This window comes from Amblyomma mixtum, chromosome 1, assembly GCF_055824585.1.
Source record: "Amblyomma mixtum isolate Tamu chromosome 1, ASM5582458v1, whole genome shotgun sequence".
In the NCBI taxonomy this organism is placed as follows: domain Eukaryota; kingdom Metazoa; phylum Arthropoda; class Arachnida; order Ixodida; family Ixodidae; genus Amblyomma; species Amblyomma mixtum.
Genome location: NC_143012.1, coordinates 275,283,040 through 275,343,987, shown reverse-complemented (window position 1 = coordinate 275,343,987; position 60,948 = coordinate 275,283,040). Strand labels below are relative to the sequence as shown.

Genomic DNA, 60,948 nt, shown 5'->3' with positions numbered 1-60,948 from the left:
GGAAGAGATCCTAGAGAGAGAGACCCAGCCAAGGTCCTCTCTTCTTCGCCTGCTGTCCCCTTCCTTTTTAGAATTTGTCAGTCAACCAAATAGTGTGCATAACTGCCCCCATGTGTAGGTGGATGCCATCGCCTACTCACAGTGAGATTGAGGTGTCCACTGACCCAGTGAGCCAGTTACACTTGCTACTCAGAGGCTTCACACACCCAGACACACACCGCCGAAACCCGGGAAATGCGGCTAGTAGAGCTTTATTTATTTATTTACGGATACTGCGACCTTGTGTACAAGCTCACAGCAAGGCGGGAAAAGATATAAAAATAAAAAAATGAGGGCCAAACAAAAACAGCTCTCCAAATAACTCAAAAAGAGACAGAAAGTTCGCTGCAGGTGGGAAACATATTTGAAAAAAAAAAAATATGGTGCAAAGACAAGCTCGAGAAAGCGATTGAGAGAGAGAGAAACGTTGCAAGCTCAGTAAGATGAATCAGTTTAGGCGTTCTTCAAATAGATACATTGACTTCTGAATGACAGCATCATCGGTCAGATTATTCCAGTCAGTGATGGTCCTAGGAAAAAAGGAATATTTAATGCAATTAACTCGCGAGTTTATTACTGTTATTGCAAGAGAATCGCGATTTCCAGTTCGATATCCCGAGGAGTAAGTAAGGATATTAGAGGTGTTCACAATAAAATGATTAATAATTAACTGAAAGAAGAACTTCACCGACATGTGAGATTTCCATTAGGAATAGACAGAAAACCGATTCTTTTTTGAACGCCACTTACTGATGTTCGCCCATATGAGTTATATATGACCCTTACTTCTTTCTTTAATCATCTACCCTTTATTAATGTTTGTCTTTGTGGAAGGCTCTCAAATAATTACAGCGTAGTACTTTCGCACTACGTGCTTTTATAGCTTCCGGACTAAAAATTAGTGCTTTCTTAGTGCTTTCGCACTAAAACTCGCGCAGCCTTTCGAAAGGGTGCGCACAAAAGTATAGGAGCTGCTTGAAAACCACCGGCCGGAAGGCGAGCTCCTCTAATTTTAGCAAATTGCTTGATTAAAGTAATCACACATGAAGAGCAGTGTTTTCCTTCCTTCCTTCCTTCCTTCCTTCCTTCCTTCCTTCCTTCCTTCCTTCCTTCCTTCCTTCCTTCCTTCCTTCCTTCCTTCCTTCCTTCCTTCCTTCCTTCCTTCCTTCCTTCCCGTTTTTTCTTTCTTTTTGTTTTCCTTTCTCCCTTTATATCTCTTTCGTCCTTCCCCTTTCTTCTGCTCCTTTCTCTCCCCTTTCCTAGGCCTCACTCTTCTTTCATTTTTCGTTCTTTCTGCTATTTTCTTTCGTCTTTTTACAGGAGCATCGTTGAAGGCCCGTTCATTGGGTTCAGCGCCGTTGTAGTAGTAATAGTTGTAGGTTTAGGTTTAGTAGTATTAGAGGAAGCAGTAGTACTCAGCGTAACTTGAGGCCGGCAACCATGGCACCACCCGATGGAAGGAAGACGAAGAAGATTTCACTAGTGTTATTCGTGACCTCACTCCATCATGGCGATGCACCAATCTGGGTGTGCCGATTCCAGTGAGGCCACGTGTGTGACCGCGTAGTTACTCTACCTCGTAACTCCTTCAACAGCTTTAAACTTCCCGAAACACATGCATACACTTCGCGTTCGAGCTTTAGGCGTTGATCTAACACCTTGAACAATATCTACTCACCTTCTCAGATCACAAGGCTTCCTTCATGAGCATCAAGGTGTGCGAGAGAAGTGCTCCCGTAAAGAGTGAATACGTCTGAAAAATAAAATGATGCTCGATTTCAGTAGTTAGGCGACATTTAAATTATGAGCGCTAGCACAGCGGAACCATTGTTTGACATATTTCATTTTTGTTTCTCATTGTTCCCCGCGGCTGTGCTTGGCTATTTATCATATTGCGCGTGATTAGATTGGAATATCAAGCGTTTTATGTGTGTTGTGTGTGCCTGCATGGCATTGATGACGCTCGATACATAATGCTTATTGCAATTGTTCTATTATGCGTATTAGTCACGGCTCTCGTTCTCCAGAAAATCTGGTGTCTTCCGCGGTGGTGATGCGAGCGGAAAAGCAGGTGGCTCACCAGCCATATAGGTAACGTGTCTTTGTTACGACATTGCAACCTTCCCACTCTAGCAGGTGGCAAGCACCTGTTAACTGCATAGTGGCCATATTCCTTTATATAGGGTGTTTCACCCAAGACTATAGACAATTATTCAACAGCAGGCATTTTTGCTGTAGTAGAATGTTTTTTTCGGCATGGCATTGTCATCGGTATAGTAAGACAGAATACAGCTAAGACGTGTTAACTAGCAGTCTGGTTAACCAATATTGAATAGATAACTTTTTAACTATTACATTTAGGCTCCTTAACTACTGAGAGATGTGTAGCCCAGCATAAGTAATATACACAAACGCGATTAGCCTCGGCATTGTGGTCCAATAAATTTTGTCGATTTCACGAGTTACGTGCACTGGAGATGTTGCATTGCCTGCAAGCTTCTCGAAAGCGCATTCATTTAGGCGCGACGCAGCAAATATTTCTTGGGCCACAGAACCGACGGCATCCGCGTTTTCGAAATTCTACAAGCTGATACGGATATTACGTAATGTGGGCTACGCGCACATTAATTAAGGAGCCTAACAGTAACAGTTAAAAAGCTGACTATTCAATATTAGTCAGCCAGCCTGCTAGTTAGCACATCTTAGGTTTATTTTGTGTATTAACACAGCTCTCAATGGTATACCGCAAAAAGCGCTCTTCTAAATCGAAAAGCGTATTTTTAAATACTGTGTAAAGTCTGAGGCGAAACTTTCAAATAGTCTATCCAAAATTTTTTAAAACAGGCACACAAACGCCCACACACGCGTGCACACACACACACACACACACACACACACACACACACACACACACACACACACACACACACACACACACACACACACACACACACACACACACACACACACACACACACACACACACACACACACACGCACACGCACGCACGCACGCACGCACACACACACACGCACACACTCACACACACACACACACACACACACACACACACACACACACACACACACACAGACACACACACGGGTGCGCGCACGCACGCACACATGTACATACTACGTATATATATATAAGATAAAGTCAGCAGAACTTGAAAAACATAACAAGATTTAATTCACGACGTTTCGGCTGGAGGACCAGCCTTTTTCGAGTGTATCACAGTATTTGAAACAAGCAGCTTTTGAAAAGCTGCTTGTTTCAAATACTGTAATACACTCGAAAAAGGCTGGTCCTCCAGCCGAAACGTCGTGAATTAAATCTTGTTATGTTTTTCAAGTTCTGGTGACTTTATCTTATATTAATCAATCAGCTGCCAAGAAATAATATATATATATATATATATATATATATATACCAGGCGTCCCAGATAAATGTAACCAAGCTTTTAAAAAACCCTTGATGTCCTAGCCGTCTGAAACCAAATGAGGGTTGTTTAGAGTTGCCTGATCTAGTCTGCAGTATTTTTTTCGTTCTTAAAGGTTGATTAATTAGGCAAACTTAATTAACTAACTTTTTAATTATTCACTTGAGGAACAAAGTGTCAAGGAAAATTTGTAGATCGCTTTGAGAAACTGCTTACTGAGACATTTGCAGTAAAGTAATATTTACGTAAAGTAGTTTTTTTACCGGCCTTTAACCATAACCCGCACAATAAGAAAAAGCTTCCACATGACAACTGTGCCACTTCAACGTCCCAAGATGCGCCTTAAAGAATAAAATCCGTTTTTTCTGAAGTCCTCTCCTCGGTGAGACCCTGCATGCACATTGGTACAGAGAGGTGAGCGAGCAGCTGGTCACGTGATAACTTTTTTTAAGGCCAATAAATGAAGCTACGTAAATCGTAACTTGAGGGAAACAGCACTACTAGCGGTTTTTCGAGGCGATATAAAACTTTTTCATTGACACTTTATTTCGGAAATCAATAATTAAAAAGTTAGATAATTAAACTTAACTAATTAATTAACTTTGAAGAGGGAAAAAATACTCAAGACTAGGCCACGCGACTATGAACAACCCTCAGTTGGCTTCACTGGGCTAGGACACTTCGCCTTTTTTAAAAGTTTGGTTACATTTAGCTGGGACACCCGGTATATATATCTATATAGGACACGTAATTCGGTGGTCGTGGGTTTGGTTCCCAGCGGCGGCATGTGGTTGGTTTTTCTTCTACGTTTCTAATCAATTATCTTGAAGTGATAACAAATTCAGTATTATTCTTTGTTGATGAACACCACAAAAAAAATATCAAAAAATCCCCTGTGTTTGTTGGTGTCTGTGGCTGTTGGGTTCTTCCATATGCATAAGTCCCTCATTCCCCTTACCTTACCTTGTGGAATATATATATATATATATATATATATATATATATATATATATACACACACTCGGTATAGCATAGATAAAAAGGAAGCCAACACTCACTTAAACCAAGTAGCACAGGGGAATATTGATCCCATTGATTGAGCCCACACAGTAGAAAATAAAGCATTGTACTTTGTGGGCTTAATCAATGGGACAAGAATTGTGGAAATATTCTATCCCTGAAAGATAACTGATTAGGAAAGAGAAGAAAAGACCACATGCCGCTGGTGGGATCCGAACCCACGATCTCCTGGTTAGGTTGCCCACAACCCAGTGGGCCACCTGCCAGAAGGAAAAACGATTTCCCCCTGAATGTGCGCTTGCGTGCTACAATAGAGTGCTCGTTAAATAAACAAGCATGACGCTGCGAAATTCTCAGCCTTACTATATCAACAAATGAAAAAAACCTCAACACCTATTACTGATTTCCGCTTTACACAGTGGCAACCGTCCTTTAATTTTTTCTTATTTCTTTCTGTATTTGAGCGCTAGCTTTGAAAGCTATGGTTTGCGGATTATGCCGCTAGTTAGGGCTGTCAACATTAAGGCCGCTGTGAATGCCGCAATATCGCCGAGAGAAAAACGAGGAAGGAGGGAATGAAAGGAGTAAAAGTAGAAGGGGCGTAGTGGAGGGCTGTGGGTAAGTTTCGTCCACTTGTGGCTCTTTAACGTGCACCGACATCTCCCAGCACACGGGAGTCTCTTCGCGCATCGCCTGCATCAAGATGCGGCTGCTCCGGTTGGGTCTGACCTAGACTGACCCGACCAGTGACACACGCCTCATTTAGAGGGTTGCCCTTCATCATGAATCGCCCTTTCATTCTTTCTTCCATCTTAGTGTCGGATTGCGACAGGGTATTTTCTTTACTTCTAACTGCCCCTCTCCTTCCTAACTGCCAAGGTGGTCGAGGGCTCCGGAATGATTTCGACCATGTGGGGATCTTTTGATATCTGATATCAGTGCTCGTAGAAGATTCCCAGATGGTCGAAATTGTTCCGGAGCCTTCCACTAAGGCACCTCTTTCTTCCTTTCGCCTCTCGCCTCCTCTTTTAGCCCTTCCCTTACCGCGTGGTTCGGGTGCCCACCGAGATGAGAGACAATTAGAGAGTCATTTCCTCTCTTCAATAGCCAGTAGCGTGGCCTTTTGGGCTTGTTGGTACATAGTTAAAATACACTGTAGCGCACCAAGAGACGAGGACAGAAGAGACGAGAGTCGTGGTCGTCTCTCTTCTCTTGTGTCCTCGTCTATTGCTGCACTACAGTGTATTGGTTCAATAACCAGTTTTCAATTTTTATGGAAACACTGCCGCTCCTTTTCACTGCCATGCAGTGCAATGAATAGGAGACAGCAGGGGCTTTTTGAGCCTAGCTGCCCCATTGCTTTCTGATGCTTTCGTTAATATTCAGGATATGTGCTCGACAGCCTTTTGGTAACCTCCTTATTCCTTCGAAATGCTTTGAGCCTGCGAAAGAAAGGCGGGCAGGTTTCTAAGCCACATTCACTGTCCATTAAAGCCATCGAAGCGTTTTGCGTCATTTTTTCGTAGTTTACTTTAAAAATATTACGACACATGCAAGCTACGACTTGATTGTTTTTAGTGATGGCCGTGGTGTAAGAAGTATTTCAATATTTCTTACACCGTTGTGATGGCGGTAAAGGGTGGACGTGTTCAAGTGCTAAAAATCAAGATTGATTAAGTTATTACACCTGGAGCTTGAAAAGAACTGCTGTGACTGTCGCCGATGACAAGAATAATGGTGATATTACTATGGAACAAGATTTCACGTCGTTTTTCATGGGTGTCATAGTCAGAGCAGACCACTGCCCGGGGTGTCTTTTGTCCTCAGGTTCTAAGAAAACTCTTCGTAAGCGCTCGTTGAAAGCCGGGGGTGCACGGAAAACAGACGCCTCACATTACTTTTCGCCATATTAATTCTGTTGCCCAAACGAGGTAAGATGTTTTGTGTTTCTATGTCAGTTTCGTCTAAAGAAATGTATACGTTGAATTTAAAACATGCCGGATTTACAGCTCCCGCACTTTATGCTTGCGCACTGTACGGAAGACACTCCTTATGCTATAGAGATAAAGAAAAAATGATCTTGCAGAAGCCACAACGGTGGTTATCTGTAAAGGGTAAGCGCATTCCACACGATACTCAGGACGCCTGTGAATTTTAATAACACGACAGAGTTTCTTCATTTTGAGTTTTCTGAGTTCATCCATGCCCTCGATGTTAGTGTTGCTGTCGTCATGTTCGGTTTCAAGTAATGATACTAACTGCCTAAGCATACTAAAGTGAGAGACCTATTTGGTAGTCTTTATGTCGACTCCTCTAGTGAAGACGGTGTCGACGACACTGCAATGACGATATAGCGGGCATTGGAAAACGAATTAAAACTACACTTGCACGTCGTGTTTCTTCCGATTCCAAATCCATGCACTGACTTCATTGCCTTCATCAGGTTCACGCATATGGCCATGTCGGTGGTTGCATTACGCGGCAACTGGTAACTTCTTCGGCTTGTCTTCGACCTCAACTAGCGGATTCATTAATTGGCCTACAATGCCGAATCGCTCGACGCGCATAAGGCGTCTGATGCGCATCAATGGGTGAGACTAGACGCTCGGTTTTGTCGTTAAATAGTCGCAAAGGACTTTGCGAACGTAGCCCTTACTTCGACAGAGTCTGGGGATCTTCCCTTTCCCTAAATTTCTCATGCATTTCGAGCAAAGTAGGTGTGCTGCGCGATGTTAGTGTATGTCAAAGATCTCCAGATAGTCGAAATTATTCCTCAGCTCTCCAGTACGGCACCTTTTTCTTCTTTCACTCCCTCCTTCCTTTACCCCTTCCCTTCCGTCATGGTGGAGGTGTCCATCATGATGCGAGACACTTACTGCGCCATTTATGTTTCTCAAAAACCAAATTTACATTTTTGAGAACACACTTTATAGAATCTCCTGGAGGCCGCCGCGGTGGCTCAGTGGTTATGGTGCTCGGCTGCTGACCCGAAAGACGCGGGTTCGATCCCGGCCGCGGCGGCTGGAATTTCTTTGGAGGAGAAATTCTAGAGGCCCGTGTACTGTGCGATGTCAGTGCACGTTAAAGAACCCCAGCTGGTCGAAATTTCCGGAGCCCTTCACTACGGCGTCGCTCATAGCCTTAGTCGCTTTGGGACGTTAAACCCCATAAACCATAAACCAACCAGATTCTCCTGGTGTCGGTCTTGTACATGTGTTTTGTTGAACGTGAACCGCAGCCTATTGCATACGCTGCACGACACTCAGAACCGGTCTTGCATGGCGTGTTTCGAACAGTAGGCGTGGGCCACGGCAGTAGACGGCTGTTCTTGCGCACGACGTCGCCTAACTACACGCATGTTTTCGAGCCTAGCATTCCTGCGCGGTTTCGTGGCCGTGGTGTCGTCGGGTGACCTCACGCATTTGTTGAAGGCGCATCGCCCGGTTCTCTGCGAATCGGCGTTGGTCGGCGGCTGCATTTCGACGTTTTCCTTCTTTGAGCTGTGCTATGGATGTAGTTGGTCCCTATTGTAGTGTCACATACCCATGGTGGGGGATTATCCAGCGTGGGGTGAAATTTTGAACAGGAGAAACGGATGCTCACTTAAGGTAGGCAATCAGTGGTTGAGTTAAAAGTAATACAATTTAGAAAATTAAACAGACGAATCTTCCTGGCGTAATGATATAATCATGGAGAGATTCGAACACTAGTTTAATGGCGTATCCCGTGGTGATTGCACCAAAGGAGAGGAGAACCGGAATACAAAGTTTAAGCCCTAACAAGCGAGGGGGATCTCAAAACAGGTTCTTCGGAGAGCAGCAAACCGCCAACAGAAGAGAAGAAAATGATAAAGTGATTCAGTTTCACCACATGACACACAAAGGTTCGACAAAGAGAACGTCGATTGGCATAAATAAAGGCTCAATCATTTACTCCGCAGCGCAAAAGGGCCATAGATATTTCGCATTACCGTGAGCAGCATGCTACTTAAGCAGACACGCAAGGGAATTCAAATGCTGAAAATCCGCTGTAGCAAGCTCACTCTCATGGCTCAGCGAGTGGAGATGGTGGAAACGGTGAAAGCGTGCCGTTTTCAAGAGCACACTGTTTGAAATAAGCGGCACAACAGGCCCACAAAGGGCGGACTTTGCTAAAAAATGAGCTACCGCCTTAGATGCAGTGTCCCAACACCCAAATTCCAGTGCAAACGTATGCTTCTTTAACATGTGGTGGAAAGAAGAATCGAGGGAACGGCTCAGAAGAGCGTGCCTCAAGAGTCTTCGGGCGCTGTCAGTACAAAAAGTTGCGAGCAAGTTTAATCACCTGAAGATGTTTCTGGGAACCTTTATTAAAGCAATCTCAATAGCAAGAAACTCAGCAACATATATAGAGGTGTAATCAGGGACCCGAACGGAATAACTGCTGTCGATAATAATCTTGGAATAAATGCGAATTGCCACCTTTTAGTTTTGCTGACAGGCACCTTTTGATACTGCAGTATGGTTAGGAAGGTCATCAAGCTCTCCTCAAAAAAAGAGAGAGACAAAGAGGAAGTGGGAAGGCAAATAATCCTCAACCAGTCCATTTACCGATAAGACAGGCAGGCAAATTATTAGCATTCCTTAGGAAGGTATGGTCAAGGAAGACTACGGCGTCAGTCCGCACGCTCCTTATTAGTACAAAAGGGCACATTGTGACTGAAATTATCAAGGAAAGGGGAATTCGGTAGCCCAATTTGTTGGAGTTTATACATAGGCCAAATATTAACGAAGAAAAGAGCGCCGCCGCGGTGGCTCAGCGGTTATGGTGCTCGGCTGCTGACCTAAAAGACGCGGGTTCGATCCCGGCCGCGGTGGCTAGAATTTCTTTGGAGGAGAAATTCTAGAGGCCCGTGTACTATGCGTTGTCAGTGCACGTTAAAGAACCCCAGGTGGTCGAAATTTCCGGAGCCCTCCACTACGGCGTCTCTCATAGCCTTAGTCGCTTTGGGACGTTAAACCCCATAAACCAAACCAAACCAACCAAGAAAAGAGCCTCAAAATGCAGCAGAAGATTTGCCGCTGTTTTCGGTAGGCCAAGGTAAAGGCGCAGGGCACGTCTCTTCAAAAAAAAGAAAAGAAAGGTTGAAGCTTATAGCTTGGGCAACAAGAAAAAAGAACGCAGACAAGTTCACTGAGTATCGGTCTTGCAAGTTTTAACATGAAGGAGCAAAGTGGGACGACGTATACCGAATTTTTTGTTGCTGATGTCCACCAACCTGCCAGGAGCACGCTCACCTTTCAGCACATTGAGATTAATATGTGGGCTAACTGCGGATCACAGAGAATAGCCTGGTAGTTTACCGAATCAACCTGTGGAATTGCGTTGGAGTCATACAGTAAGGATATTTAAAAAGAGGATGTCCGTGGGAAAAGGAGGACACTCCTATTTACATTTCAAGTCAGCTTCAGACAGTCCAGCCATAATTCCACAGCTTTGAGATCCGCTTCCAACAACTGATCCAGGGAACGACTACTCTGAGCAGGAGGGAAGAATTCAATGTCGTCCGCGAACACATTGACAGTTTGGCGAATAGTGGTATCTGATATTTCTATACTGAACACAGCGACGGCGAGAGGACCGAACCATAACTGGGTGGTTCTCTCGACTGGGATTGGTTGTTGAAATTTAATTTGCCATCACTGCTAAAAATATATCTACTGTTTAACGATTCCGTTATCCATGAAAAGATGTACAGAGGAAGTTGGATGTCAGTTAGTTTCTCAATTATACCACTCTGCTCGTCGCTGTCCTGAACCTTTGCACTATCCAGTGTAGGTTGATACATCTTTCTGCTACACTGCAACCACAATTCGGATCTCCAAGGCCATATGTGCCGAGCAACTCAAACACCAAAGGCGGAAACCGATTTGGGCTTCACTGAAGGTACCAAGGGTGAAAACATGATTCGTGAGGCAGCTGTGTACCCCCGTTCAAGAAGTATTACCAAATTTGAAGTCATGGCAATGGGCGAATATTGCCCAGATGACATCATTTCCCCTGTTTTTTTAGCCACAAAATAATTTTCGCTGTCCTCCAACCTGTGGGATCCAGGCTTTTTTCAAATACCAGTTCATTATGTGTAGGATATCCGAGGTAAAGTCTCGTGCTAGTATCTGCAACGTACTAAGTGTGATCCGTCAACGGTAAGGGCGGCAGACTGCCGGCAACTTACTATAGAAATTAACTCAGGCCGAGCGACTTCGGTAAAGTATGCACGCCGGTGAGGTAAGAATAAATGAACCCCCCGAGCGGGCATTAAGACGCCCGGTGAGCCCCTCATCTATGCAGTTCAGTTCATCTGTTGCTTCTTGGGGGTGTGGGTTAGTACTGTAGATTTGGTCCCGTAAGTGGAAGGCAGAGCGTTTTTTGCTTCCCATATATCTGCTTTTCGACTGCCTGGGCTAGAGATACAGGTGTTTAAATTTGCATTTGCGGCTCGTCTTTTTCTTCTTTTGGCTGCGACGGGGTGCTTTGGCTCTACCTGTCCTCCTCGTTCTTTTCCATCCCACTCACTGGTAGCTTGGTGTGGGCGCGCATTGTTGACAGATACTTCGCGGAACCTGGCTGAGGTAGCTAAAGTTCACTGCACGACTTATATTCTTGGTTTCGCCGTTTGTTAATACGCCATTAAGCGGGTCGCGCGCGTTTAATAAACCCGTCTTGCCTTCCTTCAGCCTCTCTGCAGCAGGTTGCAAATTGAGTGTTGATTGAGGGATGTCTTGTTCGAGCAATGTGAGAATTGGCGGCTTGAAACAAATGTGTCCAGCAAATTCTTATTCTTCGCCTTTTCTTTCGATATATCTGTTCCCTCTGGCCGTGGTAAAGTGGGTGGACTGCACGCTGGAGCCACGCTAGCGGCCGTCCAAACGAGGCTGCCGCGAGAAGACTTTCTCTTAAACGAGCTCTGCAGGCTGAGTGAGGCCTGGCGAGAGAGCGCGCGCGCCCTTGACTGTGGGAGATGGAGAGTTGGGCTCGCCCGACGGGAACATGTTTAACGCGCCGCGAACAAAGCTGATGAGCAAATGAACAGCGCCACTGTAGCTGCTTCCAGTGCCTCGCAGCTGTCAAAAGAAGCGCCGCACACAGCGCAATTCTTCCTCGGGCAGTGCAGGAGCCGCGAGCAGGAAGTGAGGCGGCTGGCAGCTGTCACGCTTTTCTTTTCTCTCTCTCTCGATTCGTTTTACGAACTCCGGAAGGAACAGCGGCGCTGCTTTCTGATCTTCTAACGAACTCTGTTGAAGGGCAAGCGCGAATATCCCCGCCAAACATCGCAGACTCAGTCGACCCATTCACGCCCCCCCCCCCCCCCCCCCCTCTTTCCTTGGTTTTCATTGGATTAATATTCAGTTCATTCGCATTCTCTAGGAATACAGGAACATGTGTGCCATGTTTTCTGTAAAGAACGGATGCTGTTGTGACTGGGGAGCTTTTGATTTCCGCTCTTACATTCTTGATGTGCTTAAATTCCGAATGAATACATGACGCTTCACAGAGCGCACGGTACGCCGCAGACCAAGAATGGGAACTCGTCGCGTACCGTCGTTTAGATAGCTCGTAACAAGACGGAATCCGCGAAAAAACAGTAAATAAGCTTCTTCCTGCAGTCTCGCTGTGCGGAAGTCTTTTTGGAATGAATCATTTTTGCTCCCTCCCTTTCCATGGAACCTTAACGCTCCTTTTCCTCATTAGGTAAAGTGTTTTGAGTACAAACTTCATAAAAACCAACTGTATTTGCTCGTATCTAACATGCTTCGTTTGTCACATTATTTCCGATCTGGAAAGGCGAAGCTATCTGCAGTGGAGCATGTTTACGTTGTGTGTGGAGCCATGTTCAACGAAGAAAATCTGCGCACTGTGACGAACAACCAGTTAGCTGCTAACGAGCGCAGCAGCTCCTGTGATGGGCCACTCAGTGAAGACCGGCGCTGCTGTCTCTATTTTTTTTTGGCCTGCAATAGAGTCCTAGCAGCTCGGCTTAGCACGGAGTAGAACTTTAGGTAATTAGGGTGCTGTTTTTCAGCGATAACGATCCGCATACGCTGCGGAATCTGGAACACTGAGCTGCCGTCGTACCCACCAACCGCATGTCGCCAGTCATCCGGGAGGGTCCCTTGTTCCCAGTGTTTATTGACGAATTCTGTGAATCTTTTGATTGAATTGTCATCCAGATTCCTTATCATGGCATTGGTGATTCCATCCTTCCCTGGTGTTGTGTTCTTTGGGGCGGACATTACAGCGTGTCTGACTTCTTCTATGGTAAGGGGTTCGTCCAGAGCGGGATTCGCTTCGCCCGTGTATGCTAAGCTGCTGTCGGCGTGTGTTGCATTGCCGATATAACGCTGCTTGATGTCCTGTAGCATTTCCTCTTCAGTGCCTTGGAACTGGTGCGCGATCCTTTGGGTCGTCTTACGGGTTTCGGATTTTGTCGTGGTTGAGTCTATGAGAGCCCTTAGCAAGGCCCATGTTTTGGCCCAACCTAGAGTCCCCTGCAGTTCGTTGCATTTTTTGGTTCCAGTCGCGCCTGGAGAGCTCCGTCGCATATTTTTCGGCTTGTCTGGTGACCTCAGCGATCTTACGCTTGAGCCGCCTATTATGTTTTTGCCTTTTCCACCCTTTTAGTAGGCTCCGTCTGGCGTCCCACAGGTGTAAGAGATGTTTGTCCACCTCGGGTGTGTTGGTAGTGAGGGCGACCTTTCGGGTTAGTTTTTGCCAGTCTGTCTTGATTCTTGCCACCCAGCCTTTTATGTCGGTGATCTCAGGGTCTTCAGACTGTGCCCTGGATTTCCTATAGGCTTCCCAGTTTGTCAGTCTAGCCTGGCCATGTTGTCTCCTGATCGGAAGGGCTTCTATATGGATGCGCAAGATGCAGTGGTCACTGCCTAGAGTTTCGCCGTCGTTTTCCCATCTTGCGTGCCTTACCCCTCTGACAAACGATAAGTCTGGACACGAATCTCGGTTGATGCTGCTCCCTACTCGCGTGGGTTGGGTGTGGTCAGTGATGAGGGTGAGCCTTCTACGATCAGCTTCCCTGGCTAGCCGTCAGTGCATAGTCCTTTGCACCAAAGCGCTATAGACTCGAGATACACTGCAAAACACTGGCAGTCTCCATGCTTGGCGTGCTGAGTATAGCGATGTTGGATCCGTTGCGCAGCCCTATAAGGAAGCTGCCTTCGTTGCAGATGTCTGGTTTTCCGCATGCTTTTGTTATAGCCCGGGCCATCTGATGCGTGCTCAGTTCGCTGATGTTGAGTCCATTCTTCGGTGTAAGGATGACTTTGAAGTCGTTTTTTGGCAAAGGAGGTAGTTTCTCTCGCCGAACGGAATTACACTTCAGTTTGGGTTGGCTCAGCGCTGAATTGTCCGCCGCGCGTCTGTCCCGGCCTCCGGAACGGCAATCAGCCTCGAGTTGTGGTATTTGGCAGTGAACCATCCCTCGTTGTCGATTGTTCTCTTCTGCGAGAGGTCGGTAGCGTTGTCGGTAGCGTTGTCGTCGTTTTGAAGATTCTCTTCGAGCGGTGTCGTGGCTCCGGCCGACGCCGCCGCGTCAGCGTCAGCCATCCGCACCGGTGCAAACGAAATGGCGCAGCAGCTATCTCACACATCGGTGGACACCTTAACCTCGCATTAAGGGAAGAGGTAAACAGTCTGGAAGGTATACAATTGAAGGTGAATATGTGGTCGGTTGCAATCCCTGTCGCAAGCTAGCCTCCAACTTGACAAGCACAAGCAAGCCATATGCAACAAAAAATCGTATAACGCCACCTGGAACGCTGTACGGTAAAAGGTTAGTTCCCAATTTTGGGACGAATGTAGTCGAAGAAACTGGCGCCACATTGAGGTCGGCCTGTGAGGACTATATATAGAAGAACGACATGTATATGGTCGTCTGAAGTGGCAGCGCCAGGGCCGCTTTTTGCGTCACAGGACCACATGATGACGTCACCCCATTTTTCTTGCAATCGATAGGGTTTTCTGTACCACCTTCGAGTACACACACCAACACATGCCACCGGCTTTTATTGTAATAAGACACGTAATACGTAAGCTTTAAAACAATTATATTATAATCTTGTTCATTCCAGTCTTGCGTACTGTATATCATGTGGAGTACCTGCAATAAAAAAGATTACCATAAATTCTTTCCACTTCAGAGAAGAGCACTGGGTATTTTGTGTACGGGCCAAGCTACCAAAACAAATCTTTCAGAAAGTTTTCATGTCCGCAATCTTTTGTAGCGAAAGCTACAGTAGGCTAGTCAGTGGAGCCTTTTGGGCGGTCGTCGCCGTAACCATGGCAACCGGTTGCCATGGTTGCTAGTCGCCGCGCATGTTATGCTCGGCGCCTAACGTACCTTTCGCTATGGATATCCTGGCTTAGCTGAGCTAAGCCGCAGCAATTTTTAAATGTTACAACTTGAGTTTGGCGGTTCTTATTTTTTATAAAATCAAGCAAGATTTCATTTGCTTCTGACATTCTTATCTTTCGAGGAATATTTATTTATTTATTTACAATACTGCTGGTCTTATTGCAAGACCGTAGCAGGTAGCAGGAGCAATTAGTACAGTGCAAAAAAGAAAACAAATATAAACATATTATTCAAAGGCAGCAAACATGGCATAAGAGCAAAGGTAGGGAAAAGTGAATTGGCCAGAGCAAAATGATATACAGAACAGATCTTCGACAATGGTAGGCACAATTACAGAATGCACTCAAAATCACATACATGACAAGTTACAAGGGGTTGTCTTCTTGCCTAGATTTGCGGTCACGGTTGCTGCATCGCCACTGTGCATTACGACAAATGCTCTATCTGTGACACGAATGATGATAAGGATTAAGTGCAGGTGATGTTACGATCCAAGCGATTCCGTTCACTAATGGAAAGAGGGAAAAAGGAATGCTTAAACGTGTCATTATGGCACACATACTCGGTTAGTGTGTTCGTATGTTTGTGCCGTGAAGGTGGCGATTGTGAGTACGTCACGTATTTTTTCACATCTATCCTGTACTGCTCGTGTAATAATTGAAACAAAAATTTTAAGCGTGCTTGTTTTGCTATTGCGGATAGTGTTTGGAGACCGGATGAAGCTGCAAGCAATGTTGGGGAATCTGTGCGCTTGTATTTATTGTGAATTATTCGTAGGGCTTTGCGTTGTATAGCCTCAAGTTTTGTGATGTTAGTTATTGATTGGGGGAACCAGACTGTGTTCGCGTATTCTAAGACTGGCCGTACAAGGGTTTTGTAGGCCAGGAGTTTAGAAGATACTGGTGCGGACCGTAAGCGTCTCCTGATAAAGAGAAGTTTCCGTAAAGCAGTAGACGTGATATTAGCAATGTGAGAGTCCCACCTCAGGTCAGAAGACAGCGTAATACCTAGATATTTATGGTGCTTAGTTTTCGTTAATGGAACGCCGTTTACAGAGTAAGAAAAGCAAAACGGGAATTTTTTTCTTGTTACTGTCATACAAACGGATTTTTTTAGTGTTTATTGTCATTTGCCACGTGTTACACCATTCTGTTATTTTTTTTAGAGAACTGTTTAACGACAGATGGTCTTCGCTGTTGTTAATAGTTTTGTAAAGAATGCAGTCATCTGCGAAGAGCTTTATGCTGCAATCAATGTCATTAGTTATGTCATTGATGAAGAGCAGAAATAACAATGGACCAAGGACTGATCCCTGAGGAACGCCCGACGTTACTGGAACTGTTTTTGATGAAACATACTAAAAAACCACAAACTGAGACCGATTTGACAAAAAATCTTCTAACCAAGATAGTAATTCACCTTCCCCGATAACAGTTTTTAGTTTTCCTAGCAACTTATTGTGTGATACAGAGTCGAATGCCTTTGAAAAATCGAGCAATATTATGTCTGTCTGGCTACAGTTATTAATATTAAGTGCTAGATCGTGTACAACCTCTGTTAGTTGAGTAACAGTTGATAACCCGCGTCGGAATCCATGCTGATGGGGTGTCAATATACTATTGCGCTCCAGGAATGAGGTTATGTGCTTCGAAATTGTGTTCCAAAATTTTACATGATGTACTTGTAAGAGAGATTGGCCTATAGTTTGAGGGTGAGGTAGTGTCCCCTGATTTATGAATAGGTATGATCTTTGCCATTTTCCATATAACTTAAGATATGAGCGTTATTGGGCTACCCACGACTGCGTCTAGGACAAACAATGGGAAACAAAACGTAGTTAACCAAATTGCTTACCTGTGTAATGCATACCAGTCTCTTGTAGATACTCAAGAAAGTACCAGGTGTGTGTCTTTAAGAAAGGAACTGAAGATGCGCTTTGATCCTCTGTATTTTTACCTGTGAAGAAAAGTTTTACTATTTTACTAGATACTAATTGTTCTGCTGTTAATGTTCACATTTTGAAAATTTCTTTTCAGAGTGTCTTTAATTTTCCTTCTGTTATGTGTGAATTTAGGTTATAAAGTGTTTGCTTGCTACCATTTAGCTGTTTTACTGCTTAGTCTGCTCACTGCTTTGTCATATTGTTGGAGCATACTTTTTTTTATCGTATGCGATTGTCTTTTCCCGGCGCTTTAATTTAACTTTTGACTTACTGTGTGTGTTCATTTGAAGAGAGTTCTTGCAATAAATATGTTGTGTTGTTCAGTCACCGGTGTCATGCTTTGTAATACGGGTGCAGGCTGTAAGGATCGGTCCCTTACGGGCTGATCCAAACATACCTCCTGTCCCTTCTGAATAAATGTTTTCACCACCACCACCACCACCTCGTCAGGAGGCACGTTTGTATGCCTCATTTAGTCTCCTTTCGCAGTTATATTGTATTCAAGTAAAACTTACGACAGGCTGTGACTTAACGAACGCTGACTTCCCATGTGACTTCAATTTTCTTTTACTCTTCTTTCTCTTTCATATCTTTATCTCCTCACCCCTTTCCCCCCGTGTAGGGTAGCAAACCGATTATTCTTCCGGTTAGCCTCCCTGCCTTTCGTCTTATTCCTCCTCCTCCAAGTACAACTAGTTGCTGGGCAAGTTGGTGCATATTCTTCGGAAAACGTTAGCGCAATATAAAACAATCACGTGAAAGGACGAGAGGACGACTCGTTACTGACAACTGAATGTCTTAGTGAAAAACACGCAGAACTAATAATGGGTGACCGTCACACCACCTATTAGCTGCAGCAAGCGTCAGAAGTTGGTAAAAGAATACAAAACAATAAAAGGAAGAAAAAAAAACCTTTCAAAACAGATCAGTTAAAAGCGATAAGAGCATCCTATGATTTTTTAAAAACTGGAAAGATGTGACGTGATGTAAAGGGCCAAAATAACATGTCTGAATGGAATCCGAAGGCATGATAATAGAATGAAAAAATGCACTAAAATTTAAAACCAGAAAAATATACATGATACATCATTCACCCTTGGAATTGGTTTCATGCAAAGACAACTATAATAATGAACTATGACTATAATAACTAACTATAATTAACACAACTATAATTTGTGGTTGAATTTTTCTGTTTAAACCGAAAAAAAAACGATAAAAGTAGGCCCAACTTTGTTTTTAAAATTCGGTTTTAACTGAAGAAGGTCCGTATTCTTGTCAAGTTAGGCATATCTAGCTGGCTGTTGAGTACGAGTTACACTGAGTCAGAGTTAAAAATTAGTTGAAAATTAGCCAGGGGCGGGACGAGGTGGTTGTGTTCTCCGATAAGCTGCGCAGTTGTGCGTTTTGAGGCGTTTTTCAGCGCGTTTACACTCTTCAGACCGGGAACCCCCCCCCCCCCCCCCCCCCCTCACTGTATGCTAGCAAAGCGCTGTTTTTTTGTCAATATCATCCTCCCCTTAGAGCTGTTAGTCGGTTAAGTAGGTTTATCAAGTGCAAGCAGGACACTGACACAAAACCATGTATGGTGGTCATAAAAAGTATCATGTTCGTTCTGCCACGATGATTTAGCTGTAGTTGCATTGCTGCCATCAACACGCTGACCACGTGATGGCCCACCGTCTCACTCAGCCAAATGCCACAATTCAAAGAAAACTTGTCAACCTGGTTCTTAGAAGCAAATTCCACGTGCCTTCTTCACTTCCTGCTGTTTCATTAAACGCGTTACTTTTTTAACGACGAAAGCAATTGCTTCTACAAGCGCACCTCTAAGTGCAAAAGTACTGGCAAATTACGTGAATTATTGGCAAAAAACTGCTCACGCCGACAAAAATGCAGCGATTGACTCTAAGTTAGATTTAACCACACAGAATCGCCACATTTAATCAGCGAAAAAAATTCAGTAATTCATTGGCTGAAAATAATGTTTGCCGAAAAAAAAACAGAGACGCATTCTAAAATAAACATCAAAAAAAGTCCGCCGAATTTCTGAAAATTAAAAAACGAAGAGTCCAACTCCTACTTATAAGAAACACAGTGTAGAACTCTTCTGTACGCCACACATAAGCTATACATTGCTACAGCTGCTTTACCCATGTAGAAAGTATCACTCGTCCTAAATAATTTGATATGGTGGGTGTTTTCAAGTTTTCAAGAATGATAACAAAAAATGAAAGTTCGCATGTATCTTTCTCCCTCTAACATCAACTAAACTGAAGTGTCTTGTAGGGCCGGGACGAAGGAGCAAGTTGAGTGCCACGTGGACTAATGAAATACTTTGCATGAATTTGAGGCGATAGCAGAAAGTGTTAACGAAAGAAAAGAATGGAAAAGGTACGAAAGTTGCTCCAAGTGCTTAATAGCAAAGAATCATATTTCACGCACAAAGCTAGTTAGAGCGCCTTTTTTATAACACAAAAGAACAGAAGTTAAAATACGGAATGGCTTTCTTCACGTACCGGTGGAACGTTGCTACGAAGCACCTACACTTACTCCAGGCTACTAACTGGGCTATGAAATTTCGTTTGTCAGTAAGCCAATTATGCTACACAAACAATGTAAATACACGGCACTCAGCTTACCAGGCTTTGATGGAAATTCCTACCTTTGGGATTCGCTGACCGAGAGAGGTTTTACAATTTGTTTCTTAGGCGAGGGGCCTAAGAGCCCCTCAAACTGTTGAAAATAACCTCAAACTGTTGAAAATAAAAGTTTTACAATCCAAAATGCCTGCATTGTTCATCTCTTTTTCCGCTAGTTTGCTTTGGCATTTTCTGACTAGCGAGCTACTTACCTTCCTGTGATATGACTTTTGAGGCCTTTTTCTTTCAGTTCAGTCTCCCCTCATTTGCTCCCCGGACCTCTTATACAAACGGGTTTTAGGCTTTTACCATCTAAAGTAATGTCATCTGTTGCCGCATGGAGTCTACAAAGAAGGGCCCGCACCTCAAGCCAATGACCACTATGAGGAATAGAGAGATGAGTCACCTAAAACCTTATCCTCTCCTTTCAGGCAACGCGCAGTAATGCCATCATTCAGTTTACCTGTATCTAAAGCGTACAGGCGCGGACAAAAGTAAACGGAGCACGCAACTGTCTGAATATTTTTCACTCGTCACCTAATTGAAATTTCCAGCAGTGGTACACGCGTGCTGGTAGAGGAGGTTGGTGGGCTTTCTTGTAGACAAACAACGCTTCTTCATTACCAATGGAGAAAGCGTGATTGCACTTCGAACGCAATAGCGTGCTCCGTTTACTTATGGCCGCGCCTGTACCTCTACATTGTGCTCATGAGGTGCTCAGGACGGGTAAAAAGTATCGTTAATCTTCAGGCAAGCAAATGATGGCGCTGGCTCTTATTATTCATTTTAATATTTACTAATTCAGGATGTTTTGACGTAATTTACCAATGAACGTTGTCCTCGTTTGTCTTATTTTGTTGTCTAAGATATAAGCCATTAATTAAATTGACCGACCGACCGACCGACCGACCGACCGACCGACCGACCGACCGACCGACCGACCGACCGACCGACCGACCGACCGACCGACCGACCGACCGACCGACCGACCGACCGACCGACCGACCGACCGACCGACCGACCGACCGACCGACCGACCGACCGACCGACCGACCGACCGACCGACCGACCGACCGACCGACCGACCGACCGACCGACCGACCGACCGACCGACCGACCGACCGACCGACCGACCGACCGACCGACCGACCGACCGACCGACCGACCGACCGACCGACCGACCGACCGACCGACCGACCGACCGACCGACCGACCGACCGACCGACCGACCGACCGACCGACCGACCGACCGACCGACCGACCGACCGACCGACCGACCGACCGACCGACCGACCGACCGACCGACCGACCGACCGACCGACCGACCGACCGACCGACCGACCGACCGACCGACCGACCGACCGACCGACCGACCGACCGACCGACCGACCGACCGACCGACCGACCGACCGACCGACCGACCGACCGACCGACCGACCGACCGACCGACCGACCGACCGACCGACCGACCGACCGACCGACGTACGGACGGACGGACGGATGGATGGAAGCTAGGGATGCGAGCAAATCTTTATTCACAACTCCGTTACCCCCAAGCACACGCACGCGCACGAGTCAGGGAAAATGACAAGCTGACACTTCTGCAGTTCAAAGCGAAGTTGGGCCTCCGCTAGTTTACTTTCACTGCAGTCATTTATAGATCAACCCCAGTTATTCGGGTCGTCAGTCAGTCCTTGCTGGCTTGAGTGCGCAAACGTATCCGTTGTCGGCTCAGCTTCGTAGTACTCGGAAGAGGTCGAAGTCTCCGCGGGCTCATTGACAACAGCTTGTGGCTCTTCGGCTGTACGCATGCCTTCCTCGTAGTTCGTGAAGAACTGTGCAGCCTGGTTCAGCCACTGTTGAACGTGAAACGACTTACTGCTCCAGAAAGTTCCAGCTTCGGTGTTCGGCAGGGCACTCGTGGACATTCTTTGCACGTCGTTTTCCTCGTGTTCGGGAGGCACCAAGGCCTCGGACCTGACAGGTCTTGTGACATGAGCCTGGTCGGCCATAAAAGGCTGCATGGGATCAAAGTCGATCGCATCGTCGGCTGGCTTGGATACCGCCGCCATCCTGTGTTTCCAGTTTTTTTTTATGGCCCGCGTGTTGTACCTGAAGGCTGCCGTCGACCGCGAGCTGCTGCAAAGCGGGAACGGTGTCCGATAAGGAGCTGTTTTGCGCATCGACTTTACACGGTTCTCTCCGCAGAAACTCGTAGAGGTACTGTCTTCACAGCTAGCTTGATTTCCGACAGTGTCCATGTTGGGAGAAGCAGTCTCCGGTGAAGGTGACCGCATTATCTGCTGTTCTCCCTCCGATGAAGTCACTCTGTGCTGCGCGGACTCACCCATGGCGGCAAAACATACCTGCTGCTTAGGATGGTCACTCAGACCGCCGGCGCTGGCTTGATCATTCGGGACGCAGTCGACAGCTTGAGAGCAAGTCTCAAGGAAGCGATTCAACAGGCTGTATTCTGGCAGCGAGGCGTCGAACTCAGCGTCGGTGCCGACGCCTTCGTTGTTTACTTCGCGCGGCGTGCGTTCAGCGGCTGTCATGCTATCGCTCGTCAGAGGCATATCTTGTAGCATCAGAAACCTTTGCAGCAGAGGACTGATCTCGTCGTTCTGAAGCAGGTCCTTACGCCGGGCATCGTCTCTCAGCTTAGCTTGCTCCAGAGCTTCGATCTGCTCCGGCTCAAAGATGGTGTTAGTGCCTGACACATCTGTGCAAGTTTCGCCCGAACTACTCATCTGATCTGTCGTCAACTCCTGGTACAGCGACACAGTCTTGAGCCAGTAGTCTGTATGGGACTTTGTCCTTTGGTTTGCCGCGACTGTGAGCCCTCCATGATTAGAATTCTTGCCCGAAAACCCATGAAAGGAAGCAGATTTAGGACGTTGTGATAAACGTAATAATGCTTGGCGTACCGAGCCTCCTTTTCCTGGCTCTTTAGGCGCTGCTTTCGCGGTTGCCTGACTTGCAGACGCCGAATAGCTACGTCTGTCTAGGCGCGGCTGCCCCTCCATGTAATCCGCGCTTGCAAGAGGTGCAGGGTAGGACCAGTTTCCGAAAGGAACGTAACTATCTGATCTGTTCACGAGCCCTGAGTGAGGGAATGGTTTCAAATCCTGCTGCGACTTTGGCAAGCTTGCATTAGACGCTGATAAAGTGATGTCTATCGGGGGCTGGACATCGGGTAGCGGCAGCCTTTCTTCTGTGTAGGAGAATGCGGTAGCATCAATATCTTGCAGTGTTATGTATGCCGGAGGATCCCAGCTCACTCGACCTTTCTTGACGGGTTCCAAAGCAACTTGCTGTTGCCATTGCTCATCTGGAAATATCTTATTTCCTGGCTGCTGTGGTTGAGTAAGATGAAAATCTACGAAGTCAGCACAAGATAGGCCAGGCTCCGGAGGCTTAGACATCGATGCGCTTTCAACTGACATGTCAGATAAGAGCCTGTCGCCTTGAAAATCAACACTAGGAATGACATGCACGTGTCCCTGTTCAATCGAAGAGGAGTACAAGGCCGTACTCGGGCTTGCGGTGCTCCTCGTGTGGCAGGATGTTGCCTTTGAGCTGAAATCTCTAGAGCCCTTCTTCTCTTCGAGGCAGTAGCCATTTGATGAAGTGTCCTCCGAAACAGTCTCCAGGTGCTGTTCTGAAAGCCTCACCCTTTTGTTCTGGCCATCAGGTACTTTGAACGAAGCACTTCGTGCTCCACTTGACTCAGAAGTCAGGCGCCGAGAACTAGATCGCGCAGCTTCCTGTGAAGTCTGCGTGCTGCTGGTTGACGTGCTTTTAGTGTTAGAGCTGCTACGCACCGTGTCACCCTCGGCCTGCAAACTTTCTGTGCTGCTAACTCCCTTAATTTCTGCAGTTGTGGCACAACGTGCGGCGCTCTGCGACTGTTTCGGAAATCCCGCATCCCCTGCCGCCGTGGACGCATTTTCGTTTCTGGCACGCCCTTGAACGCTTGGCGGCGTGTTCAAGGAAGTCGCTTTCGACGGCGGCGACGTCGCGTTAGTGTCGTGATCTGTGCACCGGGGGACAGGATCACTAATTTTTGTATCTGTAGTGCCTTCACGCACAACCTGAGCGGACGCGTGAAGCAGGTGCGAGTACTCTTCTTCAAGAATTTCCTTTAGGATATCTTTAAGGTCCCCTCGTCGGAGTGAGTAGAGCGGCCTGTTCAGTGCGTCGCTCTGGCTGCTGGAGCAGCGTTCTGTGTCCTTTCTCTGTCCTTTCCTGATAGTCGCTTCGCTTGATACTGCTTCGCTGTGCAGGAGTGTATCGCGCATTAGCTGACATCCCGACACTGGCGTTTGTTCGGCGAACGCCTCTGGAAACTTTCGTTCGTTGTCTTGACCTTGAGAAGCATTAATAGCTACAAGCCTGTTAATGCAGCGAATAAGTTCATCCTCCGTGATGTTGAGATTGATGACGTCGTCAGGAGTGGACTGCTGTCGACGTGCGTATCCTTTCTTGGCAACGTCTTCAGGTGTGGACACTGGCACACGTCTGTCTGGAAAACTTTCCATTGGTGTCCTGCCTGCTTCGTTCGGCGAAAGTGTATGGGATGTTATCTCGTTCATCCTGTTTATTTTTCCATCCACAGCTTTGCTCCACTGCTGCTTTCCCCCGCCAAGCTTGACACCAAACGGCAGTTTGAGCTTGTTGAAATGAGTAGCTAGTCTTGCAGACTTGTCTGTAAAAATCATCTCATCAGAGAGTACCGCTGAAGACTGGCTTTTCTGCGCATTTTCTAGCACATTTACTTCGTTCGTAGCTCTCGATTCTCGACCGCTTTTTGCCCGTGTTTGTTCGTCGCTGGTGCTTTTTGATTTAACTATGCTGGGGGCTTTAGCACGCTTTTTAAAACTCAAAATAGAGTCGGGCTGTGGCTGTAACTTCGTCTTAGAGTGTTTGCTTGAACGTCGTGTGCTTGAGCTGGTCTTGCTAGGCGAAGTCGACGCGGCTTTTTTGACAGGCACTTTAGTTTTTAACTCATCGAGAAACGAAGGAAATTCCTTTGTCAAAGGCTGATTGCGAATAGCGGATGCAACGGCTTCCTTAGCATGGATCGTCTGCTCTGAATTTAATGCAGCTTCCTTTTGCGCTGATACGCCGCGCTGCTCCATCGTGGGGCCTCCACACAGACTTTGATTCCGGCTACGTTCATCCTGGCTACGTGGCCCTTCCTGCTTTAACAAGAGTGGCCTCTCTTCTTCGCAACGCTGGACATCCTTTTCGCCTTTGTCGTCCGTGGTTGCGCCAGAATTTTTCAGAATACTGCGCTTTTTTGTGACTGTGCCCGCTACCTGGGGTTGTCCAGCGTTCACCATTTGCTGCACACTCTGTCCAAAAGCACAAGTTTGGTTAGGCTCCTCAAGATCTGCATCGTAGTAGTGGACACGAGGAGCTTTTCGCGCCGCACCATCTTTCCGCTCCTCGATGCGCATGCGATGTTGAGGAACATCGCTGTACACAGTCTGGAAGCATCCGGCGCTGCGGGTGCTTGTAGCCGCTGTTGAGTTGGGATAAATAATAGAGGACATGAAGCTTTTGAATGTGTCTCCGGGCTTGCCCGATCTTTCTTGAGCTCGAAGCGCAGACATTTTTGTCTCGGCTCCGCAGCGACCAGCACTTTGCGAGAAGACACTGGGAGCGCCAGCAGACTTACGTGACCCTTTCCAGTGGCGCGACCGCGACGTATCGGAGAACGAGTGATAAGAGTGTGAGGCCCCACACTGGTTGCTGTCTTTGATCAAATACGTCCGTTTGGGCAGTGTCCAGTTCTGCATCACCGGATATGCGTCCACTGGACACGTGTAGCTCTTGTATGACTCCAGCACTGCGTCCGGACGTGAACCGAGTAACGAGGCTTCTACGAATGGTGGCAGCAGTTTCTGTTCGGACATGTGTTCTCTGTGGACCGCTTTCGGCTTTTGAGCGGCCTTTAACGGGAAGTTCGAACACATCGCCTCTTTCGATGATGCGCTCTCCTTGACCCCAGTGAAGGGCTGGCGCCAAGTGGGAATGTCAGCCTGAATTTTGCTCTTTTCTTCACCAGCGCCTTTGTCCATCCTCTGCATTTCACCGGTGCGGCAGATCTCACCACTGTCTTCAATGCACTCCTTCTCCTCGCACGGCTTGCACGAATCTCCGTAGGACACGTCATCGACGCTCTCGGCGTCTCGGCCGCTGTTGGACAGAATCTTGTTTCGCAGGGTCACGAGTGTATGAGAGTAAATCGACCTCGCCGCGCTACTCATGGGAAGCATGTCAGTCGGAAAGTTTTCTTGGCAACGCTTGATAAGGTCACTGGAGGAGTCCCGAATGCCAGTGGGTTTACCTGCTCCGCCCATCTTCTTGGTGTCCTGTTCAATGACAGCTTCCTTCGCCGAGCTGTGCGCCTGGCCGATGCTGCTCCTTTCCAAGACCAACTGATGAAGCACCATTCTCATAATTCTTTCCGCGTCCGACTCGGGGTCGAATACGTGCCCGGCGGACGCCGGCGCTCCGGAGACATTCTCGGGTGATTCATCTTTTACGGAGACCCCAGCTTCGCTTTGATACGTGGATTTGCTATCGACGACGTGTCCCGAGTGCCGAGAGACTGAGAGCGACATTTTTCTACGGTCGTTAGATTCTTCCTTGCCAAGCATGAGGTCCCTAGAGGTGGGAGACAAGTCGGCTCTGTCGTTCTGATCTCCCGCCTCATCTTGCGTGGGAAGCAGGCCTTCTCTCAGGTCGCAGGCGTCGGGGGACACTGAGCGATGCACGTCGGCCTTCACCGTGGTTATCCGGACGTGCCGCGCATTGGGCTTACTCTGGCTCGGTAGGTAAGCCGCCACGCACGTCTCCTGCGCCGGGGCCACGGTATTCCCGCGGCGCCGTAGAGCGAGCGCTCTAACCTTCTCTTGCATTTCCGAGAGCATCACCTTCGTGCTATCCCATATATTCGGACGATCTTCTCTCCAGTATTGGCTGTGGTACGTTGGTCCAGTGGGACTGTGCGTATCGTTTCTGTTGGCTAGTTTCCTGCGCAGAAAGTTAGAAGGTAGCATTCAGCCGACTGCCTGTCTAGAATTGGGAGTCCACCTTGCACTGAAATTGCGCTCCAGTTTCGCGTTCACGGCGGAGAATAATACACGCAAAAAAGTACAGATCGTATCTGCGTTCGTTTTGCTTGTAACGGCGCTATGCAATTGCAGCGCTAAGGACAAATTAAGGACGATGATTCTAATTCCTGAATTAAGGCTGCTAAACCCCATGCAATCCTTTTGCACAAGCTATGCCTTCTTAGCCTTTACCGGCAAGCGATCCGTCAACTTCATCCACGTTTTCTTTTCATCATCACTTTCCCATGACTTAATCGTGGTTCGTTGGAAACCCTCATCCTGTAATTTTGAATGCCACAAGAATATTTATCTACTTACGCTCATTTCGGTGTACTCAACTCACATTATTTGCACTACTGAAATCTAGCTGCACGAAAACACCTACGATTTTGTGTTCACTAATCCTAGTTATTTTTCATTTCGAGCATATAGGCGTTCAGGTAAGCTAAAAGGAATTACTCATCGGCTGCCACCCAAGCGCAGCCCCATAGATACAAAGGAAAGCTATACTGCTTTCAGAGAAACTTCAAGGTTAAAAAATTTATCCTGACCAGAGGTACGAACCCGCGACCACCGCTTCACCGGAGCAGTCGGTCTACCAACTGAGCTAATCGAGACGACCGGCTTATGGTTGGACGATAGCGAATTGATCAATAAATCGAAATGGGAACAGTGTTGGTCAAATGTTTAGGGGAATATCTTAAGGTGGAGTAGATTTGCAACAAGGGAGTAATTGCTCATTGATATCGACCCAAGTGCAGCCATACGGCTACAAAGGAAGGGTAATTACTCCCTTATTACAAATCGTCACCAACTTGGGGGGTTCCCCTAAGCATCTGATCGTAAGAGGGGAGGCTTTGCTCTGATCATGCGATCAGATTTTAAGGTTAGGCTACTGCCTAGTCGCACAGATATTGAATCTGTCTGGTGCAGAATCCACCTTTCTAAATGTTCTCTCATTTATATGTGCCTTTTATTGCCCGCCTGCCTCTCCTAACAACAATTTACGTAGTCCTAATCAGTATATATTTCAAAATAACTTAATTCCTCTAGCCTCACTTGCATCGGAGGTTTTAATGCCCCTGGCATTCATTATCCATCCCCAGCTCAGTGCTCCGGCAACGGCATTTGCATATGAACAGTTAATAAACTTTTTTATGACCTTCTCGTTCTGACATTAGCGGGGCTACTCGTAACGATACTGTGTTAAGTCTTGGTGTTTATAAAAATTTCTTCTTGGGCTAATTGGTAATTGATCGTTGTAAATTAAAAGCGTGAAAAACCACACAAACGCTCTGTCCCGTCCTCGTGCGTGCGTGCGTGCGTGCGTGCGTGCGTGCGTGCGTGCGTGCGCGCAGCACGCAAGCCGTGCAAGCCGTGCGAGGAGAAAGAGTGCATTGAAGACAGTGGTGAGATCTGCTGCGCAGAGGAAATGCAGAGGATGGACAAGTCGCTGGTGAAGAAAAGAGCAAAATACAAACTCTTTCCCCGCTCCTGCCATGTTTTATCTCCCAATCGCTCCTCGCTCGGCTGTCCCATTCTGTGGCTACGCATCCAAACATATCGACGGTTGACTTCAGCAGTATGAACCTATGGCCCGCCACAACGGCTGTACTGTCGAGCATTGCCTGCGGGATTTGTATTTTTGTCTGGAGGGCACTTTCCACCACTGGTACGAATACCTCGAGGCCACCTTTACTTCCTGCGATACCTGAAGACCGAGCTGCGAAGGAACTGCGTAAACGAGCATTCTCTGGGGAACTAGACTCCAACTTTCCACGCACATCGCTCAGCTCCCCCTCGCCAACCGAAGACCTTCCTGCCAATTCTTTCGCCTACTCTCCTGTCCCGATATGCGATTATCTTGACGTATCCATCGACGGCCACGCCGCGACGGCCCTCTTAGGCACCGGTGAGGAGATATTTCGCCGCCTCCACGAGGTAAGAACGGACTGGCATGGCCCACAAATCCAAACAGCCGGAGAAGACCTCGCCATCGCAGTCGGCCGATGTACTGCATGTGTTCAGATTTACGGTCTCACGCGCCAAGTCACCTGCGTCGTCTTGCAGCACTGCTGGAGAGGCATCATTCTCGGCATGAGTGTTTTAGAGCGCAAGCTCACCTTCTCCCTTGCAAAACCACTACGTCATTTCGCTCCGAAGCCTGACTATCAAGCGTCTAAGCGGGAGTGCGGCTGTGACGTCATACTATGTGACTCGCCACGCCTCTGCGCAGCTGCGGCACTCGAAAACGGCGTCGTTCGCTCGCCTTCGCAACTGCGTTGAACAACGTGAATCAACGCTCTAGGGTAAACGCTATTATCTAGAGCTTTTTAAGACATTCACAATGCCTGTAATTGAAACTTCAAGGCGTTCACCGGGAGCACACAACCACAGCGGCGGACATGGTATGCCTTGTACCGAAAGTGGCACGTTTGGCGCCAACTACCCGAAGATATCTACATATAGGAAGCTTCACTTAGGACTGTCAGGAATTCTTAAATATAGCTTCTCTGGTATATAAGAGTGCTATCTTTTGTATTGCAGTACTAGCAGTCATGCGAATCAGCACACAGCATCATCATCATCAGCCTGACTACACCCACTGCAGGGAAAAGGCCTCTCCCACGTCTCTATAATTAACCCTCTCCTTCGCCAGTTGCGGCCACCATATTCCCGCAAATTTTTTAATCTCATCCGCCCACCTAACTTTCTACAGCCTCCTGCTACGCTTGCCTTCTCTTGGTATCGACTCCGTTACCCTTAAGGACGAGCGGTTATCTTGCCTTCTCATTACATGCCCTGCCCAAGCCCACTTCTTCCTTTTGATTTCAACTAGGATATCATTAACACGCGTTTGTTCCCTCACCCACTCTGCCCGCTTCCGATCTCTTAACGTTACAGCTATCATTTTTCTGTCCATAGCTCACTGCGTTGTCCTTAACTTAAGATGAACCCTTTTTGTTAGGCTCCACGTTTCTGCCCCATACGTGTGTACCGGTAAGATTCAGCTCTTGTATACTTTCCTCTTGAGGGATATTGGTAAACTGCCATTCATGGTCTGAAAGAACCTGCCATATGCGCTCCACCCCATTCTTATTCTTCTAGTTATATCCCTCTCATGATCCGGATCAGCTGTCACTACCTGCCTACTTCCCTTACTACTTCTAGCTCCAGTAAAACGGCGAGTTGAGCGAGTTGGTACATCTTGAGAAAAAAAGGCTGAGGCTTAACTTGGTTAAGCCTGGAGAATGCGAAGCATCATCGTGTCGCGTAATTTGGAGGCGCACAACCACAGCGACGGCGCGAGGTGGGCCCCCGTTTCTCCACTGTCGTGACGTCATCGTGTCACGTGGTGTGACGTCACGTATCACGTGATTTGGAGGCGCACAACCACAGCGACGGCGCGATGTGGGCCCCCGTTTCTCCACTGTCGTGACGTCATCGTGTCACGTGGTGTGACGTCATGTATCACGTGATTTGGAGGCGCACAACCACAGCGACGGCGCGAGGTGGGCCCCCGTTTCTCCACTGTCGTGACGTCTTCGTGTCACGTGGTGTGACGTCATGTATCACGTGATTTCGAGGCGCAGAACCACAGCGACGGTGTGAGGTGGGCCCCCGTTTCTCTACTGTCGTGACGTCATCGTGTCAGGTGGTGTGACGTCATGTATCATGTGATTTGGAGGCGAATAACCACGGTGAAGGGCTGAAGTGGTAGCTAAAGTAGTATGCTTCGCATAAAAGCAGCGCAGGAACAGGGACACCAGAAAAGAAGACGAAGGGACACAAGAAAGAAGCGCCTCTCCCGTCGTCTTCTTTTCTTGTGTCCCTTTTCCTGCGCTGTTTTTTCTCAACTTCTAGCTCCGCACCACCAATTGCGAACTGCTGCTCTCTTGCTAGACTGTTGAATATTACTTTGGTTTTCTGCATGTTAATTTTTAACCCCACCGTTCTGCTTTGCCTGTCTAATTCATTGATCATGCTTCGCAGTTCATGTCCTGAGTGACTTAGCAAGGTAATGTCATCAGCGAATCGCAGATTGCATAGGTATTCTCCATTGACTCTTATCCCCAACTGCTCCCAGTTCAGGCCCCGGAAGGGCGTGTAAGTTTGAAGGTTATAAACTAATACTAACCAGATAAATTTTAATAATTCTTAAGGTCCTCTTGTGCCTACAAGCGACCGTGCGATGTTCCAGCAGCCTTTCCTACTAAGACAGAGTCCTTCAGAACGCAACGCGACGCTCTCACGTAGTTTGCGTCCAATTCCCGCTGCCCATACAGCACATTCTGCGATTTCTTCGGCTTTTTCTTTGTCGCGCCTATATTTTTTTATATTTATTTCACATACGAGGGGGTACCCAAAAGAAACCGGACTAAATTTTTTGGTCGGCAAAGCTTCTGTGGTACCGCGTTTTGCCACTAGGAGCGCATAGAACGAACATTCCAGAGTCAGTAAGCCGAGTGCCGTCGTCGAAGGAGGTCAGACTAGTTTAGGCAGAGCTTTAGAGTGACGACTGTTTTGTGAGAATGTCGTTTTTGCAATGGCTGATTTTCGTGAACAGAGTGCGCCGGTGAAATTCTGATTTTCGCTCGGAAAAAGTTGAATGGAAACTCTTGAAATATTAAGAAAGACGTACAAGGACGATGCTATGGGGACAACTAAAGTGTTCCCGAATCGAATCCTGAATCAAAGCAACAATCATGCCAATGGAAAACTTCAAATTCACCTCGCCTCAAGAAAGCTCGTCAGGTGAAACCAAACCTCAAAACAATGCTGATTTGTTTTTTCGACGTGAGAGGAGTCGTCCATTGAGAATTTGTTCCGCAGGGTCAGACAGTTAGCCAGGCTTTCTACTTGGATGTTTTGAAAAGATTGGGCAACAGTGTGCGGTGGAAGCGGCCAGATTTGTGGCGGTCGGGTAACTGGTTTTTCCATCATGGCAATGCCCCTGCTCACACAGCCCTGTCTCTACGACAATTTTGGACCAAAAATGGCATGACCCCTATTCCTCAACCCTCATACTCTCCCGACTTTGCCCCGTGCTACTTTCTTTGTTTCCTAGAATGAAAAAATTGGTGAATGGAAAGCGTTTCGCTGATGTTGCTGAGGTGAAGAAAAAAACGACGGAGGCACTGTCAAGCATCACAAAAGATGAATTTAAAAAATGTTTTGAAAAATGGAATGAAAGATTCGACAAGCGTATCATTGCAAGTGGGGAATACTTTGAAGGATATTGAAGGTCTGTGCTTAAAATGTGAACAAATAAGTTCAAAAAAAATAAGTCCGGTTTCTTTTGGGTACCCCCTCGTATATTTTTTTGGCTATGATGCGAGTTCTAAATTCCACCTGCACAAACTACACGTGCATTTAAAAAGCCAACTTGCTGTGCCTAAATACAGCTATAGAAGTGACCAAAAGTGCTTCAAGAACGCTGCCAGAACGAATCCTTGAGGCATGAATCATGGATCTCCTAAAATGGAATATAAAAAAACTTCTGTACCAATATATGTCCCGCCGCTGTGGGCTGCATGAGCTTACCAGAAGCCCTTTTCCCAAGCAGATAAGGGAAGCAGTGTATGTGACTTATGCTTTGATGTCATTCCTAATTTCTCTGTTATGTATGAAGACAACAAATATCTTTGAGTGGGTGACAGCATGTCTTAGGGACCACGCTCCTGCATTCTGAAAGCATTCTTGGCATTCCTGCCGCTGTGCACTCCGACATCGGTCCACGCCTTATCAGCTGGTTTGATATCATCCGCAGTCGTGGCCTAGTGGTTTGAGCGCCCGTCTCGGCTGCGGGAGGTGGGTGGTTCGAAACCCACCGCCGGGCACCCACCGGTCAAAAGGGTACAAGCGTCCCCCGGCCTGGCGCTCGGCTTCCTTTAGGGGTGTACGTTTGGGAGAAGTGAAAGTGAGAAGTGAGAAGTGAGAAGGTCCCGGGTCTCCCGTCGGGACCTTCAAGAGTAGATATCTTAAAATGGGTGCTTCGTGATCGTCATCTGCCGGTGCTTTTCCTACCATCACTGCGCACAGCCTATCGCGCACCAACGACATCGACGCAGTCATTCGCTCCCAACGGATACATGACCGGCAGCACCACAACTTCAGTGGGAATGAGAGCAACGCTGAAAGCATGTCTTATGCACCGCGCTTCAGCATTCGGCAGGCATTTAGGCATTTTTCTCTCTATTGGAAGAAAAGCAGTAATCGGTGCCTGCCATCCCTTCCGTGCAAACAAGTTTTCCTTGAGGATGTTTGTGGGTGTTTCAATGTTTATTGAATATGATGATTCTTATGATAAAGTCTTCCCTTTAATCAAGCAACGACCAAGTCATTGATATGCAATAAAATTAAACCGCAACAAAACTCGTGCGACCATGCTTAATCGAGCTTCCGCTCTGTAAACTAAGAGCAGCGGGGTTGCTCCCCAGCCAATTTTTTAGCGAGTTTGGAGCTGTCATCGACTTCGCCGACCGCCACTTCACGATTCGACCGCCTTGCCTCGAGCCCATGATCTCCGAGAAAACACTCTCCTAGGTGCGCATCTCAGCAGACCACGTGTCTTTGTCTCCTGAAGAAAGCGTGTTTCTGCTGGTCCAGTCTGCACCACTTGCCTCTGACGAAATTCTCCTGGAAGGCAGTGTTCAGCTTCTTCTTGAAGAGTGCCTTGGTGTTGGTAGAGGTGGTGGGCTTTGGTGTTGCTAATTAGCCGAGGAAACAGAATGCCTAGCAGTAATTTTGGCAATTACAAAACTAGCAGTAATTTCGGTAATTACAAAATTCAGACCCTATTTGTACGGGCATCTGTTCCAGGTGGTCACAGGCCCCAACTCTCTGTTTTGACCGACTAATCTCAGAGGCCCTGCAGGACGACTTGCATGTTGTGCTCTTAGCCTGCAAAGGTTCGACGCAACGGTCGTATATAAGTCTGGTCGCAGGTTCACTGATGCCGTCTGCCCCTCCTGCGCACCCGTTAAATGAGCACGTATACAGACGCGGACGGCAACAATTTTTGATCACCATCTATACTTGCGGATAGCTGACAAAACTAACAGCGCGTTGAAGCCTTGCTCTCTCTAAGAAAAATAAACGCGTGAGCAACCATCCAATGTCCACACCTTAAAACGAACAAAGAGAAGTTAAAGGAAATACATTGTGTGAAAGAGAAACTAGCAGTGTAGGCAGACTGCAAAAGAAAAACGTACAGCCCAGGCGGTTTCTACGTGGATTATTATCAGTGAAGAAGAAGGCAGAACACCGACCAAAATAACAATGAACACTTTAAACGACGTTTCGGCTCCCACACGGGAGCCTTGTTCACAAAAAGGTACAGACGTGAAAGGCTGGCTATTTATGCTTTAAATAGCAGCTACCAGCTGACAAAGGAAATTCCACTGTTCTTCTCGACAAGGTCGACTACAAGAGCAAAATGCTGGCCCTGCTGAATGACCAGAGCACTTACGTGCGTCTCAAGAAGGACCCAACGGCAAAGATACAGACACAGTTGCAAAAGCTTCTATCGGACGTCTTTCGAGTGGTGCCACCCCAGCACAAGTCCCTCTACTTCGCGCTACTATGTCACAATGGCTCAGCTCCGGCGTTGTATGGCCTTCCTAAGATACACAAAACCGATGTTCCAATGAGGCCTATCGTAGATTTCACCCGTTCACCCCTCTACAAGCTCTCTGGCTTCCTGCATCGCATACTTGCTCCGCTCGTCGGAAGAACCCCCACCAATGTGCGTCATTCTGCTGACTTTATAGAAAAAGTTCGAAACGTGCGTCTTGACGACTGTGACATGATGGTCTCTTTTGATGTCAAGTCGCTCTTCACGAGCGTTCCAATTGACTCAGCAGTCGAGGTTTGCGCGGCAGCCCTGGAATCTGATGCCACTTTGCCTGGCAGGTCGCCAATCGATGTACCGGATCTCAGGCGACTCCTGCATTTCTGCCTGAGTAACACTTATTTTACTTTCGACCATGTGTTTTACAAACAAGTTCACGGCACAGCCATGGGCGCTTCAGTTTCTGTTACCGCTGCAAACCTAACAATGGAATGGCTGGAAAGCCGCGCACTAGATTCATTCAGCCCACAACCAAAGATTTTTGTGCGGTACGTCGATGACTGTTTTTCTATTATCAAGAAGGATGCTTTACTTGATTTCACAGCGCATCTTAACAGCATCGAAGGAGCCATCCAGTTCACAGTCGAACAAGAAGAGAATGGACAGCTTCCATTTTTGGACGTCTTAGTGAAACGAAGCCAAACCGCACTCTCATTCAAAGTGTACAGAAAGAGCACTCATACTGGCCGCTATCTTCACTTTAACTCCCTTCACCCAGCCTCTCACAAGAGATCAGTGGTTGCCTCGCTTTTTCGTCGAGCAGACCGCATCTGCACAGAGCCAGAGGACGCCAAAGCCGACCGTCAAAGAGTTCGCAAGGACCTCTCCGAATGTGGCTACCCGTTGCCTTTCGTCAACGCTGTGGAACGCAAACTGTTGCGACCCCCGCGATCTGACAGTGGCCCAGCCGCCAAAAAACGTGCACCTGTGCCATATGTGCCCGGGATCAGCGAAACCTTGGCGCGCATCCTGCGTTCTTACGACGTCGAAGTGTCACATGTGCCGGCGAAGAAGTTGCGGCAAACTCTCGTGAACGTGAAAGACTGCCTGCCAAAGGAAAAGTTTCCGGGCGTAGTGTACAGTATACCGTGTACAGACTGTCACTATGTGTATGTGGGTGAAAGTGGAAACTTTGTTAAAAGATTGAAACAACACCAGTATGATGTTGAAAACAAGAAAGCTTCGTCAAATGCACTCGCCGAACATTCCGAAAGCAGGCAGCATGACATAGATTGGAGCAATGCGCGCATTTTAAAAACCGAAAAGAATCTCAAAAGCCGCCTATATCTGGAATCATTAATCATTCAGACAACCGACCACACTCTTAATCGCACTGACGGGGCACTTCCTAGTGCATACGCCCGCTGCCTAGGGCACATTTTAAAGCATAAATAGCCAGCCTTTCACGTCTGTACCTTTTTGTGAACAAGGCTCCCGTGTGGGAGCCGAAACGTCGTTTAAAGTGTTCATTGTTATTTTGGTCGGTGTTCTGCCTTCTTCTTCATGTACACCCCCGACCAGACGGGTTTCCGTCCAACCCTCGACTTCATTATTATCACTGTTTAATCATTAATACGTAATATGCGTCTCGGGGCGTCTTCTTGAATAATAAAAGACGTTAATTAGGTCTCAATTTCTCTTCTGTAAGGGCAACATATATTCAGTCGCCTGACTGCGGAACACCCTCAGTAGCCCGTCAGTACCTAGCCACGTTATGAATATTTTACTCAGTCATCTATACTTGTGCTCTTTAGTGTCGTGCCTAGCAGGAGTTTGGTGTTGGCAAAATAAAAAAAAAGTGTGATGCAAACTTATGGCCTCTGTTCATGTACGTACAAGTGTTGTGGCCATCAATCACTTTCGCGTGGCCACACCCACGGCTAAAGAGCATCTGCGGCAAGTCGAGCACTGCACCGATAGCGTTCGGTTACAGCCTTCATCCCACCTTCCTCTCTTCCTGTCCCCGTGCACACTGTAAGGTGTTGTCCTCTATGTATAATACCAAGGAACCGGACATTAATAACTTAAAAGAGGGTACAGAATCATAACTAGCTGCACAGGCTTTCTAAAAAGCGCTTCTTACCCCAGGGGAATGCCGAGAAGTGGAAACCCCGCATTTCGATTGGCAAGCGCACCTTGGCTGTGGAAGTACTATACATGCGCTGCAGTTGTTCACTGTACAAAGAAAGCTATTAAAATACGAAAATAGTATTCCTCCATTAACAGCGGCTCCGAACTCTACATGCAGGTTTCTGCATCTGGCGGAAAAACGAATGTCTGCTCCTCTTCTGCGCGAATTAGATAGTTTTAAATCGCACCTTTATCTCTTCAGCAAATTCCGTACACAAACGCGCTTGACATTAAGCATATTTGAGCTTTTGGAAATTCTATAATTTGAAAAGAAAGCCGTACTTTCTCAACCGAATGGACTTTCTTGGCCGAGGGAAATACGAAGTCCAAATGTAGCGACATTTGTACAGTAGCTCACTTATTTCAGTTACATGTTGCCTCTGGGTAGCTAAAGAAAGCTCTATGATTTAAAACGCTCTTTCCACATTTTCCTTCGCTTTCTAAACCAGCGACATACGCTCAATTTTTCACGCATAAGCCACAGTGCACTTCCTTTCTACAGCCCTTTTCTTCAGGAATACCTGGTTCATTTCATTCGGCTAAAATGATTTTCCAGTTTCTTTTCCAAAAGGTAATATTTTCTCTCACTAACTAGCCAACTGAACTAGCTCTAATCTACGAGCTCGGAGTGCTATAAACAAGGAGAAAGCGCACAACTGATATTATATATCAGCTTCTTAATAACTTCTTCAAGACTGACATATCAAGGTACAGTTTACTCTTTCATATACGACCAATAATAACCACGAGCGTATAAGTTAACAGAATACCCATATCACAGTGAAACTAAAACACACTTTCTTCCCTCTAATAAAAGAGAATGAAACCATCTGGATGTATCCATTACTAGAGACGATTAATCAAATTTTCCGTTCGGAACCAGACGCTGTTCTTTAACTGTATTAATGGGGTTAGAAACATTTATTTCTTCCTACTCTCTATCTGCTGCTGTTGACGGCCTCTTGTGACCGTGTCTTTCGTTTTGAACTTATGGCTTTTTGCAATGTACTTGTGGAAACTTGCTAACTCCTATCGAATTTCCTCTACTCTATGAATTACTTTGGTGGTTGTGTTTTTTTTCGGAGTTGTTTGAGTAATTAAATCATCATTTTTATATCTGGTTATGTATATATGAGCCCACCTGCTAAAGTCGCAACTGGAAAGGAACTGTATAACAAATAAAATAAACAAATGAACCAAAACCAGAAAGTGTACCAAAATAATTGAAAAAGAAACTTTTACAAAGCACGGTTCCAGGAGTCTTGACCGCAAGGTTTGTCTCGCTGATTGGATGCGTCATTCATGTCAGAAGAGAGTGTCGCATATCCGGTATAGGGAGCATGGGGACAGCAGTCCAAACGCGACCGCCAATGTCAAAGCTGATTGAGTAGTCTCAATCTAGATAGGAACTTATTTTGAATGCTACCTCAGGGGCAGTATCTATCGTGCTCAATTCTTATACACCATCGTGCTGACAGCAAGATCGCGGCGAAAACGTTTTCTGGGCCGCGTGAAGGTGCAATAGACACTTTTTGCAGGAAACCCTTCCAGGTGTTGTGGTGAAATAAACAGAGTTCGGTTCAACAGAAGCGTGGCGTTACCGCGTGAAGTTTAAAAAGATGCGGTGACCAATATAATAGAGGTGAATGAATGCAAGAAGAAAAAGACATGAACAAAATTCTGATTCCTCAGATGTTAGCTTTATCGACAATACACCAAAACAGCTACCCGAAAGCGCATTTGGCTAGTTCTTTAAATTCTAAACATCTATAGATTACTCATATTTCGCAGCAAAAAATTAAGACGTACTTCTAATCAAGGAACTCATAATTGATCACTTTCGATTTCGCAGGCACAGCAGCCACGGCGAAATGCCGCCACAGCAGTGGTGAGACCGGAAACCTTAAAAAATTAGAGACCACTGCGGCGACCAACATTGGGAGAAGGCGAAAGCATTGACGCCTCTTCGGCACTCGTCACTTCTCTTGAGCATTTCCTTTCTGTTTGTTAATTTAACTACTGATTAGCAAAATTATCTTATGCTTTAATTAAAGACCAATTTATTTACTCTGATTATGCCTTCTTTTCTCCCCATCAACCATTTGGACTCTACAAATTTGGCGCCGTGGTTGCTTTCCCGTCTGCTTACTATATCCTCGTCCAGACTAGTCAACCATCCAATAGTTTTTACTGATAATTAATTAACGAATTATTATGTGTAAACTAAAGTTTTTGTTCGATTATTTATCCCTGATGAAATACGTTTTAATTCATTTCAAACATTATTTTCACTCATTTGCCTATTTTTCCACTATTCTTCCGTCCACAGCTGTTTTCCCGTTCACTCACTATATCGACGTCCGTGCTATTTCGACATTTTCCGACATTTTTTCCTCTAATTAATTAACTACCCATCTTATTGACATAATTTTTGTTGCTCAGCATCCTCACACCGTCCTTTATCGGCTTGGTTGATCACAACTATTCGTTTGATGCTACCTCCTCTGAGAATGTCACAACTGCTGCGGGCACATTTTGCGGGCATGTTTTGGTGACAAGACCCTGCCGAAATAGCCTAGAAATGCTTTCTCATTAATAATTTCGACTCTACTGTTCGTCTTACCTTGAAAGTAGGACGACGAGGCCTATTATTCCCATGAGCAGGACGGTTCCCGCTATCCAGGCTAGTGCCTTGGTTGCTCTGGGAGCAATTCCGGCTGGAAATAATAGCAAAGATATGAATTTGTAGCATTTCCCGAAAAATAAACGAAGAATAGTGCACTCTAACTAAGGTCAAGGGTTCAAATTATATTTGTGACCGCTAGTTCGGTACTGCTAACGTGGGGCTTAAGGTTCTGTCAAGCTGCCGTAAAGCAGCGTTTACTTCAATCCCCCGCCATCACGTACACAGTGACAGCAAATAAAGGACACTTTTATTACCGTATATTGCCGCGCATAAGTCGACGTTTTTTTGTTAAAATGTCCCTCCAAAAAGGGGGGGGGGGGGGGGGGGGCGACTTATAATCGGAGTCTACCGATGAAGTCGGCCTAAATGTGGGGTCAAAAGTAATTTCGACCAAGTCGCGGATAATATCATGCCCCGTGCGCTCTTAATTCCATAATAGTTGCCAAACACGGTGCGAAAGTGGATCTGCTTAAAAAAAAACTTAAATTTAATTGAGATATGAACCAAAGGTTTGTTTTAATACGATAGCAACTTGTTATCGACAAACCAGTGGCAGCAGTGGCTCATAAGATAACGATCGCGATTGTGTCCTCACAAGCGACGACTAGTCAGAGTTGTCTCGTGAACAAATAAATGTTTTTTTTTTATGACTTTCTGAAAAACTTCTTGGGCGAGCTAGGACCGCAGGGTGCGGCAGCGTCGATCTAAATTCGTAGTCTAACTTTTTTTGCCCAAAGGGGGCCGCGAGTTGGGGAGTCGACTATAATCGGCAATATACGGTATAACTTTAGCCGCACCAAACTGAGACGTAGGTGGTGTCGGGCTCGAAAATTTTTGATTTGAAGAATAAGAAATCTATCTTGCACGCCTAACCTAACCCCACAAAACGCTATATGAAAATTGAATTATGTAGACAGAAAATCTTTTCATACAAAGAAAGGGGAACAACAGCCTATTCTCTTTTGCGTGTCGCTTATCAGGATGACAGATGTGAATTCATTTTACCAATATTTCTAGCATGAGTGAAGCTGGAAAAATAAAAGGTTATGATATTCACAAGATCGGCCATTTTTGCACAAAAAGAAACGTGATTGCATTAAGTAAGAAAGGCAGTATGTCAGCGTTAAGCGTATGCACTCGTGGGCCACGAGTACCAACACGAGTGCTCAAAGACGTCCAAATCCCACCCGGCCATAATAAGAAAATAATATGCGATGCTAGAAACTAAGAATCACTACTCATGACGACGCGAGTTCAGCGCTTAACCTTCGCCACGGAACTGTTCGCATGGTCAATAAAACTTCATTTTTCAGGACAATTCGTGCGTCCGTGACATGTGAGCAAGCTGACCGTGTATGCTTGAGTTGCAGCTTTATAGAAGAAGAAACGAATAAACCAAAAGTAAATGATCCCAAAACCCCAAAAATTTTCGCTTTCGAAGAAGTAATGGCGATAGGAACCCTACCCTCTGTTCTGTTTCTTTAACGGCGTCCGCTCAAAACCAACTTATGTCACGTGACCTGAGACGAAACATGCTCGAGAGCCCGTATGTCAACGACCCGCATCCCCTTCACAGTTCATTTCAAACTGCGTAACGTTCTCTGTCATAAGTGGTAACATTTCAGTGACGATATCTTAACATTGGCTGAGCTCACATTGACGAAGCCCCACTCTGTTTACGCTAGACGAAATCACTCACACAGCAGTCGCTATAAAATATGTTAGTATACTACGATCGGGCCACTACGGTATAGCTAGTAACGCCTTACTCTAGGTGTTACGCCGGGAAAGGAAAAATGTTGGCAATCAGCTTAGCCACTTCGGTGCCGATTAGCCAACGCTGTATCTACCAGCAAATGCGGATTAGAGGTCATCACATAATGGCACCAAGCTCATATCTCGGCATCTCGTTTAGGCTGTTGAACCAGAGTGAGTGTATAAACATTAGGGCCGTAAATTTTGAATCCCTGTGTACAAAAACATTGAGGTGAAATTATGCATGCCATTGGCGCCTTAAACGCTCACCGATCCAAGGCTGTTTTAATTTTCCTCACACAACATTACCAAGTATCTATATATCGCATTTGTTTTAGGAGAAACGGCGTCACCATAGCGTGTTGCATGTTATAACTACTGCTGAACGCCAGTTAGGATACGTAGTTCAATCCGGATAATACCAATTAGGACACATGGTTGAGTTGTGGGCGTCATCAATGAGCCCCACTTGGGCTAAACTTATTCTGGTCAACTCAAGAATGGGCGCTTGTGGGGGAAAAGGAGCTGCCATGTAACTTTGTTCTTTGCTCTAAAATAAGTGGGGCAGCTGACGGAGTTTTTATCACTTGAAAATTCAATCCTCATCTCTCAGGACACGAGTTTAAAGAAACACTGAGGACAACTGCATAGTCTTTCTAAACCAAGATAGTTTTCGGGGCTTAACTTGCTGTGATTATGTTTGTTCGGTTGCGAATAATATTTTCAGTGCGGAGAAATTGGGATCTAAATTTGAAAAACTTTTGACGCCCTTTCCTGATTCAACCTGGTGAACATCGAGTGTCACGAATTTCCTCAGGAAAATTATCGAAATATTGTTATCATTTTGTTATCGTACTTCACAGTGCGATGAGTGTGCCTTACTGGAAACGGTGCAAAAGTTGGCTTCACAATGGGTTGCAATTAAATTAAATTTAACTCTATTAAATGAGTTGTTACTGTTAAGTTCTGTGAAATATAAGCGGCTGAGCATACCATGAACCAAGCAAAGGGAGATTGTCTGCTGGAGTATGAAAACGCCGGCGCCTCTGCATGGTGGTGAAACCCGTATTTTATGCTCTTAAATCATAGCGTCTCGCTTTGTGAGGATGTAGGCCTATAGTGATTACAAAGCGGTGTTTTGTCAGTGAGACCACCTTCAAGTACCCTTTAATATCTCGGCCGAAAGATGTATTCAGCAAATGTTCGTTCGCAGTGACAAAGTACGCGGACGCTGACAGTGCTCACCGGGAACGCACATCTCCCTGTGCTTCAGTATGTTCGGCGGTCGACATGTGCACACCTGGTTCACGCACTCCACGTGAGGATTTAGGAAAGAGCATTCCACAGTGTCTGCACAATCTTCGAAGATGTGGCGAGCTGCGAAGATATCAGCACGCAGAGAAAACACGTAAGACGTCCGCCACACTGCAACTTCTTGAGCGCATTATGGTCGAGCACAACGTCTCTTGTTTTCTCAGTGCTCGCGCAGATAAACAAGTAGCGACAAAAACTGACTACCGGTTCTACAACTCGGAAATTCTGCCTGTTGGTTGCATCATGTTAGTTACCAACACACCCTAAAGTGGCCTAGCAAGACCCTTTCACATGGTCGTTGAGGACAGATGATTTGCAGATGCTTGTAAAGACTGTCGGACCGTTTATGGTTAAAGGATTCTATATCTGCGCTAGGAGTGACATTAAACGGTTAACTTGGTAGATGGTTAAAAGTAGTCACGTTGGAAGCGAAGAAAGGGGAAGGGGGGGGGGCATTTTAGAAAGTTTTAGCGTATTTAGTTTTCACTTTGAGGATTTCTTTCTGCTCATGTCTTTGCTACAGAGCACAGGAAGACTCAGAACCACCCACCATGAAGCATTTGCAACGGTCCCGCTGTCTCCCCGATTTTAAAAGATAGCACGTTTTTGATGCCTCTTTATTTACGACACGTGCGAACCCGTACTCTTTTGCGCTCTTGTAAAAGAAAGCGGTTCATTTGGTTACGTTCGGTGACGCTGTACACGCCGCGCTAATGACGCGAAAGAAGGCAGCCGTTAAAAAGAAACAAAAAAGTGCTCCGGAGAATGGTTTAGGGCTTCTTTGAAACAATGGTCGGCCATGACAAAAACTAAGAAGCGCTTTGCTTCGCTAGCAACTTTTGCTTGTGTTAGAGGCTGAATTACTTCCCTTTCTTTCGCATGCCCGAACGTGAACAATGTGTTCACAGACGTGTGTCCTGTTGTGAGATGCCAGCTCATATTAAGAACATCGTTTGCTGTGCATACATGACGGTGTGCCTTTTGGGAACGAACTTAGAGGGCAAAGACAAAGGGTAAATTTAAATTACTTTTCTGACAGAAATGAACAAGAGAAAAACATATAAGGTAGAAAGCATTTCTTACGTCGTGCACAAAAAAAAAACGCCTTGCAACTGTTTCTTGCAGCTGTCATTAATTACTCGCGATTGTTTTGTCACGAACAACAATGTGTATGATTGTCCGGGTTAAGTTATCGCGACAGCGGGTCGCGATGCTTGTCGTATGTGTTTTGCCGTTTCAGTGAAACCTCAATTATGATGAAGAAACTGGTTCGTGTTAATAGTTCTGTTATTAGCACACCTTCCTGATGTATGCCTAGCGCTGCTAAACCAATACCGCGCATGAACTAGAACAAAGCGACTGCGTAGTAATAGACGGGCGAGCTATGCGTTTTTTCGTTAGTACGAATAAACGGGCGATCTATGGGTTTTTTCGTTAGTACGAAACAGTTAATGGTTCGGGTCATAGTCTAGCGCCATAGTGGAGCGGCGCGCAGCACACCAGCGACGCAGCGCGGCTGAGTTTCGTCGGCGAGGTGGACCGGCGTGGACTCGGGACACTGGCAGTTGCCGGAGTTTCCTCGCTTGCCGCGCTTGCAGATTTGGCCCAGCACTCGCATGCAGTCAAAGTCGTCCGCGCAGCGCTTGCCGGTCGCGATTTTCGGGGTAACTGCAGAAGGAAGACACAAGAGAGAAATTCCCGCGCAACCGCGACTTGCCAGCAGCTACACAGAGACGATTCGAAAGATTCGATCGAAAGTAATAGACACCTTATTGGGCGCCTTCTGACAACCACGCGATGCACTGAACAGTGAGAGAATAGCCCTCGTATTCCTATACAGTTCATTTTATTCAGAAAACCCCACAGCGTCTCACGTGCAACATTCTCGAGCAAAAATTTTCAAAATTCGAAAATTGTAAGACACTGTTATCGAAATATTGAAGGTAATGGTCCGTTCTTCTCATTTGTAGTAAATCTTTCTTTTAAAGCGTTTCCATCGATCGTATCGAACAGTTAAGGCGGCCACTGAAAACCAACAGGGAACGCTTTTGACGATAGCAAAAACGTTGATAGAACAAAAATACAAAACTGCCGTTGGGGGATCTGTGAATATATTGATTCTTGCAGTGATATCTTACACAATATGAAAAAATTACGTTCATAAACACTTTCCCGTACAAACATGCTTTGGCACAGAAATGCTGGGTATGTTTGATTTTCCTTATCAAGCTTGTTCTGCCATAATGTCCTTCAAGCATCATTTTCCACCCAAACAAAACAAGAAAATATTTTTTTTCTGTTGTCTATTAACAGTGAGTCCTGGTATATCTTACTTTAATCGAGAAATATACGGACTTAGCTGCTTTATATCACCAGTTGTATTTCACTGGTTGGTCAACCAAGCGGAATAAGAATCAATAACTTTAGACTGGCGCTGGTGATCGCGCCGCAGGAAGAAGTTTAAAGGGAAAGCTGCTTCTATATTGTTTAAAATCAACGTCAGCTAACATTAGGAAAACTAGGCAGCCGAAACTCTGTGTGTTTAAGCGAGTGTTATGAAAAATTGAGAAGAATTAAGCAGGCAGCCGCCTCCCATGAGACGGGCTCAGCGGCACTAACCATTTATTCCACTTTAATGTATTCGAGCTTACTAGGAATAGGATTTTCACCCTAATCGAGGACTCTAGGTATTTCTAGTTTGCTTGACTTGAAGAGAAGTGCGACGTAAGCTAAGCTAATGTGTCTAATTTTAAAATTCTTCTATAGGGTTTAGTTCCTTTTTCGTATTTTGTAATATGTAAATGATCACGAAGAAAATCGAAAACCAAGAACAAAACACAGTTTGTTTGATCATGAAATAGATTAATCTCTCTTGCTAATATAAAATAAACAGCTAGAATTGTTAAAGAAAGCAAAATGTGAAAAATCTGCTGGAACTATAACCTCGTCAAATATTTAGGAGAAGCAAGACTTTTGTTAAGACCTGACAAAGCGCACATTTCTCGCATCCTAACAGCCATTAATGCCGCACTTACAATAAGAAGGCAATGGAGTGGTCGAGGGCTTGGGCATGAACAGAACTCCTTGTCTGGGTCCTCGCCGTACGTAGAGGTTTGGTTTCCACTCACGGCTTTCCCCGACTACAGCTTGGACGCTGCGAGATAAACCACGCATTCTTAGCAGGCAGGTAGCGCTAGTAACTAACAAGAAGTAAATCTCAAAAGACGCATGACAGAGGTCGGCGATAATACAAGGCGCTACTCCACACATGGACAAAAAAATCTCAGGGACAGTTGTTGACCCACCGGCCAAAAGACCTAGCTCTGCGCGGCTAAGATGCTACGAGTGCAGAAAACAGTGCGAACTAATTATCAAGCGCCAAGGTAGAGCCTACGTTCGGAGAGCCTTACTTGGGAGGGTAAAGTTGTAGGCCAGTTCCCACCAACAGGCCAATGCCGTGGCTCGGCGCTTAAAAGCTTATCGTCAATGCGGATGCGTTACTTGTCTATAAAATCGGCGCACTTCGAAGAAGAAAGCAAGTTCGTTCCCCCGGCACTAGGCGAGTTGTTCCACATACACCGGCGACTAGCGTGACCGGCACTGAAGGAGCGACGCAGTTCGGCGAAGCGGCGGGACCGTGTCGAGGTTCTGGGATTTGGCACCTACACGAAAGACATTGAAGGAACAGTGCGGAAGTGTGCAATGTTCCAGCTGAGAAAGTTATGCTCCACGTGTGCGCAGAAAGTCATGGAAATGGCCGACTCGGCGCTGGCAAAGAGTACACCCCGATTTTGTGTAGAGCAAGCCAGACTGGTTACTAGTTCTTGTCAGTGCGTACTCCTGATGGGTTGAGGTGATTTCCATTACTGTTACAGCTGCCGAAGAAAATAATCTAGAAAATATGCGTACCATTTTCGCAACTTTCGGTCTGTCAGGAGTAGTGGCAACAGATGATTGGCCACAATTCGTCTCGGAATAATTTGCGCCGCTTCTGTCGGCAATTAGTACACGCCGCAAAACAACGCCACCCAATCACACAGCAACAAACGGTACTGCAGAATGCTTGTTCGCCGCAGTGGCTCAGTTGTTATGGGGCTCGGCTGCTGACCCGAAAGACGCGGGTTTGATCCCGGCCGCGGCGGTTGAATTTCTTTGGAGGAGAAATTCTAGAGGCCCGTGTACTGTGCGATGTCAGTGCACACTAAAGAACCCCAGGTGGTCAAAATTTCCGGAGCCCTCCACTACGGCGTCTCTCATAGCCTTAGTCGCTTTGGGACGTTAAACCCCATAAACCAACCAACCATACTTAAGAGTGACCTGCAAAAGCAGTCGCACGATAAAAAAAACTAGGGCGTCCCGAGGTCTATTCACCGCACCGCGTTCATCAGTTCCTTTTCCTCTACAGGAACACGTCATGTGCAGCAAAGCGCAAGACACCAGCTGAGCTGTTCCTTTCGTTGACCCGAAGAACACGCCTGGCACTGCTACATTCACAGCTTAGGGACCTCCTGGAGAACGAAATGCCGAACACGCCACCCGCAACTTGACGTGGCACGATTTTATAGGAGGAGGCTGAGTGCGAGTTAAGGGGGCCAGACCAGGTGATCTTCCATGGATTGCCGGCATCATTTTCAGGCGAATTAGTGCTTTAACGTACGTCGTAAGCATCGACAACGAAGACCGTTCTGTGTATGGTGACCAGCTGGTACGTTTACTGTTCCTGAGTGCGAAGTGCTTCGCCATCCTGCTCCCATTCCGAGGCGTAAGCTCTCTCTGTTCGCAGAACAGCCCCTTGAAGTCTCTCAGGCAGCTCCAGAGCTTGACGCGATTTCGAGACCCGCAGTGCGACCAGACAGAGACCGGAACCACTCTGCGAGAGGAAGCCCCGGACGAAGCCTGCTGCGCCAGTTAGCCCCAACGCAGTTAGCGAGCCTAGCGTGGGACCGCCAGAGCCATCTTCCCCCGTTCCTCTACGACGAAGCACGAGAGAGACGGCAACCAGAACGCCGCTGCCGCAATTAAAAAGAAAAGAAAATAACGGGGGGAAAGAGTGTTGTGGCTCTGCCCTGACAAGCTTATCGTCAGTATGCATGAGTTGCTTGTTGATAAAAGCAGCGCGCCCCTATAAATAAAGTCCGTTCATTCCCCCGGCACTTGGCGAGCGTGTTGTTCCGCGCCCTGTAGCTTTCTCACAATTACAAGTGAATATATCTGCACTGAGTTACGCGATGTTCGCCGCCTGTAGCAAACACCGTGTAGCTTCTGGTAATAAACACATTGATGGCTTGGAAACCATTAGGTCTGTCGGACGATTTATTTCTGTTACGCTAGACTGCGAGCTCGGCGAGTGAGTTCAATGAAACCACTGTGAGTGCCTGTCAGGGTTTGTTAGTATATAGCAGCCAAATCTACGGTGAAAACTAATCTGGTTCAGGGAAAAAGTCCCACGCCCGCCGTGGACTGGAGCGGATCGGGCGCCTTCTTAACCCCCTCCAATGAGTGTACGTCCGAGCACCTCCGAGTGCAATGGCACATTAGGCATTTTTAAAAATGCCCCGATGGTATGAGATGCATTTCGCACCCCTAGACTCTGCTCACCGTCCACACACCTTCTCCTTCATGTGCCTCTCCTCCGCCAGCAGTGGCGGCGAAACCAAATTCATAGATGCAATGGGAAGGCTATGAATCAAAAGTGAACGTACAAACAATAGTGCAAAAGCAGGTTAGTCACACCACATCTCATGATCACCTGTGCAGTTTGTTTTGTTTTAGCACTGAGCTACGCTGATGTGAAAGAGACATCAAAATGCTCTGCAGGGCGACGTAAAACCACAGGTACAAGTTTCTCTGCCTAGTAATTGGCCCAGAAAAAAGAAGCTGCGCTTCCCAATTTTGAGCAGGAATACAAAAAGTGGGAGAAGCAAGCGCTTGTTCTGAGGCTCTGGAACGGCCTGAATGTTCAACTTTCATCTTCAAATATGTCAGCTACAAAAGTGTCGGCGAGAGTGAAATTTTTATGCTCGCTTGTTTGTTTTAATTTATCATCATGATGGTGCCTATTAAAGGTAAGGCTGGATAAATACAGTGTTTCTAGAGCGCAAACCCTTCCACTCCTAACTTTGACGTATGTTTTAATGCTTCTGTCATCATCAAGAGGCTGGCTTGATAACCTAATAACGCAAGCTCATACGCTTGTGTGCATGTGTGCGAGTATATGTTCTTGCAAGGTTCCCAAGAAATATTACATTTTTTTTTTTCAAGCATGCTGGGATCTTTCCGTCTTTCAGCAGCGCCAGCAAATGCGTGCTGTAGCCAAGGCAAGTCTCCAATCGAACCGCCATTGACAGCTTCATCTGTCATCGTGGATCAGACTAGGGAGGGGAACGTTTCACTCGCAACGGACCACACCTTCGGTAATTTAGGGTTCACGAGCGTTCGCCGAAATTGCCCCGAATTTGCGGGCGTGCGTACGAAGAAGTAGCGCTAAGGAGGGGTGGGGCCCACCGCACCGTGTACAGCCCAACACGATTCATCAAGTCTGAGGCCGATGGCCTTTCAGAATTGCCCGTCTTCAGTGGCATCGAAGGGGCCCCACAGGCACATGTGAACACGTGGCACGTTTTGTTTTTTACTGCTCTTCCTCCTTCGTTCCTCCTTCGTTGGCGTCTCTCATAGCCTTAGTCGCTTTGGGACGTTAAACCCCATAAACCAACCAACCATCTTCGTTACCCCAAGTCCTATTGCTCCTTTTCATATGAAAATAGTGTTGCTGTTATAGCGTCATCGTCATCATCGAAACAAAAGTTGAATACATAAAGATGACGCCATCGCCTCTTCAAAGAGTTGAAATACCGAGTCCACTGCAGACAAAGCATGCTTCTTGCCGGGTAACCGATAGCCATGTGCACAAGATCTCACGTCGATAAATGCGAGTGGTTTGCATGCATGCTAACCAGTCATGTTTACGGTACAAAAAATAAGTGACCGATTCCGTTTACAATTATTCTATTTTGAAATCTGGTTTGGTTTATTGGGGTTTAACGTCCGAAAGCAACTCCGGCTATGAGGGAACGCCGTAGTGAAGGGCTCCGGAAATTTCGACCACCTTGGGTTCTATAACGTACACTGACGTCGCACAGTACACGGGCCTCTAGAATTTCGCCTTCATCGAAATTCAGCCGCCGCGGCCGGGTCGAACCCGCGTCTTACGGGTTAGCAGCCGAGCGCCGTAGCCACTGAGCCACCGCGGCGAGGCTGTTTTGAAATCTAACTCTTGACAATGGTCAGTTGCAGCCCCAGAAAAGTAACTGAGCAATTAAAGAAATGTAATCAATTACTAAGGTGTTATTTGCTTTCCATGTTGTATTACCATACAACAGCAACTACGACTTCAATGAACTACTGTGGCTTAATTGCTCGATGTTTAGTAACAAGATAATTTTTCAAGAGAAATTGTTTTTCGAAGTTTTCGCTTATTTTCCAACATCATCTCGTGAACAGATCGGCAGCTACAGTGGACACTGGAGGAAAGGGCAGTGCTTTAACATATGAACACCTTTCGTACCTGCTCGCAGTTGCGCGCGCATGCCGGCTGCAGGGGCTTGCACGCCTGGTAGCTTGTACCACAACAGAGACCGACCTACTCGTTAGGAGCTGAGCCAGCGTGCCGGCATTGTTTTTGTTTGTTTGCTTGCTTTTAATTCCCTTAACTGCCATTGACGGCGCAGAGTACCCCGCGCCGCCATGATGCTGCCGGTATTTACCTGGGTTTGGTTGATTGTAGTAGATGGTGGGCGCATGTTTCACGTGTCTTGTTGCTGCGTGCTGCTGCTGCGTTCTCTGGACTGCGGCCAGCATGCCCGAACTTGTAAAGGAGCTCGAAGACCTCTCAGAATAGTCTCATGGAACGCAATTTTTTTTTGCCGCTGAGTTCCACCGTGCGAGCCAAACACCCGTACGCTAATGCGAACCTTTTGTCCCGAGTTTCATTTCACTGAAATTCCGACCGGCGAATCAGTAGGCTATCTTGAGAAGCAGAAAGTGCTACAAAAAGGGAAACATGCACGAGGCTCGCTTACAGTGGCGGGATTTGAAGGCACACGCTACTTTCCCAAGCCGTTAACTTGTTTTAGTTTGCTACTCCAGTTGAGATGAGCATTTTTCTCGCTGTGTCCGCCTGGCCGCATAACCCATTTACAATGATGACTTTTGTGAACTGCTCTCGGTATCTTTTTTTTAATCCGTACAGTTTAATTCTGAGCACCCTGTGTTATGCATTTCCATACTTACGGCTCCTAGTGGCAACTTTCGCGTATACCTGTCCTAAACCATTCACGTATACACCGCTCCCCCACGTTCCAGTCAAAATTGCTCGTTGTAGTCTGTTCCTTGTTGCTTGTTTTCCTTGAGCTAAATCTATACGAACTTGGCTCACGGCATCTTTGGGGTAGTGCACGCGCGCAGGAGGGGACACAGGTCTAATAAAGACCTCGAAGTATAGAATACAAGCGACCTTCAGGGCTATGCGGTAGGTCGGCGATGGCGAGGTGAATGCGCGCACAGCTTACTTGTGAGGCACTCGTTTGAATTGCTGAGCGTTTGTTGCCAGACTCATTGCGGGACCGCCGATGTATCTCGTATCCACGGAGCCCGGTTGCGCAAGAGTGGCCAGCAAAGCGCACAGCAGGCGTAGGCGCCGCATCTCTTCTTTTCCACGCGGGGTCACTGCAACCGACGCATAACGCGGAAAGCCTCAGAAAACGAGGAGGACAGGGGCGGCTGGCTTGGACACTGTAGGGCGCGCACAGATGCGTGTCTCACGTCAAAACGGGTGGCGGCTTCTCCATGACGTCCCATATGCATGCGACCCCTGCCTTGCCGTAGCCTGCGTTTTTGCACCCCTCTTGCCGGTTGGCCAACAGTTCAGTGTCAGTGCGGGTCACGTACTCAATCGCTCAGAAAACAAAAACCCGCTATGCCCTCCTCCGTAGGGCGTTCTACTACGGAGCCGCGCAGCTAAAACCAGTCTGTGACGTAACCACGAGTTTGCCATTCTTTTTGCCCGCGGGGACAGATTCGGCAAAGAGAGAATCGTTTTAGCTAAGTTGCTAGCTGGTTGTTGTATACCATTTACGAGGGTATTACCCCGCCTGCTGGAGAGAAAGAGAGAGAGAGAGAGAGCCGCTTTACCCTGCTGGATAAAGCGGCCATCTCTATGCCTACGTCGGATGCATTTATGATAGCATGGGGCTAATCGCTGGTATACCTGGACGCAGAAATGAACTCGTTGGCATTCGTTGAAGGCAATCATAGAAGTGAGACATGAACAGTCACACATGAGCATGCTGCTGCAAAAATTATCTACTTCAGTCTCCAGAACAACCGGCAAGCTCAGCCTCCCTTCGGAACATCAACCCTGGACCATGCAGTCAATTAAAGGCAAATTACGATTGGTTCCCTGATGGAATTGCATTGCCTCAATAACTTGCTTAAGAATAGCACTAAAAGCTTCAGGCACTGCCCAAAACGCACAAACAATTTCCAACATCAACGCCTTTTCTCACCTGAACACGTACTTGAGAATTTTACCGCTGCTTGGCGAGCACAGTGATTCACCGAACCACACGTTTCAGATGTGGGGACATCGCTGTTGTGAAACGGTTTCGTTCAAATTCCGCTACAGTTTATGCGGCTGCTCGACGAACCGAAATGGCAAACACATATACCGGAGAGGAAACAGGCGGTCTGGAGAAGAGACAGACTCACCGGCTCTCAGCTCGACGCAAGCCCGTTGGAATCCCGCAGGTATGGCTCTTTCCGTGGAATAAATCTTCGTGGCCGCACGTGGCCCAAGCTGCTTCTTCTTCTTGCGATTAAGGCACGTGTGCCCCGTGAGACAGTGCTTTGAATGCCCGGATATTCCGCAAGCCAAGTCAGGTGAAGAATGGACGGGTAAATAAAATTGCCGAGAAGCGACAAAAGGCGGAAATCTACTTCAAATACATAATAAAGCCCGTTTAAGTGACACGGCGACACCTTTTCATTTCTTTTTCTGTATTGCCACAGGGAGTTTGTTTTAAAGTGCAAGCGATCTCCTTGCTTCGGCACTAGGCTTTCAAGTGCAGTCGCGTTTCACGTAGTATTTGCTTAATTTCACTGAAAGATCTATTCGCTTTAAAGGCTTCGGCCGGGCTTAGCCACTCTGACAGGCTGGCTAAGTTTCGGGCGGTTTGATTCCGTTCCTTTTCCTCCCTGCGCCTTCATCGAGTTGGTCTTGAGAGAATAGCACTCGTAATGAGTACGAGAAACTGGTCTGATGTACACGTTGTCTACCGGCCAGGGCAGCTCCTCTTCGACGCCTTCCCTACATCGCCCGATAAGCTGTCTTAACAGTATGTTCTGCGTAGCGGCGTCAGCAGTCCTCTTGCGCTGCTGCCCAAGGATATTGCGACCTTTTAGTCTCTGCAATTCGCCTCCAAAATACCTGATTTTCTATATTATAAAGCGAACCGGAATTATGCCTTCATGGCAAGTAGGCGAAAAAAAAAAAGTAGGCGCGCGCGCTCGCAGTTTCGCAGCAAACGACGGCGCTGTCGAGTCATGACGTCACTCAGGCTGCTTCAGTATGACCGCCGCTGAAAGAAGAAGGGGCTTAGAGACCATAATTAAAATTTCTAGCTGAAATGGGTGCGTAGAGCCCTGCTTCTTTTTTAAGTATGCATAATAAGGTTGTGCAAGAGCACAGCACGATTTCTTGATAGACCATGTCAAGACCACTTAAAGGTGAGGTTGCAGGGGGGCTAGAGGCAGGTTTCTGCGAATGCATTACCAACGTTTTTGCAGTTGAGCTGTCAAAAGTTATGCAGGCTGGAATGGCGCTAATAACGGTGTCTGTGTCTTCTTTGCATACACACCTTTCCTAATCTGAAATGACTCAGCCCTAGTAACGACTTGTTGGTCCTTCCGACTATTAATTTGGGGTCTACCTCAGGCATTTAATTTCCCGATGATCAAGAGATGATGGAGTTTGATGTGTGGGTTTTCAAACACACTGGATCTCTCATGTTTGACCCGTCTTCTTCGCGTCTCCAAACCAAATGCGAGAAGCGACAGCTTGGTACTAAGATAAGGATATCTTGGATCAGGCGGTCTCACAACCATAGGGTTGTTGCGATTTTTGCAGCACCTTAAGGGCATTATTGCAGGGGGGGGGGGACAACTGGAGGAAAATGAACTTGTGACAAGAACTTAAAACAGCTGAGCACAGTTGGTAAAAGCAAGAAAGTAACAAAGTACGTAATAACGATAAGTGATCTCCACGGCAAACGGTCTTCAGGGCACTGCGATGCCAAATTCAAACAAAGAAATGGAAAGGGTACACTATCGCATTAAGCGCAATGCCAGCCAAAATATATGAAGTAAACGGGATGATATTAATCTACTGCGTGACAATAGAGACAGAAACTTTGAACACGTTTCACATTCACCAATGCTCTTGGGAAGCCTATTCTAGTGCGCGGAAGCATGCGAAAAAAAAAAAAAACGAATTACGGTAGATATCAGTACGACAGCGCATTTCGAGAACTTTCAGCTCGTGATCACATCGTTTAGAGATAAAGTGGGCAGAGAAAAACGTAAAGGTACTTTTTATTCCTGTGAGATCAGAGTAAATTCGTAAAGGAAGTTTCAATTTTGCAGTTAATCGGCGGTGTGATCGTGTTTTCCAACCAAGGTTCTCTTCAAGTAATGTAATACTGCTATGGAAGTTATATGGTACTGGTTCTATTTTTTGTAGTCTGCAGTGTTGAATAATGGAATAATAATACCGTGACTGAACGTCGCTTAAAGGCAATTAATTATAAAGCAGAAAAAAACAACAACGCTGCAGGCAGGATCCGAACCTACCACCCCCGAATTTCGCACCCAGTGCTTTACCAACTGAGCTATGGCGTCGGCTGTTCTGTCAACTGCTTGCGGGGGTATCTGTGTTTGCATGTAACCGAACCTCGAGAGTGTTCATCAGGGCCACCTTCATCCATAGCGGCGGACGTAGTGCGTCCTGTATTCCCGCATGTGTGGCGCGGAACGTCATCGAAAGGTGAAGGCGGAAGTTGTGCCCACTCTGCTCACGAGTGAAAGCAGAATGTGGCATTCATCATTTTGATCATCCATCAAAGCCGTGTAACCGACGGACACTGTTTGTTGTTTTACTATCGAGAAAAATCATCGTGACAACACAGAATACTAACTTGGTTGACACAAACACATACGAGCGCACAAGAACACTGGCAAAGAACGACTCGGACAGCACAAGCGCTCGTGTTGTTCAATGCTTTCTTTGTATATGTTCTTGCGCGCTTGTACGTGTTTGCAGGGCGCCAACTCGCACAAGAGCCTGCGCTCTTCAACTGTGAAGTTTCGACACCCACAGAAGCCATCGAGACAGCAGAATCAGCTGTCTTTTCTTCCCTCCTGAACAACGCTATTCACAGCAATGGATTATGATCCAAGCGTGGTCCTATCAGAACTCTATTCTGGTTGTATGGAAACTACCAGCTGCTGCTTCATGCCCCAACGGCATCCCACTGATATCGCTGAAGATTCTCTCTCCAGAGTGTCCTGACTACTGCCACTGGTGAACTATTTATCAAGCACACATGGATACCTTTCGAGTGAAAGCTCACTAAGGTGATCCCACTTTAACATAAGGCTCACGGGCACACTCTCGGCAATATTCGGCCTGTTCTTTCCTTTTTTGTCATGTGTCGCAGTCGAATTGTTCCTACAAGCTCGCAGTTTAGACTTCGTGCACCATAACGTTGTTATGAGCGCCTGCAAAATCGGTTTTATGTAACGATGTCTGGTATGGAACGCGCATACCGTGCCAGAAAGCCAGATTCTCCTTGAGTAAAGCAGAAATTTGGGCAAGTTGGTACGTATTCATTTTTGAAACAGCGCAACAAAGACGGGACGTGGAAACTGAGCGGTAAAGACAAAGAGCGCCTGTTTGTCTTTACCCCTCAGTTTCCACGTCCCGTCTTTGTTGCGCTGTTTCAAAAATGAATACAGATTCTCCTTGTTCAGCGCCATGGATGGAATGATTTTTTGCTCTCTGTAGACGTTCACTAAGCTTACAACAATGACGTACACTCGGTGCTAGTGCAAAGATTGCAGTCCTTCAACTTTTCAAACTGTGTTGTGGGATGAGCATCAGCGTTCTTGCCCGATAGGGCTTTTTATGTTCGAAATTTATTTATTTATTTATTTATTTACATGATACTGCAGACTTCATTGGTCCAAGCAGGGAGGGCAAAAGCAAATTACAAGAAATGGTTACAGTGCATTGAACAAATAGCAGCTTACATACATACACATATGTCTAAAATTCATGCATGCAGATATAAAAGCACTCCGAGATATATCTTCGTCAGATCTAAAATAATCATAAATGCAAGTTTCAGAAGGGCCTCAGTGGTTAAAAGACATTGGTAATGGCCTCTTTGAAGTGAGCACACGTAAAAACCTTTTCAGGGAGTGAGTTTCAATCACTGATTGTTTTAGGAAAAAATGAGACCTTATGGGAATTTGTTTTTGCGAAGTGATGAGTTAAGCTGCAGTTGTGTGTGTGTGTCGCGTTTTTCGAGCTGATGGTGGAGTAACAAAAGGAGTTACCGAGATTGCCAAACTTTCCCTGAATTAAGCTGTACAAAAATTCTATTCTTGCTATCTTTCTTCGGATGCTGAGAGGTTCTATCTGGTTTGTTTCCATAAGGAGAGATGGAGATGGAAATGGTATGCACTAAGGAAGGTATAAGCAAACCAGAAGCGTGCACAGGAGGCGGTCCTCTCCTCTGTCTTTTTTTTTATTATTCTCCTTGGGTCTATTCCAATTATCCGCAAAGATTGCATCTACCCGGAAGAAATGGAGTTTTTTGCGCCTATGACTGGAATCTAATCTTTTTGTGTTTGCTTCCAATCTAATAAGAGTGCTCTCGAACAGTTATTGTACGACACATACTTGGCGCTAAATGTACAGAAATTGCTTCCTAATTGAGGGGATTAATGTTCTCAGGCGACACATGATCTTTCAGGGAGGCCGCAGTGGAGAGCCCCGGATTAATTCTGACCCCCTACGATTCCTTAAGGTGCGCTGACAGTCGTGGCACAGCACATAGGCACTTTTTGCGCTGGACAGGACTGAACCCAGGTCTTCCCCTTAAGTTATCGAGTGCTCTAATCATTGAGGTACTGTGGCGAGGAAAAACTAAATGTGAAATTCTTTGTGTTAACTTCAGTGTGATGGAAGCTCCCACCTTTCTTATTCCTGCTTAGAATTTTCTCTTGTCGAACTTATCACTAATCCTATGCAGCGCTACGCCATCATGGCGCATCCTTGGTCCCGTCCTAACAAATAACCGAGACTTTTATTCCGATATAATGCATTTCTATGGTCTATCCGATACAAAATCATAAGCCGGTGCATCACTCAGCCATTCAGTCAAAAAGGAAGCTACCACGAAGTGAATTCACTGCTAAAACTGGTCTAATGAAACGAATAACTCAAAACTACAAACCTCCTCTGAGGAATTCCTGGCTCAATATTCATCTCGCTCAATCAAACAAAAGTGGCTATCGCTTAGAACCACCTTTACTAACCTCACTGAGAAGTGTGTGCCAATAACTGCCATCAGAGATCATAAAAATGCGCCTTAATTCATCGTCGTCTTCGTCTTAACAATAAGAAAAAAACAACTTTTATACCGCCATGGAGTCAAGGCAGGTCTCATGCCATCATGAAGCGAGTACAGATATGGCGATAAACAATATCAGACGCCAGTTAAAACAAGCTGTCATCATTTCTTCAAGCACCACCTATTTATCATTTTAACCAATAATGCTCATTGATACTGAGGCGTTATCAGTTCGAGTTACCAACCTGAACTAGAACTAATAAATACAGGCGGCAAACATGTAACTGAAAATGAGTGTGCGTAGCTTCTTAACGTCTTTTAATCAGTGCTCACTCATGAAGGTATTGTTTCTTCGGACTTATTGCAGCCACTTTCGAACACTTCCATGCGAGAAATTTTCATTAACGAATCCGGCATTTTTGCCGTATTGAACAATCTCAAAATTACTACTGGCTCTGATCACCTTGGTTCTAGTAGTAGGATACTCAAAACACCTTTCTAAACCTGTATTAAGTACTGACCGCACTCTTTTCACAGTGAATACATCTTGTATTATTTCTCACGACGCGTACAGCGAAGGTAATACCAATTTTTGAATCCGGTTAGCGCACCATTGCTCTTGACTACCGTCCTATCTCATTAACTAGCAGCATAAGTAAACTCCTCGAGCACGTCATATATACTCAATTCATTAATTACCTTGAGCAGCCCGATATGAGTGTCAAATATCAACATGATTTTCGCAGGGGCCGTATATGCGACACAGAAATCGCTTTATTTACTAAAGATATGCGTTGGTTTATTGGGGTCTAACGTCCCAAACCGCCTCCGGCTACGAGGTACGCCGTAGTGAAGGTTACTAACGTTATATTTTACCACTGTGCCATTGACTAATAAGTAGACAGACGCGCATTGTGGTTGTCCTGTTCAGCGCAAGAATACAAGGATTTTTATGATAATGAAGTTTGAGTCCTCTACGTTAGTATTTTACAAGGATAAACACCGACAGAACGAAAGAGGCAACGTAAAACAGCCTCTCAACACCTTCACGTTCTATCGCAAGTGGGACCAACCGCAAACTTTTTGCTCACAGTCTACCAGGAACTGGTAGACTGTTTAGATCCGCAGCCATTGATGTGGTAGATACTGTCAAGGTGTTAGGGGTATATTTTAATTGAACTTTACAATGGAATGATCATGTAAATAGTATAATCAGCAAACTGAGCTGCATAACTGGAATTTTAAATCCCAACCGCTATACTCTTCCAAAAAAAGTTAAACTAATGGTCTATAACGCTCTCTTTGTCTCCCACCTAAACTACTCTCATTTAGTCTGGGGAACAACAACAAAAACTAATCTGTTGAAGCTTAAAAGGCTACAGAAAAAAATAGTACGAATAATTGAAAACGTTGAATACACAGCACCTTCTTCACATATCTTTGCTTCGCTTAATTTATTAAAAGTAAGAAATATATACGAATACAAATTATGCAGGCAGTACCGTTTAAGCGTCCAACGATAGAGTACAGTTTTTACTGAAATGGCAGAATTAAGACCCAATTTTCCCACCTACAGCACCAGAACTCCAAAACGATGGAAAATTACAAAATGTCGCACTGCCTATGGACAACAAACACTCCGGTATAATCTTCCGCGATTATTGAATGCTGCAGCAAAAGAAGCCGCTGATGTATCCAATATGTCTCTTCCAAATATGTACAAATATTTTGCTACTCATACTTTTTTTTTCTTGTGAATGAACGCACAGGTCTATCCTTATGTTCAATTACATTGCATTGTTTACGTTAAAAAAAAAAGGAAAAAAAATGTTTTCCCAGGCGTCCAAAACCAGTGCTTTATTGAAACTCTCATTTAGGCTGATCTTATTTTGTGATGCGAAATAGTGCTGATTTTTGTGTGTGTTTTTTTGCAACAAAAATGCGACTGTTTATTGCCCCACTCTGCTGCTGTATACAATGTAATTGGGCGGAGGATTTTTCAAGCCACAAATGTACGGCTTTTCCCTCCGCCTCCTTCCACTTCTTTGTGGAGAATAAAACTTGTATGTATGTAAAAAAAAAAACTGTGTATCAGGAGAACGTCGTTATGACTGACACGCTTTCAGGCTGCTATGAAAAATGAGACCATAGTGCGAACGGGCAGGTCGTCACGCACTGAAAGAAAAGGCACTGACAGGGCGACTGCAGCATTTGAGCATAATCTGGCTGACATAGCACGAGATTATCGAGCGCAACGTATGATAATGCCTGCACATTTGTTTCCATTTATGTTTACGATGTGTGCACTTATCGCATGGTCCGCTGTCCAACCAGAACAGGGACCTGGACCAGGGCCAGGAAAGCTAAGATTCTCTATGAAGATCACGTTCGCATTCTGATAGGTTCTATTAACAATATTAATGCGGGCCCGTAAATGACTGGTTAGCCTACTTCGTCTTGGTCATGGAGAGTGGAGATTGGCATCGTTGAGTTGCATTGTTATTCATCTCACCGCACGACAGCTGTATTCTGATATTAGCGATGCATCTATAATAAAAATCAAGACGTATCTTGCAGCTAGTTTCTGGATGTTAGGAGATCGCGGCGTCACGCTTAGGAAGCTTTCTTCATAGTTATAGTTTCTTTGCTTATAGTTCTTTAAAGTTATAGTTACAGCATTTGTAGTTAATCAAGGAGGCGTGCTTGCAATAAAGGGTACTTCTAACAAGCTACAAAGAGCAAATTTTTTTTAGATTCAGTGTTAGAGATGTATGTCTTTAAACTAATACCAAATAGTCATACTTCGGTAATAATTACTATGTTTTTCTCGAGTGAAATTTCCTTTTTGGCATTCGTAAAAAAGCTAATTGATTTCCGAGAGGAAAAACTATAGGATTGCCATTAAGTCTGCATAAGAACTGAAATGAGAGAACCTTTCCCTATTCTTTTTTTCACCGTCAATTTTTTATTTCTTACTCATGTTTTTTTGCTATTTTTTTATTTCTTGTTTATATATTTTTTCCAGACCACTGCGTCAACCCGCACTGGAGCAATGTGAAAGCAAAACGTCCACATACTATATCGACACCGTGGCTGTTATGATGTCCAAGTGCTATATCGACGTCAATGGCTACTGCGACGTCTAAGTGTGTTTTTTGGCGTTTAGTTAATTGACTAATTATACGACATGAACCAAATTCGGCATTTAGCGAGATTTTTTTCACCCACTACCTAATGCACTCAAATTTCTTTTGTACATCTTTATAGAACGACATGAACGTGCGGACAAAATTTGCGGACACTTTTTGATGACGCGTACATAGCCATATAATACTCTCACATTAATAACACCAGATCTGAAAGTAAGACATCTGCTGAAACTATTTTTTTTCTTGCACGCGATTAGTAATAAAAGCAGTGGTTATTGAAGAATCCCATGCGTAAAACTTGAGAATTTAACGCACATTCCAATTCTATACCCCGCATATTGCCTGCTTGCGGAAATGAGGATGATTACATGCCAAAGCATCAGAAACTTATTTTTTCTCCTTTTCCGATATGTTGCAAGCAAAAGTATCGAAGGAACTTCCCACCATTGCGAGATGCGAGACACGACATATCCGGAAATCTCAATAAGGAAAGGAAGAGCGTAAAATGTACTTGGCGGGCTAAGGTGTCGCAGCTCATTACACGCACCACAAAACGTAAGTGTGCGATGCTCTCTTCAAAGCGCCGACTACAAACTGTGAGACGCAGTGAACCGACATTAGTCTGGAACGCAATTATGCCGCTTTCGAGCAAAAACTATTCCATGCCAACAATTCTAAAACGCCAACAATCTTTTGAGCTACCTATTTAGGAAGAGGAGGGAATATTATTAAAGGAAACAAAGCTGTTTACTCTCCACTCCGGCGCACAGAGCGAAAGCCTTGGACGCGCATTTCGTACAAAGGGCACGAGGGCAGCGGGCGCTCACTCGCTCCCGGCAAGCGCGATTCCGCCGGCCGTTTCAACAAGCGCCACACGCTGGGGCCAAAACAGTAGCTAGGCCGCGAACGCAGCGCGCTCGCTGGGCAAAGCCGCAACTGAGAAATTGCGTTTCTCACTTCGCCACGTCGCCCG

The 60,948-nt window shown here is 46.1% G+C and overlaps 2 protein-coding genes across 2 annotated transcripts; one reads left to right on the top strand and one right to left on the bottom strand.

The window, feature by feature from the left end:
- Positions 1–21,155: 21,155 nt before the first annotated feature.
- LOC149371755 (uncharacterized) lies at positions 21,156–50,837 on the bottom strand. The gene is made up of 6 exons (XM_089585234.1): positions 50,704–50,837; positions 45,172–45,290; positions 43,637–43,804; positions 42,068–42,199; positions 39,005–39,098; positions 21,156–26,538 (listed from the first exon to the last, which is right to left on the bottom strand). The coding sequence occupies exons 1-6, from the start codon at positions 50,835–50,837 to the stop codon at positions 21,156–21,158; spliced, it is 6,030 nt and encodes a 2,009-aa protein (XP_089441360.1).
- Positions 34,516–35,740, top strand: LOC149371756 (uncharacterized). Its single transcript, XM_089585233.1, has one exon. The coding sequence runs from the start codon at positions 34,639–34,641 to the stop codon at positions 35,644–35,646; it is 1,008 nt and encodes a 335-aa protein (XP_089441359.1). The 5' UTR covers positions 34,516–34,638; the 3' UTR covers positions 35,647–35,740.
- Positions 50,838–60,948: the final 10,111 nt, after the last annotated feature.

Coding starts and splice junctions, on each gene's coding strand:
- LOC149371756 (XM_089585233.1), top strand. CDS start 34,639: ATGGGCGCTTCAGTTTCTGTTACCGCTGCAAACCTAACAATGGAATGG.
- LOC149371755 (XM_089585234.1), bottom strand. CDS start 50,837: ATGCGGCGCCTACGCCTGCTGTGCGCTTTGCTGGCCACTCTTGCGCAA. Junction 45,291..50,703: donor TTCAAACGAGTGCCTCACAA/GTAAGCTGTGCG, acceptor TTTATCTCGCAG/CGTCCAAGCTGTAGTCGGGG. Junction 43,805..45,171: donor CACTCCATTGCCTTCTTATT/GTAAGTGCGGCA, acceptor TTCCTTCTGCAG/TTACCCCGAAAATCGCGACC.